This window comes from Porites lutea, chromosome 6, assembly GCF_958299795.1.
Source record: "Porites lutea chromosome 6, jaPorLute2.1, whole genome shotgun sequence".
In the NCBI taxonomy this organism is placed as follows: Eukaryota; Metazoa; Cnidaria; class Anthozoa; order Scleractinia; family Poritidae; genus Porites; species Porites lutea.
In genome coordinates this window covers 20,347,586-20,410,622 of record NC_133206.1, presented here as the reverse complement: position 1 = coordinate 20,410,622, position 63,037 = coordinate 20,347,586, and the positions used below count along the sequence as shown (strand labels likewise).

Below are 63,037 nucleotides of genomic sequence, written 5' to 3'. Positions count from 1 at the left end.
TAAAGTAGTGAAAAATGAACGAGGGTTATATGTTATCCATTTGTCCAAAATACTTTGGCACTGGAATGAGTTAGTCCTTTTTCGCATGGAATAAATTAGATTCCCTAAACTAGTCGTATGATACTTTACTTCTGTTTAATTTATTTCATTTTACTATCGTTTACTAAGGAGCATTTTCCAGATTTTTAACTGAACTCTTTATACAAAGAAGGCTTTTTCTTCTCCGAGATGGATCTCCATGGCAATTTAGGTGTAATTTCTTGTTCTACTGGAAAAATTCGGTTTTCAAAACTCCAAATCTAGATTTCTTATCGAAGGTACCCTTAATAATGATAAACTTCTCCAAAGAGAATCATGAATATTCACTTATCCTCCCTAGTGAACAGGATATTTATGGTAGATTATAAGAAATAACAACCTGTTTCAAATTTTATGCCAAACAGGTTCTTACATAGAGGGGGCCCAACAAGTATTTTTAGTCGGGGGTTTTTACTGTATCAGGGGCGAGAACTTTCCCGCTTTGCCCTTAAAAATCTCCCCTCCCCTCTCCCCTTAGGGATGCCCGATAGACCTGTTTGGCAAGTTCACTCTGGGTTGGTTCCAGGACCGATTTGACTGACCCTAAGTTACACGAACTGAGCAAATCAACCGTGCCTTTGTCCACACGAGGTAGCGTTTGGACCTTATCTAAAAGCTTTTCAATACAAAGTCCTTACTTTAATTTTATTTACCAATAAAAAGTCATGAAAAATAGGTTACAACCAAGATGATAAATGTTTACTATGCAAAACGGATTCGGAATCCCTTTACCACATCTTTTTCGAATGCAGAAACCGCACCAAGCAGTTTTGGAAGAAATTTCAATATTACTTTTACACTTTGGCAAGAGAATTCGTCTGTCTGACCTTGCAAGACGTTATTACAGGAACATCATACATGTTTTAGATAATTCAGTTTTAATTTTTATCTCAGTTGACTATTATTTTTCCATTGTTTTTCTGATCGCTAAACTATACTTATGGGGTTGTAGAAGAAATCAGACTCTTCCAAGTATAACTGGCTTTTCATCCAAGGTTAAAATTAAGAATGAAACAGAAAAGTCTAAATATGTTAAAACAAATCAAATGGACAAATTTAATAAGAAATGGGCTCTGCCTTTGGACTCTGTACCCCAGTAACGTGTCTACCCCGAACGTATTTTTTTCGTTGTTGTATAGTTACTTTAGTGTTAAAATTGAGTGTAATGTAATGTGATGTAATGTATTTATAATGTATTGTAATGTAATGTTATGCAATGCCCTGTAACGTTAGTATTGTACGCTGTGGAGTATTTAACAAAAGTTTGAAATAAAAAAAAAAACAATAAAGAAAACGTGCCAATGAGTGTGCGCGTTTGTGGTCCCAATATTGTTCCTAGCCTCTTTCGTACTTCATTCTTCAATGTTATTGTTTAACACCCAATGGACTCGTAACAGTAATTGAGTGAGACGTTGATCGATCATGAAATGATTGATACGCTAGAAAGGCCTGTAAAAAAAAGATTTGTTAGGCCCATCACTAGAAGCACGGAGCATCTTAGAATAGACCTAGAGTCTTTTCATTGCCCTGTTTAAGTCATTGAATAAGATAAACAGAATAGAAGAAGACTAAATCAAGAGAATATCTTTTGTGGTTCTTTGTTTGCCGGTCTGTTTATTTGTTTGTTTGTTTTGTTGTTGTTTTGTTTTGTTTTCTTGTTTTAAGTCTCGTTTCTAGGCCTTCTTTCAGTCTTTCTCACAATTAGCAAACCCGCTCTTAACTGAAGTTTTTCTGTCTTTTGTTGGCGTTTAATAAGAAAGGAGATTGCAAAACAGTCGGGTTTTTTCTCAAACGCGATCCAACGGAAGTTCTAAAATAAAGCAAACAAATCAAGGAGTCTCCGTGACTTCATTAACATATCCTCTGACGATTTTAAATGTCTGTGGGGGGCAAGGAACAGTTGACAGTTTCCTTTTCCTCTCTCCTTATGTACACGAAAGAGACAGTAGTGACGACGTTTTCGAAATTGTCGTTTTGGTATTGAATGTTGGTGGCAAGAAAACCGCGGACGTTTCGACCAACACCCTAGACCAAAATATGTCCTTCGATCAAGTACATTGCTCAATAAATTGTGCTAATGACCACCACAAATAATGGCGTTTTTGAGGCCTTCCAACCAGAAGAGTGATTAATAACAATTAATTTAAAATTCCGTGCTTCCCGGCCAATGCAAAATAACCCCGCTTGAACGATCATTAGATTAGTGCGTCATTTTATAATTGACGTTAAGACCCTCTAGTTCAGTTTGCGGTACAGTCTTCGACCCACGTTTTCGCAGCCGGCCGGACTAGCAATGGAAGACAAAGTAAGGTATTTTTTGTTGTTAGAGGACATACTTTTATTTAATGATACGTTTATGACTTATATATTGCTCTAACCTCTGATATTGCGGATATTCCTCGACGAATAAGCAGCCATTCAGATATTAACCCTTGATGTTCGACGAAGAGAGGGAAAGCACAATTCACGAAACCAAAAATAAGGTGATCGCAAACCGAATTCCAATGGAATAAGCTGTTGAACTAAGGACAATTTATTAGACTTTTTCCTCAGACTTAACAGTTAGAACTGTGTGATTTGAATCGAGATTGGCTGCTACAGTACAAGATCGATTCCACAACCTGCGTTCTTTTCTCTTCACCTCAGTTTTAGAGCTTTGTACAGCAATTCTAGAATGCATGTCACCAGGCTGAACGTCGCTCTTGCGCTTACTAACTTCATAAAGTTTGAAAACATCGCGCGATTACCTCTGATTTGAAATTCGAAAACGTCTAGGCAGGCCGGAGCTTAAATTCGTATCTTAACAATCTACTCCAGCCTAGCGGAACTTGATCGGAAAGACGTACTTAGCAATTAATGACTTCATGCTTAACTTATCGCACGCAAAGAATCATGAGCAAGATGGTCATTGGAGCGCGCAAAAATTAAGATTACATGACTCAGCCCCATATATGACGCAGCAATAATTCCCGTACGTTAAGGCTGAAATGGGTCAAGAGTTTTGTCCTGGAAAGTGGAGAAAAACCTTAAAGTCTCTAACAGTGCGTAGCGAGTCACGTGACTATTTTTTGGATAGCAAATTTTTTATGCTGCCGTCTTCTCTAAGGGATATAATGGGTACAGAGCTCACTTATTTTCTGCCGCAGAAAAGCGTCGAAAGCCTCGTACTTCTGCTATCAAAATAAAACAGAAACACTCTTCTCTATAGCAGATTAAGTAGTTCTGTCCCATTCTCGTCCCCAGGGCTTCTCAGAAAAGGGAAGGTTTTGGACCTTCACGCTTGGAAGGAACAATGAACAAACGAAAATTAGACATGGAAACAAAGGTCATTTTTCCGTTCAAAATTAGACTGTAATCACGTGGCAATTTACATATTTAGCCAAAAGAAGACCAAAAACCTTCACAGAAAATGTCATAATGCTGTAGGAAGTCAACAAGTAAAAGTTGTCGGCAATCCCTAGAAGCCCATGTCTTGGACTCCTGCTATCTTAGCCTGTAGCGCTCTTTCTTTCGATCGACCATAAGTTTGGATCACATGTCTTACTCATGAACGGCCAAATTAAAACAAACAATTAAAAACTGAATTCATTAGTGATGTTCTCGGAAGTCTAAAGGAGACTTAAACTGAAACCCACCAAGAGTTAATGCTTCAGAAACAACTTCTAGGGAACTGATGTCTTGTCTTGTAAGTTGGCAAAATTTGCCAGTTTTTGTGTGTGTTTTTTTATGTGCTCGGCCAGGCTACAGGTAATGCACGATGCTGTTTATACGTGGCTATACTCTTTACATTGTGTTATTTGCTCTTAAGTAGATTGAGGAGGCTAAGGTTTGATGCAACATTTTAATTTTGCTCAGAAGCCTTTTTTGCCGAAGAAATCTAGGTCCTGCATGTTATGTGGCTGACGAGCTACAAACAGTTGCAAAAAGGCTTGAGAGACTGTAACTTTTTAATCCAAAAATGGTTTTTATGGGACTTCCTGCTTCCTCATTTCATGATCAAAGTTGTAAGGATTCAACAACTGCACTGAGTGAAAACTATCATCGGAAGGATATGGGAGGGTGGGGATTTCTTTTACTGGTAAGAATTCTTTAGTGTCCTTAGAGCCACACCGAAGTAAGAGAGCCGGACTTTTTGCCAAAAGAGTTGCAAAAGTGTCAAAAATATTTTACAACTGGTTGTATTATAGGATATCTCTCCTTTCATTGATTGTACTCAGAGTCAAAATGTAGGCCCCGGCTGCGCTCTTTTCTGTGATTATAACGTCAACATAAGCACAAGTTTGAATACGAGCTGTCGCGACAAAGGTAGCTGTGGTTTCGTTTCCTTATGAGTAGTTTAATTTCTTATTCTAATATTACTGGCACTTTTCAAAGAGATGACTGCGTGGGGTCTTTCCGGTAGCAAGCTTATTTTTTTTCACTGATTGAAACATTTATAAACCTGAATCCTGCCCAGTTCCCATATTAGTAGAAGGCCAGTTGATGACGATCAAATGAAACTAGGATTATATTTAGGAGGTGAGATATGAGAAGGCGCGCCAAGTTTTGACAACGTGTGAGATGGGATGGTTGAGCCGAGCTGTCGCACTCTTGTCGTTCCGCACAGTTTTTCCTATGGTGTTAAAAGTCTTAAGCTCATTGCCACCGCAGGGATTTCGCTCAGAAGGCGAAATCCCAAGGAGGCACTCTAGTAGCTCGCGCGTATATTAAGGAAGGTACTTACAGTTGAAATATACAGTCGGTATTCTAGAAATTCGACTTGCTTGAACAGGGGCCGCATGGGTAATGATGACGTTTTTATTGTTCGCACCCGCAAGTAAGAGATAGCTAGGAAAATCCCCGAAGGGACGAATTAGGTTGATTTTGTGAAACGTATTGTACAGTCATACTTCGATACTCTCTCATTATGTGGAGCAGCTGTTTTGAAAGTTATGGACCAAAAGACACTCGTTAAGCGCGCAGATGAAGTTATAAGGTGCTTATAACTGTGTATATATAAACACTTGGAGAGTTTCACAAATCTTTGATTGGAAACAATTTGCCAGACACTCAGCTTTTTCTTTCTCTTTGGGTTAGCCTGTTCCAGGCTTTCAGATGGTGGGGAGCGAGTTAAATCGTACGCGGCGAGCGTAATACGCGGAACACGAGGGGAAAAAACGAGGGGAGACCGCGCCCAACTAATTTTTTGCCCACTCCCCACCATCTGAACGCCTGGAACAGGCTACATTATCTTTGGGGGAATAAGACTCAGTCCACAAACGAGCAAGACGAGTGAATCAACGGCTAGCTTATTATTAGCTAAACGATAGACGATTACCGAAATTCGCCGACAATTCAGGGAAATTCTGTGCTGACTTACTCCAAGCTCACAGATGTCCTTCTATGAAGTTTAAAAAAAAGACTAGAACGCGCGAGCGTGAATTCAGTTGTGAGGTTGAGCAAACCTTTGAATTTCTAAAAAATGAAAAATGTATGTAAATGTAAAATGAACTGTATGTAAAATTGAAAGAGAAATAGCGAAAAATTCCAATTTCTAATTAAATCTTTTCTTATGGTTTAGAATGAACTATTCTCGAAACTGAGAATGTTTTGATCAAAGCTATTTAAATCAAACTGAAGCTGTGCATGGAACCTTGCGTTTCCTGTTTTTATCTCACCCGATTGTATGGAATATATGTGTGAAAATCTTCATTATGAATCGGTGTATTTTAAAGAGCTACTCAAAGACCAAGAATACTGTTGACCAACAAGAGCGGGGAAAGCAGCTGCCCGCAGCCCTACCCTACACGTCTGTGTAAAGCCCCCCCTAACACAGGCTAGCCCTGCCCCCGTGAGTCAAGGACGTCTCCAGCCCCACACTTTAACTACAGCAGTATTGGTGATACATAAGGGGCAGAATAAAGGGTTTTGTTTCATCAGGAGCTCATACATTGACTGGTTGCATGCTTAAACAGTATCACCGTTTCTTGGTTCTGACACCTTATACCAATAAAACTCGGAGAAATCGACGGAGATACGGCCGTAAACAAAATGTTCAACTCAGTCTTCCCTGCAGGCATCAAAGCCTAACAAAAAAAAACATATTGGGCAATGATTGAAATCTTATTTGAGTGGAAAGCGAGATGAAGGCTTGTGGAAGAAGAGAAACTAAGTACTGAGCGGCTGTCGTCCATAGGCGCCAGCAGGAGCCCATATGGGCTCCCGGCGCCAGGATGTGTAGAAAGGTCTCCAGAGGCTGTCAAAGAGTTCGGTGCTAATGAGAAGCAGGAAAACTTGGATTTGACTGAGAGAAATGGCACTCAATAGGGTGGAGTTTGATTTTACAGAAATTTTGGCTACGACAAACGTCCGCTCAATTAAGATTTTTAACAGGGACTAAAGAGAATCCTTAGGACACAGTTTGTCACGTGACACCGGCTTTAATTGCACCTACACTCTCTGTGAAAACCGGTCTGAGTTAGGAAAAACAGCCTTAAAGTAAATCTCAGATGTCTCTGAATAACGGAAATACAGTGAGGATAAAGGTACCTTGCAAACAAAATCATTAAAGAAAGCGCCAAAGCGCCTCTTATGATCCTGGTAGGTCTTGTGGTGAGAAGGAATCCCCTCGTCTCAGTTTCAGTGCCTGTTAACAATTGTTTTGACTTGCTTTACATGTTATTTTTAAACTGCTCCACTTCCGTCCATTTCCAAATTGTTGATTGTTGTGTCGGAAACAATTGAATCTTGCATGAAAATGATAAAATACTCTTTTCGTATTTAAAGAAGTCAACTTTCAACCCCCCCCCCCCCCCCCGCCCCGCCAAGTCTTTGTCCCAGGCCATCTAGGATTTTCCCGACACTTTTTTAAAGGTCAAACCAAAGGAGTTACATGCAAACAATGTTCTGTGTTTATAATTTACTATTCATAAAAAAAAACGAACAATGAACTGGCCAAATAAAGTAAAGGTTGTCAATCGCTTGCGTGACGAAGTTGCATCATGATTGGTCAAATCCTTGAATGACATTTCCGAGGATTGCAAATGGTGACAACGGCGATGCGCAGCTTGTGCGTTTTGCCTGTAATTATTGTTAATGGCGGAGTTCGAGATCGAAAATAATTGCATGTTTGAAGGACTTATTGAATCGTCACTGGAATATTCTAAAAGACTCTCTTAGGAGACGAATGATATTTTGCGCAGAATGATTTCCCGAGAATATCGGCCCCGAACGGTAAGCTTATGTTTTGTTTATAAGATTTCCAACTGAGTACCGACCACAAATTAAGCTTAAGCTTCATTCTGTCGTTTTATTTTGATCCATCCTCTCTGCACGCGCAACAATCGCTTTTCCCTTCTTAAAACTTACTAAATATTTAGTTAGTCCCTTTCTACCATAAAACAGAATGGTCAAAATCAAAATGACTTGGCTTAAGTTGTTCTCTTTTGAAACCAATGACAGATGTTAATTTCAGCTTTTGTCGTTTTAGGGCTCGAGGATTGGCGGAGACGTGGCAATTGATCCGCATTCGCACGAAGTTTACCGCTCTGAAATAGAGGATTTAGAAATTCAAGGTAATTAAATAGTGCCTTACGACTTTTTAAAGAGCACTCCGACCCTTAGCCAATTTGTCTCAGTATTCTCAGTATTGCTTGATCTTGCAGGATCTGAAAAACTCATTCGCTCGAAGGCCGGTATTTCACAAATTAAAATGCTCCTTGAAACTGAAAAGTAACTTACGATTGGCTCCGATTAGCTCGAATACTCGTTATTGTTTCTCTGCCAGTTCAATAGCGTGATAGGCTTAGCCAGTGAACAAAGGAAAAACAACCGATATTAGCATCTTAAATTTGCCAACATCAGAAGACCAGAAATGACGTCTTCAGGTAGTTTTCAATTGTGTCTTCGAATGCACGACATTGTGATACAGCGAACTCACAGTTGCCAGGTTTAATGGCCAGTGACTTAAAAGCCGTTATAATATTGAAACTTGAAGATAACAAGTTTTCAATAAAATATACGCTTTCTTTCTTGCCCGTTTTTTCCAGCCATTTTCCTGACTTTCTTTCTCGGTTCTTTCCGGTGAAATTTCTTAATTGTAAAGCCGGGTGTAAAGACGTTTCATTGAATCAGAGATTACTCTTCCGAGGGATCATTGCGTGTGACTAAGAACGATATTACCAGCTTTTTTTTTTCACCAAAAGTACATTTGTTTGTCGCCTATTGAAAACATAATATACTTGATCACGAAGATGTGTGACGTTGGATGACTTGGGATGACATCAAAGAGAATCTATATATAAAAACTGTCAAAATTCCTTAACTTAAGTTACTTCCAAATAACATTATACTTGTTAAATTAAATGCTTTTGTGTAACAATTTGTGGACCAATTAAACATATCTGTAAAACTTTTACTGCCCAGTGTTTCTTTGTGAGTTTCCTCAGTTTGAAAGTAATTTTATGACACGAGCAGAAAGCAAAGAGTTCTTTGGAAGGAAGTTTTGATTTATATGACTATATTATTACAACTTACTGTTCTTTATTAGATGGAGGAAAGAAATAATATAATAACAATAATTGACTGTTTTAAGGAAAACAGCGAAATTAAGATTAAAAACTTTTAATCCTAATGAAAAGTTTAGCATTCAATGTTTTCGTTTAGTTCCTAGTAATATCTTGGCATCTCGGGTATATTTTACCATGCATACATGCATGGTTCAGGCTCGTCAGTCTGGTATAAAAGAAAGTACATACAAGAGGGTATATATCTGGAGTCATTATAGAGCCATAATTAAACAACAATATATTTGTTGAAGACAGATGTTACAAAATTTTCATGCCAAGGGCATGGAATGACCTCTTTCAACAACAAAAACTAACAACTAGAGTACGGCGCGTGACTTTGCGCTTGAAAATAAAACTGATCTGGTGATTTTACCGTGAATTCTTTTTGTCACTCATTTGTTCGGCATAATAACGCCTTGTAGTTCACCGAGTGTGTACGGTATATAGCTTGTAAGAATGTTTAAAAGGAAAATGAACTATGACACCTGTTATATGGAAATATAGAGCTAGCATTTGATGCGCACGTGCAACCTGCAATAAAAGCAGTGAAATTAGGCTCAAATTCAGGTAAAAGGTGGTAAATAGAAAAAAAAAAATGTCTATGAGCAAAAAGAGTAATGCTCTAGTATATTAATATTCGAATCTTCCGCCTTGAAAGCCGCAAAATCTCAAATTATTTGCAAGCGAAAATTTGGATATAGCTCTTGTTGATGTCGTGCAGTATCAAAGATGTTCGCTCCAGTCTTCCTGAGCTGCCATAAAAGCGCGACATGCACGCAAGCGAGGTTTCAAACAGAATTGGTGTACAGACGATGGAGTTCCCGCAGCCGGTGAATACGCAGAAATTTTCCTTTTGTCAAACAATTTGAATGGACAACTACAACTTTCCTTCTTTTTTCTAGAGCGGTGACGAAATACCAGGACACATTGATAACAGGGCTCTGAGCTCGACTGGATATATCGGGGAACTCGATTATCAACGTACGCGTGAATATTATAGAAAATAGAATTTTCGTTCGTACTTTGCACACGCGATCGTATGAAAGATTTTTTTTATGTGACAGTGCTGAATTATGAATGGAAGGTTGGTTTGGTTAGCTCATCATTTATTTCTTCTTCCTACTAGATCATCGTCAAGTTTACGTTGGAGTTCACATTCCCCTAAGACCACGAAAACATCATCATCAAAGACATCACCATCACAGGCGTAGACGCAGACCAGCCTATGATGGCTCGTTTACTTCTATCGACGAGAAAGGTTAGAATTTACTGCCCTTGGTTAATGCCACGTAGATGTATTTCTGTCCATATGAACAAAATTGTGTTTGTTTTTGGTGGGCATTTTCGTTTTGTTTGTAGTTGAAGTACTAGAAAGGCTGCAACGCGACAGAAATTAAAATAACATTAGAGGGTGTTCTGTATTAGCTTGCGAGTTGTTGATGCTTAGTTGCTTGCTAAGTGTATCGTCTAACTTTCACGATTGACGCCAGAAAAAATAGAAAATTGTTGCTTAGGTTAAATGACTCTTATTTTTCTCAAATTACTTTTTGTTGTTCACGACTCCTGTCACGCGTTCAATCCACAGTCTGTGTATGTCAGCTTACCTACATGAAATTACATAATCCGAAAGCGATAATCTTTATTGTGTACTTCATTGGAAGTAATCGTTTGAAGTTTGGAAGATAGCTGATTTTTAGCTTGTATGTCAAACTTTTCAGACTTGTATTGTAAACTTTTTTTTAAACTCGGGAAATATAGATCACATGGTTTCCACTGACGACTGTCGAGTGACTATATTCCTTTTCCACTTAAACTTTTCTCAGTCGAGATCTCAATACTGAAAATTACGTCTGCAATTCTTTCTCAATGTTTTCATATCGGCTGTATATGAGCCTCTGTCTTGAGAGATCTAACATCCAAGTATTTTAAAGTACACTTCAGGTGAACGGATACAAAAAATGTGGCTGTATTGAGCTCAAGCTGCTAAGTTGACAAATATTACCCCTGAAAAAAAGAGATGCGTTCCTTTGCACCCGATTACCGTGTTCATACAGATCAAACGCTGCCAATGGTACAAGCGACATCTATTCTTTATGTTCATTAAAATTATGCTGATCTCTCAATTAAACTTACACCTCAAAAAGCTAGCAAATATATTTTTAATGAGGAAGGGTACGAATCATGAAATTGACAAAAGCTTGTTTATTTACGGTTGAGTTATTTTTACTGGAAGGCTCTTTACTAGAGGCCTTTTGTTTATTTCTTTACCTAGGAAAGTAAGCTTTGTGTTAAGAACATAATTGTGAATGACTTTTTAATAAGCACCATTAATTTTATATCCACTAGCAAGTTGTTTCTGTTAATTAAGAGTAAAACATTTCAATCAACTCGAGATGTAGAATACTGATTATTTTGTTTCCTCATTGAAATAAAAAAACACCAATTAATTTTCTTCAATTATCAATTAATTTAATGAAGCGCAAATTCCTTTAGTTTTCAACCTCAATAAAATTTTAGAGACTTGTCTTTAGCGCATGAAATTTTAAAAAAAGATTTTGAAACCGGCTAAGAAAAATAAGATGCTAATGAATAAATTTAAGGCCTTACTTTACTGTTCCCTACTTCGTCAAAGTGTTTGATAAACATATTTCTAGTTCAAAACTGTTAGTTTATCAGCCTCTGCAATTTTTAAACCCCTGTAGCTCATTGCTTCATTTATGCCCCAGCTGGTTAAGAGACTGCAAACACATATGTACTGTGAAAGGTTTCCTGAGTCATGTCATAAGCAATTGACAATAATAGAATGCCTGGACAAACCAACAATTTGACTAACAATAGCGTCCATTATTTCTATGACAAAAGACAGTTTAAAATGCAGCTCTCTCATTTAGACTCCTTATAGCCAGTGATATCTGGTTTATGGCTGACGCTGGATGACCAATACCAACAATTCAAGTTGATTGACTTATCAGGTCAATAACCAGAGTTTATGATAATTTTACATAGTTATTTCAGTCAGCACGCAATTCTGGCCATAGCACTTAAACTGGGCTTGAAAAATAAATCAAAGTTAGGTTTCAGATTTCTAAATGTACTGTCAACTTGATAAAATAGAGATAAATGGTCGCCTAGGGGGAAGAAGTAGTCATGGCAACTCAGTTTAACACTAAGCTTGTGAAATAAACAGAGTTCCTTATAGTACAGTCTGTATATGCTATTTCTATGTGAACTTAAGTTCTTACGTGACTTGATGTAAAATATGTCCATTTGTATGTGTTAAGCAATTTTTGAAGTTCACGTTTATGATCAAAATAATGTTACTGTTTTAGGCTTATGCAGAACCATATGGTTTGTTAGTTTAATAATATTCTATAGTCCATAAGTTTTGGGGACCTGCCAAAAAGAGTCGCTAAAAACTTATGTGGTTTGTATTTGCCTAACGTTTTGGTTGAGATACATTTTTATGACAGAAGCGTGATGTCATTTGGCATCCATTGTATCTGAGCTGTTGTTGTGGAAGAATTAAAAGTTTTATATTTTGACCTCAGTTTATGCATTGCCAGGCTCGTTTTATTTGTGAATAAAATCCTTGCGGAATGTCAATGAGATAAATCTTTATAAGAAAACATGTTGCAATATTACAATAGAGTGTACATGTTTATCAGTGTAGGTATTGTACTTTTAAATAACTAGTCAGGAATGTTTTTCAATTGTCAAATGCCTCTAGTGCAGCTCAGGGGATTTTGGTCATTGTACTACTTCAGCTGTGGGTCTGATCATTTACTGCCCCAATCCTAAGCCTTCAAGTATGTTTGGAAAGGAGAATCAGCTGTATTTTTGCAGATTTGAATATAAGTATATATAAGTAGACTCTAAGAGGTGAGTCAGTAACAGGTTTTCTTTGACTATACTGGAAAAAGTGGATGTATGTTCAAACATGTCAATAATTAAAATAATTTCCTATGAGGAGATTATTTTTGTACCATTTAAAAAACAAGCAGGCACTCATGTATTATCAGGTGTAAAAACTTGAGGCAAAGACGAGAATTTTTACTCCTGATAATACATGACTGCACATCTCTCCTATAGATTAACTCATTCTAAAAGTAAAGTTTAGCCATGTCTTGATCAGATATAAAGACACTCATTAAACATTAATTTCTCTCTTTTTCATCATAAATTATTATGAGTTTTTTCATAGGTTATAACAAATCGTGGTGTCTTTCAGATAATAGTACATCATCATCACTGCCAACGGACAAGGTACGGTTTATCCTTGGAGGAGAAGAAAATGATGAATCTCATAAAATGTTCACGGAGTTGGCAGCTTTGCAGTGTGACAAGGATGGAAACGAGGAGTGGAGAGAAATGGCACGCTGGTTAAAGTTTGAGGAAGCTGTGGAAGAAGGTGGTGATCGGTGGAGTAAACCTCATGTTGGAACCCTATCGCTCTACAGTTTGTTTGAGCTGAGAAGTTCTCTTTTGCGTGGAACTGTGCTATTGGACATGAATGCTAGTAACTTGACTCAAATTGCTGGTGAGTTGCAAGAAAAATTTGTGATTGTTTTGAGAAGAGAAAAATCTAATGGAGATCCACTTTTAACACACTATTTTATATTCGTTTGTATCCCACATGGTATTTTAAATAACATACATGTCACTGAGTAGCACTGCACGAAAAATAACAAAAGTTAACAAAAAAATAAAAACAATCCTCAGTTAAGTGTGACTGTACTGTGCAATAGAATTCTTGCGAATTAAGCTTTTTTCAGTCAGTGACACAAGAAATGCAGATAGAAGGTAACATAAGTTCTCCCAACACGAATCAAACCCATGACTTTCAGTGGTTATTACAGTCAACTCTCTCTTAATGGACACCTCTATAAGACAGACACTTCACTAAGATGGACACCTAGAGTTGGTCCCTGCCTTTCTTTACACACGGACACCTCTCTAAGACAGACACTTAGTGCTGGTTGGAAAGGTGTCTGTGTAATAGAATGTTAACTGTAGTCTAGATTTTCTACCAACTAAACTAGGTTTATCAGTGTTCTCCTTATCAGGTGGTAACTGGTAAAATTTATCGTCTGAAGCAACACTTCTTACCACCTGCAGCCACTTGAAAGTTTACTAAAATAAAACAAGTTGTTTTAAAAAACATGCAAGTAGTGATCCAATCTGATCAAGGTAATGAATGAATATATGGAAGTGTACTGAAGTATTTGCAGCTTTTCTTTTAATGGGCCATGCATTTTGGAAAGTGAGCATTGAAGACACAGTAAAATTATTGGAATCAAAGGTTTTAAACAAAGGCTCATTTGTGTAAAAATAGATCTTAAAATGAGGGAATGATGTTTCAGAGAACTTAGCTCCTAAATTTCACAACGAGGTTTTAGCCATGTCCCTCACTTGACTACCCCCCTCCCCCCAGGAAAGTGTGCCTCTGGCACATACTTTTTTTGCCAAAAAGGCCATTAATAGTCCCTTACCTGCTAAGCAAAAATTTAGGGAGAACACTGTTTATGTGACAAACATCCTTCATGCTGCTAGGTCTGGAACCTTAATTGGTGGTGTGTTTGCGATAATGTAAAATTGTTAGACTGTTCACAGTCCCCTATTTTTCCATGAGATCATTGAGATTTAGCGCGTCTTACAATTAATGGCAGTCAGAAATTTCCCTGTTGAAGAGAGCGTGCTTGCTGCTTAGTTTGGGAAGATGTTTCAGCCATGTGTGTTGGCCGATTTTATTTTGAAAATCTCCTTTTAACTGTATTATAATCACTGTTTCGAAAGGAGATGTTTGTAAACACCCCAAGTTGATGCTAAATATGTCTGGCATGTTTTTCATCGCAAGCAGAGTTTGTTAATTAATGAATAGTAAAAGGTATGAAATTCCTGTCATGCTCCCTGAATGCGAGTCGCAGTGATGTTGGTACAGTCCCTCTATTTTTCTCTCCTCCTTCCAAACTGTCCCCTACCCCCTAAGTAGATTTGACACTCATCTAAGATCACCGCCCTTAATACAAAGTCTTTGATCTCAATGGTCTTATGGAAAAATAGGGGACTGTGAACAGTCTATAAAATTGTAAATTAATATGATGGTGCTGTCTTAGAGTGGTTTGGATGTAATGTTAAGGTATTTCAGGTGGCTTTGAAAGAAAGAAATGTTAGGAACATTAATTTGACCAGCAAAGGATAGTTTTTGATTCTCCTGTATTTGTCATAGATCTTGTGCTTGATGACATGGTGAATAAAATGCATCTGGAACAAGACGCCCGACAGAGGGCGCGAGATATTCTATTAAAGAAGAAACGGCATCAAGGTCAGGGTGCAAGAGAGAAGAAAAAGAGTAAGACTGGCATTAGTAGCTTCCCTTCATTCAGCAAGAAACCTTCATCGGCTGGTTTGGCAGACTTTTTCAAAAGATCGGACTCCTCAAATAAGACATCAGCATTATCCCCAACAAAATTAGAAGTAGTAAATGAAACAGATAGGAGAGATGGCGACTTTCCTCAACTACCATCAGCAGTGGATTTGGTTGGGAAGCAAAAGGATAGTGATGCAAAAGAGGATAATGAAGAATGTAACGATGAAGCCTTTGTGGTACAGTGTTCAAAGCTATTTCATAGACTTTTTCTTTATGTCAACACAGGAAAACTGTCATTGTAATAAATATTGTAATTTGTTTACCCACAGTACACTTAGGAGTTGTTAAGAATTTGTTGAAATGTGTCCATGCATTCCAGATCAAATTGGAATTTGGAATCGTTGGTTTTTAAGCAGAGGGGAAAACGGGAGTACTTGCAGAAAAACCGAGAACCAATAATAATCTCAACTCACGTACACACATGGAGTCCATGCCAGGATTCACACTCGGGCCACACTGGTGGGAGGCGAGTGCTAGCTCGCACCACTGCACCACCTTTGCTCTGCTTGAGTTTTTGATAGGAAATCTCTTCTTGTCACCAGTAAAGCCATTTCTTTAAACTCTGATTAGCCGTTCATTTTTTCGTTGTGTAGTTGCCATTAGTAACAAAACACAGTTGTCAGCTACTAGAACAACCGCGAGTGCACCCCTGTTGAATTTTCCCAGTATGGTCAACTCTCTTTATATCAGACACTGTAGGGATCTGAAGCAAGTGTCCTCATTAGTGAGAGCGGGAGTTTATTTCAGTCAAATGTCTGTAATTTAATTTTGCCTGGGATTTAGCTGCTGTCCGTATTATGATAATATATCGGGGTGTCCTTTATAGCGGGGTGTCTACCAGGTGAGAGTTGACTGTAATAGCTGAAACTGAGATTTACAAGCAAAACTGCTTAATATCAGCACGCGTCACTATCAACGACAACATATACTTACCATGCAAAAACTGTTAAAGATGTTTTTTACTGGTCACACCAGAGACTTTCATCCCCAGTCTTGAAAGTAAGGAATGCTTTGAAATGCTCTTTGTTCAAATTTGACTAAAGGGATTAAGGAAGACCTGCATATTCTCTTTTCAGTTTGATGCCAACTTCATGAAGAAAATACCACCAGGTGCTGAAGCTTCCAACGTTCTTGTTGGAGAACTGGATTTCTTGAAGAAGCCTGTGACTGCGTTTGTCCGTCTGGAGAATGCACATGTTCTTGGTGACCTTACTGAGGTCCCTGTACCCACCCGTTTCATCTTTGTTATGTTGGGTCCACCTGGTACACCTGGGCGTTATCACGAGGTTGGACGTGCCATAGGAACCCTTATGTCTGATGAGGTATGTTCTATGCCAGTGTTTTTGATAAAAAGAAATTTTGTTGCTTTTATAGCTAAAACAGTACCTGTGGATGTTCAGTGAACTTTCTTTTCAACTCTCAGTCTCAAAAAGCTATCTTACTATACCTTTCATGTTCATAATGAAAAAAAAAAGCTTAGTACAATGAACTTCATTATTTGTGTTCCGTTTTTACAACAGGTCTTTCATTCGGTTGCCTACAAAGCACACTGTCGTGAGGATTTGTTAGCTGGAATTGATGAGTTTCTGATGCAGGTAACTTATGTTGTTCACTTTTGTAAGTGATGGTTTCTCTGCTGTCACCCTTAAGGTATCTGGACGAGTTTGAAAATTTTTCTCTCTGTTGCGTTGTCTTAGAGTCCATTTTTATGGGTCCAAACACATTTTTGAACAGACAAACAGACCTGCCGTTTGTTTACACGGGACCTGCGGACCCATGCAAATTTTTGAATGGCAACAGTACTGCCATCTGTAACACAATTTGCATGGTTCCATGTAAATGGGTTGCACAGGTTAAGAATTTGTTCGACCTGTGTAAATTGGGTCTTAATATGGTGTTAATGAGGTTTTTAATTATTTAAATTTCACAGGTCACAGTATTACCCCCAGGTGAATGGGATCCATCCATTCGTATTGAGCCACCAGATGCTGTGCCATGTCAGGACAAGCGTCTTGAGATCGCCAAGACAGGAGGTAATGCAGATGGTCCAGAACATGACCCAGCAGGAGACAGAGAAGAACAGCTGAAGAAAACAGGAAGGTTAGGGACATAGCTTTTTAAATAGCGGTGGAATGTTATTAATTTGCTAGCTTCTGTTATAAAGCTTAGCACACTCATCAGAAACTGCTATGGGTGAAAAAGAGAAGAGCTTAAAATAGTCCTTAATTGCAGCGTATTACTGAGAGTCTGGATAATAGCAAATGATAAGAATATTTATTATGTCTTCCTCTCCCATGCTTTATTATTAATCCAACAAGTGATTGTCTACAACACTGGCTAAACTTTGTTCGGTGCTTATAATACTCGAATCCTCAAAAATGAAATCAACTTTTCCACTCCAATGTATGGGTGTTTTACAAAGGAGATGTATTAATTGCTGTCAACTTTACAGTGGATCATAGTTCAGATCTTGTTTTTTCTCACTCATGACATGGTGAACGTTGCCTGAAATATTACATTTTGCATCAGGTGTAAATTTTACATGTTTCTATATCCTGAATGCCATATTCTGTTTTCTTTTTGTATTGTTTTGTTAAGCATTATGTTCAGATGTGAAACTACTGCACTGACAGTTTACTGGTATGTTTTTCACAGGTTTTGTGGGGGCCTGATTAATGATATCAAGCGGCGTGCTCCATGGTACTGGAGTGATTTCAAGGATGCGCTTAACCCGCAGTGTATTGCTTCTGTCATCTTCATCTATTTTGCATGTCTTACACCGATTATCACATTTGGAGGTTTGATGGGAACAAAGACAGGAAAGAACATGGTAAGGTTAATTGGTCAATTATCCAACAATCAATCAGTCAATGCAAAAAAAGGGTTTTTTTTAACAGAAAAGTTTTAAACTGCCTCTTTGGTCTCCTGGATTGATATTATTTTAATCTTCCTTGTCTCTACAAGGGACTCTAAAATAATAACGAAGGAATGAATTGTTCAATTTTTCCTGTCTTGGAATTTTTTTATTAGTATAACTTTCCAGTATATGGGGGTACTCAACAAAGTCTTATACCGGGAGGCTCCACCCTGAGGTCCAACACCTTTCCCGTCTGCATCCCTTTTTACTGCTGTTAATGCGCTGTCTTTAAATACGAATAAATCACCAATCCAGAACGTTTCTTCGACTTTCTCAAAGCCATAACATGCATTGTTAGCCCTTTTGAGCAATTTTACATACCGAAATGACAGATTTCCTTACCCTTTTATATACCTCAACTTGTAAAATCTCTACCCTTTCATATACCTGAAGCCTCAAAAAGGTAACCATCTTGGGTGGAGCCTCGCGGTATAGGCCATTATGGGAGTCTATTTTGAAATACCAATAGCTATTTTACAATTTATTGACTGGCTAACATGTGGCAGTTGCTAATGAAGGTGGACTGAAGGGAAAGGGTATTATTTTTGTCATAGTCATCTTACATCATTTCTCTTCCTGTAGGCTGCTATGGAGCAGATCTTGGCAGGTGGTATCGGTGGAGTGCTCTTCTCACTCTTTGGTGGTCAGCCTCTCATTATCCTTGGTGCCACTGGCCCCATGTTAGTGTTTGAAGAAATTTTGTACACATTCTGTGAAAGCAGTGGTATTGACTACCTGCCATTTCGCTTATGGATTGGAATTTGGACAATGTTATACTGCTTTATCCTTGTTATAACTGATGCCAGTGCATTTGTGAGATACTTCACCCGCTTCACAGAAGAGTCCTTTGCCACTCTAATTGCTCTGATTTTCATTGTTGAAGGATTCAAAAAGCTCTTCCATGTTTTGGATGATCACCCTGTTCAGAAGGGATATATTGACTGGCATAGGTGTCATTGCCTACGGGAAGATGCGCCAATAAGTAATTTTACATATGGAAGCAACGACACTCTCTATCGCGTGGATGTCCCAATGGGAGACTGTGCAAGATTTGGTGGTAAACTTGTGGGTACAGGCTGCAATGACAATGTATTTTTTCTGTCTGTCATTCTCTCAGTGGGGACATTTGCACTGGCAATTTCACTGAAGGGCTTCCGTAACAGTTCTTATTTTCCAACAAGGGTGAGGTTTTCATCTATTCTTTTATTTGAATGTTACAAAAAGAGGAAAGGAAAGGAGAATAAATGAAGTTTTTTTGTCAAAGACTACAAAGACTTAGTATCTTTGACGTGAATAGCCACACTATATTCAGGTCTACAGACAGGTTATACCTGAGAGCTCTCAAACCCAAACTGGAAAAAAAAATTCAAAAAGTAAAATTAATTTCACAATAATTCCGTTCTGTAAAATACTGATGAGCTAATACTGTGTCATGCCATAAGTGTATTAGAGAATTCTTCCACAGATCAAACAGCTGCAACTTCTTAAAATGCTTTTAGCATTGCCTTTGAGATAGAAAGTTTAAAGAGTTGAAAACTTGTGTTTCACAACATATCAAGTTAACAGCACCCTCAACTTGGAATGAAAACTTCTTACTTTTATGTTTTAAAGTAAAATTATTATTATTACTTGAGTTTCAAATAGAGAAGTCTTTTAAATTATCTGTGTTAAATAGAGGATGTTACATGCCCGTGCATGGATATGAATTTTATCTTCGAGTGTTCAACTTGATCTCTCATGAGATATCAAATTGAACACGAGAAGATAAAATTCGTATCCACAAGTGGGCATGTAATATTCTGTGTATTATATAGACACCCATGGCGAGATGCTGTGATGCTCTTTTTCTATTGGCCATGACTGAAGTAACCATGACAACCGTGATATCTTCACATGTGAAAGATGAAAATTGTTTCTTTGCTGGATACCAAATTTTCGTCACTGGAAAAATCCTGGTATTTCATCAGTGTCTATATATTAAAGGAAATCAATAATTTTCAAATGCTTCATTTTTCTACAGGTTAGGGCAGTTATCTCAGACTTTGCTATCCTGATTGCCATAATAATAATGGTGAGCGTGGATCTCGCATTTGGCGTCAACACACCAAAGCTTGATATCCCATTGAAATTTCAACCAACGGCTGCTGAAAAAAGGGGTTGGGTTGTACCTCCCCTGGGTAAAAATCCTGTATGGACCATTCCCGCTGCAGCTATTCCAGCCCTTCTGGCAACAATCCTAGTATTTATGGACCAGCAGATCACTGCTCTGATTGTTAACAGACGAGAGCATAAGCTAAAGGTAAAGTAGCTCAGTAAATTCAGGTTCACTGTTTCATTCTGTGATTTGTGACTATAGATAACCCCTTTCTGCAATAACAGATCTGAGATTTGCCTTGTTTGAATGTTAGGCTTCAGGATTTTATAGCAAATTGGGTGCTAGATTCAGGATTGACATGCGGGGTGCTGAAAATAAACATCAGGATAACAAGATTTGAAGAACCCTTTTGGGGACACTCGAAGGAGTAACCCTTGGGGAGTACTCTCTTTCCTTGTCCCCTTCCCAAGCCCCTTTGACCCACCCAACTCCTCAATGTTTATGGAATTCAGCATGACAGTTAGGCAAGCAGCAACACCCATGCACCCAAGGGAAAGGGCTGCATTGCCGGCTATTGTAGTGGTGCCATTTTTTTTTTCTAAACTGTTCCTTTTTTTCCCCACAGAAAGGTGCTGGCTATCATTTAGATCTTTTGCTCGTTGCCATCATAATTGGAATTTGTTCACTGTTGGGTTTACCGTGGGTTGTGGCAGCAACTGTTCTCTCTGTTGGTCATGTACAGAGCTTGTTTGTAGAATCACAATGTACAGCTCCTGGAGAGAAGGTGCAGTTTCTTGGTGTAAGGTATGTCATTTCTTCACTTCCTAGTTTATTTTTCCTTTGCCAAATGGTTACAGAACACTATTATTTGGTGCTTGTCATGTGCACATCTAACACTGCTATTAACAGTGTGTGATCTGTTCTCTAGGGAACAACGTGTCACTGGCTTCTTCATCTTTCTCCTTATTGGTTTGACTGTGTTTCTTGCCCCCTTTTTGAAGGTTTGTATTCTGTGCTATTAACTAATTTAGCACTCTAAGACATATGAACCAAATCCAAGAGGACCCTGATGGGAATGTATTTACATAATTTGACTCAGCTTAAATTTCTGATAAGACTCTAAGGTGTCAAAGGAATTAATTGAAAATAGTCAGCTGAATTCAACAGCACATTATGTTGCTTGCATCACCCACAATCATTCTCACTGATTGAACTCTTCTGTGAGAAATTTTCATGTTTGACCAGATATTCTTAGTAATCCTGAGTTACCAAGCACCGGTTTACCTTTTGCAAAATTTTGCGGGGTGAACAGAGTCAGCGTATTATAGGCAATACGAAAATAATGAATCAATTTTTGTTTGTTACATTTTGCTTCTCCTCACTTCTAACCAGTACTGGATTAGTTCAGTTGTTAGAGCGCTTGAATGCAGATTGAGAGGTCATGGGTTCAATTTCTGGGGCTGGACCAGTACTCAGGGTCTTAAAATAACTGAGAAATGAACTGAGAACATACTTCCTTTGCCCTGCAAATGGCTAGACCTTCGCATGGCTCAGATGACCACGTAAAACAACAGTCCGTGTCCTCAATGAATCAGTACTTTTGTGCTAAATGCACTGACACTCAAATAAAGTACATTTTTTACTGACTAGCCTTTTGCTTTTAAAATCTTGCCCATCAAACTATTTAGAATTTGTCCATCTTACCAATAATTATAATAACTTGTGTTTTTTTTTCAGTATGTTCCTATGCCTGTTCTCTTTGGTCTTTTCTTCTACATGGGATTTTCTGCTCTCAAAGGGTTACAGGTTAGTTTAAAACTCTTGTTGGAAAAAACAGAAATTCTCTTTCATTCTTTAAGAGCCCCAATGACTTGCTTGTCATTCTCATGAAAACTTGAAATCAAGATGTTACAAGTCAGTCAAGTCTCATAGCATACCATGCCAACAGTAATAACAAATTAAAATGATGACAAAATAGTTTTGATTAAAAGGGCATTATTATTGAAATCAAAGCATACTATTGTATGTACATTTTGCATTTGAAAACAGATAAGGAAACACTTACAAATTCCTTGGTATCCTATTTGGGAATTTCTTTTATTCTTTTTTTTAACATATAGTAACAAAACAGAAACATACCCATCAAACTTAGAGATACAGAATGATTTAAGTATAATGGAGTCATTACTTATAGATTAATATTGACTTTTATTGACGTTTTAACCCTTTCACTGCCAAATGTGGCCAAAGGCAAATTTCGACCAAATTTCCAAATTTCATGTTCTAAAATTTGACAAACAAATAGCATCATGTGTAAGTACAGGCAGAGAGCTTTCATTTGAATGGTCACATCATAGGATTTCGTCCATAAACTCAAAAGTTAGAGTTACCTCACAAAACTCTATGGCAGTGAAAGGGTTAAGCAACCTGAGACATCCTACACACATTGTATTCACAAAGTGGACAATTCAGATACTAACATCTCGTCTATATGAAGTTTGACTTTGTCTTGTTTCCTTGTTTTGTAAACAGTTTTATGAGAGGTTAAAGATCATCTTTATGCCCATCAAGCACCAGCCTGATCTAATGTATCTACGTCAAGTTCCACTCAAAAGAATTCACATCTTCACCTTTATTCAGCTGTTTTGTTTGGCCGTCCTTTGGGCCATTAAGTCTACTCCAGCAGCTCTTATCTTCCCTGTCATGGTTAGTTCATTGTTTTTGTACTATATTACAGTCAAGCCTCTTTAACCATCAAACTCGTGATAGTGACCAGAGAAAAAATTCACAAAAAATCCAATTTCATTGTGTAAAATCCTACTAATCAGAGAGCATCATGTAAATGTTCTACCAGAAAGGGTTTATTTGAATAGTATCACCGAAGGATTTCAGTCTCAGATTCAAAAAGTTAGAGTGACAAAATTAACTCATTCGCCCTGGAACTGCCCAATAACTGCCCTTGGAGTGCAAGGGAGACAAGAGCTCCCTCTCCCCTCGCGTGTCTCCCTCGCACGCCCCGTTCTTTCTTCTAAGCGCCTGCTATGCAGGCTACCCGTGCAGATCCACATCACTTGTATCGCTTGTGATGTCATCAGTTTTCATGGTCAAGAACAACTCTGTTGTCAGGCTAATGCAGGGGGAAGGGATCTTTCAACATTCAGTGGAGGAGGCCTGAGGAAAAGGCTAAAAAAGACCGTTTGACTTGAACATTTTGATGAAAATCTTGTTCCACTACCCACCTGTCCTTCCCTCCACCACGAACACAACTAATTCCTAGAGGTGTGTCTCAAATTTCCCTTCAACCTTATTGGCAAATCGGCACTGGCCTTTTCAACAGGCCAATCATGGCACATGCTCAAATCCTGGTACACAGGAAGGGGCGCAGACCAAGGACTTCAGTGATTTTTTACAGATGGACTTAACCAGAGCTTTAGTTTCGTCTATGGCGCAGGCTAGCTAATCACTGAGGGCTTAGATGTAGTTTTTAGATTTCACTTTGATGAGCCCTTTGATTAAACCCTAGGTGTTGATGTTGGTGGCTGTCCGTAAGGTTATGGAGAAGATTTTCAACCTTCACGAACTGGAAGTGCTGGATGATTTGATGCCAGAGAACATAAAAAAACAAAAAGCCGAGCTGGAAGCATTGAAGAAGAAAGACGATGACTTCGACTATGATGAACATGGGTGTGATGGGGATGATCCAGATGGCAAAATGGTAAAAATTGAATTTACTTGCTTTCTTAATTTTCCCATTTTGCATGCTTTCTTAAGAGTCTCATTGTGACTGTGAAAGGTTGTTTCACTTACAAAATGACTCGATTGAGTTTGAAAGCTAAGTGATGTAACCTAAATTAAGTCAAGGGAAGAAATGTAAATAGAGCTTTTGGTCCCAAAAATAATGCATGTGAGGTTTCTTTGATGGTGTTGTCTCTCCCCCACCCTTTGATTTTTCCATTGGCGGAGGGGGCTCTTGGCTGCTTGAAGGCGCAGGTTTACCCGCCATGGGGGCGTAACTCTGTCTAGGCTGGCTTTGCCAAAAGTGGAAGCCTGTGAACATCCCGGGCGCCCACCTCTACTTAGTGACACGGTTGTTAATCGGTTATTGTGATATACATTTGCAGAATGGTACTGATGGCAAGGCATTAAATGGCACCACTCCTCATGAAAAACCCATCAACATCACGGAAGAAATGTGCAAAACATCTCTGTGGAAGACATTTGACAAGGGTGGCTCAGCGAAGAAGTCAGAAAAGAGCAGAAAGGGCAGTAAATCTGGTGACAAGCATAAACACAAGCACAGACATCATCACCGCCACAGAGACAAGCATAACCGGCATAAAAAGGACAGTGAGGGTCAAGAAGAAGAAGAAGACGAAGGTCTGTGGATGCTTGGTAATAAGGACCATGATGATGACGACGGGGGAAGTGACGCAGAATTACAAAGAAAACTTGCAGCCATTGACGAGGATAAAAATGATGTAGTGATCGACATGGACCAGATTCAGGAGTCCTTACTGGAGATGGAAGACATGACGAAGGAAGCTCCTAGTGACCAACAAAATGGCCAAGCCCCTGTTGGAGGTGATGCTGAAGCCCCCTGTTAAGTGCATTCTCGGTGGCTACCTTGGCCCAATCAACAACATATCCATACACAATGCAAGAGACGCCAGTGATTTTGCACCAATTGGCCAAGTCAATCATATCTAGAAAATAATTATAATTGACTGATGTGGAACTTTTTTTACGTTTTAAAATGTAAGTGTAATTCTTCCCAGATATATGACAATATCAGCGGGCCGTTTAACATTAGAGACCATTTTAGTAAAAGGTGACCGGCATTGCTTGTCACGAAAGTAAGAAAGATCTTTTCAACAATAATTTCATCATACCTTATCATAAAAACTGTAAAAATTAATGATGTTGTATTCAATAGGATAAGGGGATCTTAAAAATAATTATTTAAAATTAAGGGTTTCTATCCTTGATTAATAGTTTAACAAAAGTAGCATTTTAAATGCTATTTAGTAGATGAAAAAAGTTTTAGTTATTAGTTTGTTTGTTAAGGGTGTATTTAGACATAATTTTTTTTGATAGATGTAGATGTAGGTACTTAGAGAAGCCCTGCGACGTGTTTCGTAATAATAATGTTGGTTGTTGCAAGTTAATTTGAAACAAACCACGCCTTAATGGCCAAACCTCAGTACTCAAAAGAAAAAAGAAAAAAAAAGAGGAGAAAAATAGAAATAATTTAAGCGTTTCGCAAAATTAGTGCTTTCTGCTGCGTTAAATAAATCTCGGTATTTTTGTATTTTAAGTGGACTTAGTCGAGCCACAAAAGAGGCAGGCCCTCACATAACTGCTTTTAATCTTCACTTTCAACCTCTACATGAATATTATTACTTTAAATTCAGGGTTAGTTATGAAGACTTGAAATGTAGTTTTAACTTTGGACAATAACTTATGGCGCAGCGATTAAAATTAATCCTCTTGTCAGCAGTACTTTATTAGCATGGTACTATTTATTTTTCAGAATTTTATTCCATGAAATGTATTCTTTGTGAATTTTCATTTTCTGGTTTCTTGATAGTTGAAGGTTTAATTTACACGTTGGAAATTTTTCCCCAAACAATGTGAACTGATAAATGTTTAATCAACCAGCTTGGGAACAGATTGGAAATTTCAACTTGGCAGAGGGGCTGGGGTAGGGTATGTTGTCCCCCCCTTCTCCACTAATGCATGTAAGGCTCAGAATCCTCCTCTAATTATTTTTGTCTTGTGGAGAGATTAGATTGTTGTGTTCATATTCATCTCCATTAACGACCTGTTTGAATCACCAGTGAATGTACCAGATTTCTGTGAATGTTTGGAACCAAAAACTCTTAAGAAAACTTTTATATTACTCAAACCAAGGCGTCAGTTTTTTTGTTCGGAAAACTGATTCAATCTCTTGTTTTGGTGGGTATAAGTGAAACATTTTTCAATGATTTTTATAGTTGTGCATTACAACCTGAAGAAGTATGTATTCAAACTTATGCAGCAGGCGAAAGACTCAATAAAATAAAATTTGTCATTTTACTTGTGGATAAGATTTGTATAATATGGAATTGTTTAGATCAGGTAGTCAGGAAATTTAACGTACTGTTTTAATTTCTATGTGCCGGTTTATTCATGGTTGTGTAATGTTTTTTGGTGTTTTGAGTAATAGTACATTCCTTTCTTTCATAAATTTCATGATTCTCGGAGATAACACATGTAAAGTAGTGTAACGTGAAGAAAATAATGTAATACGATGCGTGATGTTTCATTTTGTTAGAATCATGAGAATGCCAATTTATAAAGTAACTGAGTTGTCGAATGATCAATATTTATGCCTAAAACACTGTAAATTAAAGTAACTCACTCATAAGTAAGGTTGGTTTTTGGAAGGCTACGTTTACCAGCCGAGAATGAAATTAATGTTCTTGCATAGCTTTCCCATTTCCGATGATATAAAGTAGAAACTCTTCATTACCCGTAAGTAGGACTTTTTGACAGTACAAACCCCGGGGGAAAAATGACAAGTCGTCAGTAACCGCAACCCAATAAACTAAATTCGACGCTTCTTAATAACTGTGATCCGTTCTTAAAATCCAAACAGTTGTCATTTAATGAAGCTCTTATTAAAGTAAGAAATAAAGTTCACATGAAGGTTGAAAGAACTGTTTATTTTATTAAATTGCAGTTAACTTGAAAAATTGACACAACCTTTAACGGACACCCCGTAGAGATGCTCATTACCTCTCTGTATCCGTTTTTGACTTTCTATGAGACGGACTCATTTGTCGGTCGACCCTTGCGGTACTTCTGCGCGTCATTTCGTCCTTACTGTTTTTCTTTTACAGTATTCCAGATACTTCTCGTATAGTTAAGTTCTGGTAGCATCCGTGCAGGCCAATTTTTGGTTGTGTCGGTCGTTTATGGTAAGAGATCCGTTCGTGCGAGAGCTGAACTGAGGCCAAAGATGGGGAAGAAGGCAGAATTGACCTCGGTTCAGCCGCGCCCTGGTTTCATTTCATTTCATTTCATTTTTCATTTCTCGTGGAAACCAGCACTGGCGTCGCCAAATGTCGGCTGTTTTCTAAGGCTAGCTTTCGCGCGGCTATTATATCTTTCTTTACGAACTAAAAATGAAAAGCACTTCAAGTAACCGCCCGCATTTCAAGTATTTTTGTTTTAATAATAATAAAACGGGGTAGCAAAAAATGTAACAGCTAGATTGCTGAAACTGAACCCTGGAGTGGTTATTTTTAGAAACCCACTCTTGGATACGCGGGTATATAATTTCATAGTCTATGCCAGTAATCATTTCAATTTTTAAATAATATTTCTTTTACACGTGACCTCTCTATTTTCAAATTTCAAGACATTATATTCACGAGTCCCCCATAGTTCTTACCTTGATTATTCTTTGGCCGCAAAGGGACGTGGAAGACTAAACACCACCAAGGGAGCGGCTGCAAAGCATCCGCACGTTTCAAAATGGCGGACGCGTGTGATACCTAATTCCAGGTCTGTGTGTTCTGTCCAGGAGCACGCGCGGCCCAACTGCTGAAGCTTCAAGCAAATTGTGAGTAATTTTCGATCTTTCTAACCACAAAATAACTAATATACAGCAGTTTTTGCCTTTATTATTTTTGTTTAGTTGGGGAAGTTTTGTTAAAGATAAGCAACTTGTTATGTCTTGCGGAAAACAAAGCAGCTTTCGGCTTTCTTTACTTGACAGTAGCCCATTTCACAGTAACAGGTGAAAACAAGGCTGGAGTTGACCTTGTTTTGATACAAAACGTCCTGCTTTATTATTTAAATCATGTTCTTATGCTAACTCGTATTTTCAAGCATAATTTCCATAAGAAAAGGAAGGAGGTCTGTACAAAAACAAGGTCAACCTCAGTCTCACGTTCACTCAAAGGCTAGGATACTAAGCCCACAACTGTAAAATGGTCAATTCGTGTATTTAAGCTTAAGTCAATTTTGCCCCTTTAGAGGAAAAGAGGAGTTGGGCTAGGAGGAGGACAAGAAGTGCCTTGGGGGGAGGGGGGGGGGTACTCCCTATAATGGCCTATACGGGTAGGCTCCGTCCGAAAGGGGTGCCTTTATTCAGGCTTCAGGTATATGAAAGGGTAGCGATTTTACTCATTGAAGTATATGAAAGGGTAGGGAAATCTGTCATTTTGGTCTGTGAAAGAGCCTAAAGGGCAGAACAGATGAATTTTATGGCTTTATAAAGTCGGGAAAACGTTCTAGTTTAGTGATTTATTCCTATTTAAATGACAATGCATTCGCCAGCAGTTAAAAGGGATTTTGTTGATAGAAGGCATACGAAAGGGGTGCCTTTTTCGTGGAAAATGGAACATTCTCAATTAACTATTTTTTCCATTAATTCCTTGGCAGTTGATTTCATCTCCACTCTTCCTCTTGAATGTGGGGGAGTGGTTTACTGTCAAGTTGCCCGAAAGTCATCATGCCCTAAGATGATTTACAGTTATGTCGCCCAAAATTTCATCATGCTCAACAACATCGTAACATCCCTCGTACATATTTATCGGGTTTTTTTTGCGCCCACCAGGGTTAATCTTCAAACAATGATGAAATCAATAATGTGCATTTGATTTCTTTATTGCAAGCACACTCAGTTAAGGCTTAATTTACATGTCTTCTTTATTGCTTCTCAATCTGGGGATAAGCCCTTTGCAGCTTGACATTCACGTGGTACAAAACTGCCATGCTGGGACACAAAAGTCGCACTCGGGCAAGACCAACAAAAAGCATACATAATTTTAAATGGTAATTTCCTTTGTTTGTCTTATCCCAGTGTGACTTTTGCTTCTCAGCATGGCGGTTTTGTACCACGAGAATGGCAAGCTGCCTATTGGCAAGCTCTCTGGAAAGGGAAGAGCACTTAACTTTACCATTATGGCAAGAGAACTATGTGTTTCAAATAAGCGTTTTTTACTCCGAAATGAGAAGATAAAATAATTCATAACTCTAGTCTTCCATGATCCAGAGAACTTCCGCAGACTGAAACCTACACGTTGGTAGAAAAATGTTAGGAAAATATTGTTTGAATATATTATTAAATTTTTCACTATGTAAGAAAGGTATTTTTCTATATTCCTTGGTTATTCTCAATGGTTATTTAACCTTAAATAAGTTATTTGTCAGACAAAATATATACGATTTTTTATCCTACTACGCAGGGCAGATGTATGGAAAACACCTTTTGTTAAGTTACAAGCAATTTCTGTGTTAATTATTGTCAATCAGCATGGTTGAAAATAACGTCACAAACCAGTGCAAACTGGAAAACGAAATCTTTGCTGTACATGAAAACTCACGAAAGGTTGAGTCACGTTGGTTTGGTCTTTGTTTCTTATAGGTTGATTTGTCAGAAATCTTGCTACAAGTTGCCCTTTAAGGCCCAATATCCAGATACAAATTCTCCAAACTGAATTCCTTACATTTGCATGGAGAATTAGTTGAGAGAATTCAATAAAAGACCAAAGCAGTTTTCCTCAGTTAATCATTTGACTATTTCTCATAACCTTATTTATTGATAATCTATTAAAAAATGTTGGGAGAAAATTGATGTTAGTCACTCTCTGGACTTAGAAGGGGCTATGTGACGAGAATATCACTGTTTAGGGTGAATTCTGGGCTGGAGTCATTACCATGCAAAATACACTCCTGTAGTGTTTGAAGATATCAAACAGATTTCATCAAGAAGTGCTAACCATAATAATGTTTTTTTCGTGTTTTTGTAAAGGTTGGCCCAAAACTTTTCAAGTTTCAGTTCATGTCCATCCTTATCATCCGTTGCAAGAGACCACATGAAAAGTCTTCGATAACAAAACTGAGCCATTGTTCTGATTACTTTTGGAGTCAATTAATGCGAAAAAGGCTTTAGCTTTTTAGAAATATAGCATGAAATAGCGTGACATAGCCCCTTTAAATCAATCATTGATTCCGCAAAGTAAGTGTAACACTTAGAGTAAATAGTTCTGAACTATAATTGAAACTGCTCAAAGTTACCCTTGGTTTATATATTGTCACTCTGTACTCTAAGCGTTCGCAAAGTTCAATTCTTACAGCTTTTTGGCTTTCTTAGTCTTTAGTCTTTCATCAGTATGAGGTCTTAGTACATTGTATATCCAGGCTTTTTCGCTCTACCAACTCGTTCTGACAGGATGTGCTTCCTGAGGGATTTCATCTCCTTCATTTTGTTCTTCAACATATTTCTTAAGCGCTCCGATTCCTTTCGGCTATCCTTGATGGCTTCAAGCAGCTCGGCTTCCTGTCTTGATCCTCCAAAACTCTCGCTGATTTCTCCCCGCTTATTCAACATATTTTCCATCTGCGCACATTTTAATTCAGCATGCATACTTCCTAACTCAAGGTGGTAACTTTCTTTCAACATTCGTATCTGCTCCATGAGGTCGGTAATCTCTCTGGTTCTCTCATTTAACTGTTCCTTCATCATGTCTAACACATCGCTTTTCTCACTCGTATGCATTCGACTTGCTTGTAGACGAAGTTTTAAATTATCAATCTCCATGTCTTTGGTCTCGAGTGCCAGTTTACCCGCAATTTCGTCTGCGTGTCTTTGTTGCTCGTTTGCTTCCTGTATAATCCGCACCTCTCGCTCAAGGGCCTCCACCCTATCCTGCAAAAATCCGATTTCCTTCTCGTAGCGCGTGCGCATTCGTTCCATTTTCTCCTCTTTTGATTGGCTTGCGTTCTTCTGCTGTTCAATTTCACTCAAGACGTTTTTCACCTCGCGTTCCCAGCATTCTCTCTCGATCACATAACTCTGCAGTTTGCTGTTTGTCGACGTGAGATCGAGTTTCAATTCTGACTCACGGTTATGCTTCTGAGCCAGGTCCTTCTTTAGGAATTCATTCTCCTTCTCCGTGATTTTCAGCGTTGTTAAGGTCTCGTCGTGATCCCTGACTTTCTCGTCTAACTCCTTTCTCAGCGAGTCAGCCTCTGCTTTCAACTTGCCAATCTCGAGCTCTTTTCGTGCTGAATCGGCGCATACGCTGCTCTGTATCTTCATCATCTGTCGCTTGAGATTTTCAACTTCATGGAAAGAGTTGGCGCCTTTTTCCTCGGCAATGTTAAGGTTCTCTTCCGATTTATTCAGCTGGTCTTCGATTTGTTCCTTCCGTTCGCGAATTTCCTTGAGCTCTTGATCAATGTTCTCCTTTTCCTTTTTCACATCACTGAGTTGATTACTGAAGGCTTTACACAGTTCTTTCTCCTTTTCAAGAAGAGCCTCCTGTTGTGCGCATTCTTTCTTTGTGGCTTCTAACTGTTGTTTTAAGATCTCATTTGTCGCTTGTAGACTTCCGCGTTGTATCTCTAGTTCCTCGCATTTCTCGAGCGAATTATTTAAATCGTCCTCCGTTTTTTCTAACCTTGAGCGCTTGTCAGCCAAATCGTCTTTTAAAGCTGCCAACGTATTGCCAAGAGAGTTTTTTTCTGTTGTCTTATCTTGACAGTCGTTCTCCAAGTTTGCGATACGCTCTTCCGCTCTGCCAAGCTTCGCGAATAACTCCGCCTTCTTTTCATTTGCGTTATTGTACAACTTCTCCATCTCTTCAATCTTGGACTGATTAGCACTAACCTCCTTTTCTTTTTCTTGAATCTGCTGCTGCATTGCTCTGTCTTTGGCTTCTAACTCAAATGTGCGTTTCTTCAACTGGAGAATATTTTCCTGTAGAGCATCAAGCTGCTGCTGGCTTCCCTTAATATCGCTTTTTGCGTCGACAATCTGCTTACGCGAGGCTTCTAGATCTTTAGCATATCGCTCCTTTTCTTCTTCTGAAGTCTTCATTTGGGCTTTTAGCTCTTCTAAAGTTTCTTTGGTGTTCCACAAATCTTTCTCCAGCAGAATCTTCTCTCCTTTCGTCTCTGTGATTTCATTATCTTTTTCCTTTTCCATTTCCACGCTCTTAAGCTTCAATGCTTCTAAGCGTCTTCTTAACCGCTTAACGTCGTCTTCCAACTTTGCTTTCTTCTTTTCCAAGTCATGTAGATACCTCTTCATCTCCGCTGAATTGTTTTTCTCCTTTTGAAGATTTTCCTCCACGCGCGCCATTTCTTCCGATTTGGCCGCCAGTTCCTGCTGAAGTGTCCTGTTGTCGTTAAAGGACGCTAAACACGCTTTATGAAAAGAATCCACGACGTCTTTCATTGACGTGTTCATAGGGGTAGTAGGTCTTGCATCAACTCCTGCTATGTCCTCGACGTCTTCCCGGAGAACGAAATCCGACGATGGCAACTCTGCGAAATGTTCTCCACTGTTGGTAGCCTTCATTTTCTGGACAACATTCAACTTTGCTTGTCCTTCAGCCAAGAGGTCTTCAATGTCGCTGTTTTTCTCTTGTAACTCCTTCTCTAGCGATTCTGCTTTCTCTGTTGTGAAGTCTAGTCTTTCTTTCAGATCTTCGTTTTCGGAACTTGCTTTTTTAAGTGCGTCTTTTGTTTCTGCGAGCTCACTATCCATACTTGTGTTTTGAGCTGACATGTCCTGTAAGGCTTGATCGCGCTTGATCGCCTCTTCACTAAACGACTTCTCCTTCTCGCTCAAGAGCTCACTCGTTTGCTTCAGATCCTCATTAGACTTTACTAACGACCCTTGAGTCTGCTCCAAATCTCTTTTCAAGTTTTCGCGCTCTTCCACGTTCTTCTGATGCTGATTCTTGAGCTTGTTCATCTGATCGCTCCACGCCGCTACTTCTTTCTCGTTGGTATCTCTCTCAGATTGCAGGGTGTCTTGTAGTTGTTGAATCCTTTGTGCAGATATGGCATTTTGTTGTTTCAGTTCTTTGTTCTCAGATCGCAGATTGTCTATGGTCCCTTCTGCCTCCGTTAGGTCGTTTTGACTTGCCCAGTACTTCTCAAACACCTCCTGTTTCTTATCTTCGAGGGACTTAATCTTGAGCTCGTCGTTTCTCAGCTCGTCTTGCAGATCTTCAACTTGTTTTTGTCTTCTCTCGAGCGCGCTCTTGGTAACGGAAAGTTCTTTCTTTGCAGTTAGAAGATCAGTTTTCAAGTTAGCTGCGGTTTCTTCGTTGCTAGCGATGATCACCTCCAGCGCTTCATTGAGGGATAAAACTTTCCCGGAGCTCGTTTCTTTTTCTTTTAACAGCTCATCACAGGTTCCTTGGAGTTTTGTGATCTTTTCCTCCGCTGCGATCATTTCATTGGTTAGCCTTTTCCTCTCTTTTTCGCTGCCTTCGTGATTCTTGCACAAGTTGCTGTACTGCTCCTTTGAATCTGCAAGTTCCTCTTCCAGTCGCTTCATTTCTATAGCTTGTAGCTCGGTCTCTTTCCTTAGCGCATTCCCGGTTGTCTCTAGAATGCTGACTTTCTCTTCAAGCTCTGAGTTCTCCTCGCGAATTTTTGCAAGTGTTCGCTCTACGTCTTGCAGATTGTTCTTGTATGTTTTGCAGACCGCAGCGTTTTCGTTTAAGTCTAGTTCGACCTTCTTTCTCGTGTCTTTTTCTGAGTTCATCTGTTTCTTTAGGCTTTCAACTTCTTTGCGCGCAGTCTTCGACTCAGTCTGTTGCTGGCGCAGCTCTTCTCGGATTCCATACAGCTCTGTCTTAGCCTCTTCCTTTTCCTTCAGCACCTCATCGAACTTTGATCTGACTTCCCTAAGAGTTGCTTCAGTGTTGTCGAGTTCTCGCGCCAGAGCTTGCTTCTCGTTCGACTCCATCTCCAGCGTTGCGATCTTTTGTTTATCGCTGCGAGTTTCATCCTTCATCGCTCTTAAACTTGCCTCTAAGTGGGAGATTTTCTCGTGCGCAACCAACAGCTCCTTTTCGTGCGCGATCTTTTTCTGTTCAGCTCGCATCAGATTTGAATCTAGAGTAGAAATCTGCTGATTTGCACGGACTAGTTCTGTATGCTGTTTCTCTGCCTTAGTTTCGTACTCGTCAAATAGTGACTCCAACTCGGTGCATTTGCTCTGCAGCTGAATAATAGAATCGCGACTTTCCAAGTTTTCTTCCTTAAGAGCGTCGTGCTGTGCCCTTGTTTCTTCAAGTAAGGCTTGTTTTTGAGCCAAATCTTCTTTTAACTTCTTAATTTCCTCACAGAGCTTCTGAGAAGTAGTAGAAAATGTCGACAGTTGATTACGAAGGACCATGAACTCCTTGTTTATAAATTCGACATCTCGCTGGCAGCTTTTCGTCTCGTGTTCTGGGATCTTCGCCTCTGCTCGGAAGAAGTCGAGATTTCTTTCGGTAGTGCGAATGCCTTGTCGTAAATTTTGCATGACCACTTCGTTATCCGAGACGGCTTTCTCTCCCTCTCTTGGCGATGGCATTTCGTCTGTGTTTCGAACATCCTTGCTCAGGGCGTTTCTAATACTTCCTTTCATCTCGCGGTTCAAGAAGTTTACTTCACTCAACAAGCTTTCCGCATTCTGCTGCTGTGCTAAAACCTTTCTCGTAGCGACGTATAAGTCGTTGGTAAGGCTCTGTCGTTCTTGTTCGAGCTCGTTTTTCTTTGCTTCAAGCGAGTGGATAGCTTCTTCTTTTTGGTTGACGTCTTTTAGCGCGTTAGCTTTCTCTAAGCGAGTCTTCTCCAGTAGTATTTCAAGCTCTTCGTTCTTTCCTTTTGACTCTACAAGATTTTTTTCCAAGGCGTCATTTCTCCTCATGTTGCTCTCTTGAGTTGTTGCCAGCTTAGCAATTTCCAGGTTAGCAAGATTTAATTTCTGCTGCAGATTTTCGTCCTCTTGAACCGAGTTCTTGTATCGTTCATCCATTTCCGACAAGTCCTTCTTTGCTTGTTGTAACTCGTCGGCCAGCCTTCTGTTCTCGGAAGTCGCTTCGGAATTGTTCTTCTGTAATTCAGCTATCGTTTCGTCAGCTTTCTTCTTCTTTTTCTCAATCATTACCACGTGACTGTTCGCTATGTCCAGCTCATCCTGCAGTGTTTCACATTGAATCAGAGCTTCATTTTTTTCAGCTTCAACGATCTCTCGGCTCACCCTTTCTTTATCCTTGATTTCTTTCAACTTCTTGTTCTGCCTCTCCGCTTCGGAAATCGTCCGCTCGACGTCACATTTCGCTTTGGATAATGCCATGATATCAGTTCGTAATTTCTCGTTTTCAGTTTGGAAAGCGTCGTTTGTGGCTTCAATCTCACACATCTTGGCTTGAAATGATTTGAGCTCGTTGGCCATTTTTGTATTTTCTTCATCGGCTCTTTGTAAATCGCTCCTCAGCTTTTCTTCTTCCTCTCTGTAATTTTCGTTGGATTTTTCCAACATTTCGATGGTTTTTTTCATAGCGCTGGTCTTAACCTCGGAGTTTTCTTCCTTCTTGTTCAACTCCGCAATCGTTTCTGCCAACCTTTTGTTTTCAGTTTGTAATGCGGCCTTTTGTTCTTCGAGCTTAATGGCTCTAGCACTTGTTAGCTCGTCACGAATTCGTGTTGCCTTGAGCTCGCCTTTTAATTCCTGCCTCATTTTCTCTGATTCCAAATACTGCGTTAAATCTTTTTGAAGTTCGCCGTTTGCCAGTTGCAAATCTGCGCATTCCGCTTGAAGACTGGAAACCAGAGCTTCTAAATCTTTCTTCTTCTTTAGCAAGACGTCCACTTTGTCTTCAACAGTTGCCATGGTAACATCCTCTTGTTCGGAGAAGTAATGAGCTTCAACATTACTAGAAGGCGAGAGTTTCTTCTCAATACCTTGCAATATATTCTTCTGGGTGGTAGTTTCTTTAAGAAGTTGCCTTGACAGATCTTCGTACTTCTTCTTTTCGCTGGCTTCATGCTCGAATTTCTCCGCCACTGATTTGGAATACAATTCTAGCGTTTTCTCCTTCTCCTCTTGGAGCTCGACTTTCTCTTGCAATTCTGTAAAATTTTTCTCTCGATTTTCAAGAGTGGATTTCAACAGATCAGCTTGCGTGGACACAACAGTGTAATTGCGCTCTAACTCAACAACTTTGTTCTTCGCATCTCGTGACTGTTTCTCTAACGACTTGATTTTGTCTTCTAAACTGGACACGTTTTTCTCTTTAACAGCGACGTCGTTTTTGAGGATCGCATTCAGCTCTGTGAGGTGCTTCGATTCACTTTCAATCTTATCCTTGTTGACGGCTAGTTCGTAAAGTTTCCCGCGCATTACTTCATTTTCGCGCACGACGGCACGAAAGTTTTCGATCATAGTCGGCATCTTGCACAGCAGTCCTGTTTCCTGGCCGCCATAATTTTCCCCGGAGAATGCATTATCCGAAGAAACGGAATTCGGACTGTTTGGGCCAGAGCTGAAGTCAAAAGCAGATGTAAGAGAAATTCCAAGAGCTGAGTCCGGCGACACACTCTCGTCTCCACGGAAACTGGCGTTCTTTCGCAAATCGTCGATTGTTCTGGAAGCGTTCAAGATCTGTTCCTCCATTCTCTCTTTTTCTTTCTCTGACGCTTCTAACTCGTTGTCTCTCTCGCTGAGCCTCTTCTTCACAGTCTCCACTTCTTTCCTCATGTCATAGTTTTGTTTTTTAACAATTTCGTACGCCTCGTTAGCCTCGGAACACGCTGATTTCAAGCTGAACAACCTCTCCCGCTGCTTCTTATCGTCTGTGGTCATCTTCTCCAGCTTGATCTTGAAAGCGTCTAAGCATTTCATATTTTCCATTCGCAGCTTTTCTTCCCGTTGTAAGCTTTCGTCTTTTTCTTTGATCTTTGCCCGTAGATTGAGATTTTCCGTCGTCAGATGTTTAATCTTGTCAGCCAAGTCGTTGTACTCTTCTTCCATCTTCTTTCTTTGCTTCCAGTCAAACGCTTGTTGCTGGATGTCCATTTTAAGCTTCTCTGCCTCGACTTGTAATCTTTGGTTCTCCTGCTGTAGCTGATCGATTACCTCCTCCTTTGCTGTAAAGAAAAGTGTTAAGGTTATCGCTAAGCGGAAACGATAAGTGCTAAAATAAACAAACAAACACTTGACAAACCTTAAGAGCAAACTATTCTGTATCACGGCTGTAAACACTTAACGCCGAGACTAACGCGTCGACGCTGTTACAGCATCTGTGATGAATTGTTCTTTCTTAATCCAACTGGGAATTGGGTCTTTAAATAATTGGCGTTCTTGGCATTTTGATTACAGTTGTAAGTGGCTAAATTGAACCCCAACTCATGATCAGTCATTTTCCGGCAGTGGAATTAACAGTTTATTTCATTTACGAGTTGATTTGTACTTAGTTTGTTTGAGCAATTCTCAAGTGAACGTTCAGACATAACATGTATATGATTTCTTTTACAGCAACGTTAGCGCGTCCTTTAACCGAACAAAAGTTTCTTTGAGCCAAACAAACATCGCGCGTCCCACAAAAGGAGCTTAAAATTATTTCATGCAAGTCAAATCAGCCATTTGTTAGCTAATCCTGAAGCCAAGTTGACCAAACTAACGTAGTCATAATGGAGCGTTTATTAAATTTCAGCCTCCGATGTGCTCAGATTAGAAAAAAAAAATGATTAAGTATAATAACCTGGAAATATCGGCACCGACGATTGAGTGGAAAGTGCAATATTGTTGTCATAATTTAGAAATAGATATAATCGTATATATTATTTGTTTCAATACTTTTTCATTGCAACCGTTGGCTTTAAAAAACGCCTTAAAAGACCTCATATATGAGTTGATATGAGTTCTGTATGTTTTGACTACTCTTTGTAGATTATAAGTTGGTCAAAAAGTACCTTTTAAGCCCTCCATTTACAAAATCGATGTTTACATGACAAGAAAGTTGTAATTGGTAATTGTTTTTTGATTGTGTACAAAAAATATCTCCATCGTTTATGTCCAACAGCACGAACGGCTTGTACAGTTTGTTTTACAGCCTGTTGCATTTTAGTTATTGAATTTATTCTTGTTGCGCTGAGCGCACTTTCACGTAACGCCTAGTTTTGAGTCAATCTTTTTGCAGTTCTGGGCACAGCCAAATTTTCGCGGCTTTTCATTGTTTTCGTGGCTTTGAAAGACTTGAAGGAGGCAAACTATTGTTATCTTGAATCAAAGCACCGCCAAATGTTATATAAGGCCAGCTGATTTGCTTTGTGACCTGAAATACCAGCCAAACGTGACTTCGGAAATGCATTTCGCAATGGAATAAAGCTCTTTTTGGAAAACTGGCATGGATTGTTAGGGTTATCATTAGTACAATATTAAAGAGTTTAAGGAAAGGCGTTTTGAACGACGCACGTCAAATAGAAGTGAGTCCTTTCTTGTCGCTACCAAATTTGTATTACTAAGTGTCTCTACTCTTAATTACAGAGACGATTTGCCCGAAGATTTGGTCAAAATCACTCCCCAAGATTGCAAACAGTCCACTTTTTGTTTACGTGCGTCGCTCAAAAACGTCGTTGCTTAACAGACAACACAAAAGAATTTTTTAAAATATTTTGAAACTGTAAGTTGTAAAATCAACTTTCGAAAAGACTTTTTAATAGCTCTCACCACAATTTTACCCCAAGGAGCGAAAGATGAGTTTTGCTAACATTTTTTACTTCAGTCGTCGCCTGCTATCAAAAAGCATATAATTTCCTGTGAAATATTGTCTAGACTACAGTAGTGCTAGACAGTTTAAATGCAGGGTAAATGTTCTTGCTGAAACATTTACAAAGAAACCATAAGCTACCGAGCATTGCTGATCCGTGCGCGTAAATTCAGCTACATATGTTGTGGTTCAGTTTTATTCTTGGGGTAAATTTTATTTTTCTTTGTTTTTGGGTATGGTAATGTATGGCAATGAGTCTGAAACAATGGGAAAAAATGTAAACCAGGGATAAAATTGAACTACAAGATATATATTGTAGCCTGCAACTGAATAAGACTCGCCTCAAATAGTTTGTCTACGTTTTGATTTAATCTCCTCTATAGACATGCACATTCTCTTTACGTTTCTTGTGGTACTTATGAGGAGTTTGTTGCTTAGTATTCAAGATAATCATTCAATTCCTTCCTGGTGACTTGCATGTTTTATTAAGCGGTGACATTATTAGGAGAGTTAAAATTAGCAGTAAAGGCACTTGCAATCGAGCTACAGAAGCATTATTATAACCTTTAAAGCTGTAATACCAACATGCTTATTCTGCAACCTCCTCCCCATGCATTTCGTATGGTACTAAAGAGAAGAATTTGTTAAAACGTGACGACATTTATTTTGATCTTCAGTGATCACCGATGTCCTTTATTCCCCTCAATATTTTTCTCTCTCAAGCATAAATTACGACGTAATTAACAAAACGACTGCTAGTTGATAATAATGCTTTAAAAATGTGTCAAATTAGCCGAGTTTGAAGCTATACTGAGGCGCAAATGTCCAGTTTTGAAATTAGAAATATGAGTTTATTTAACTTACCAGCTAATGTGGATTCTCTTTCTTGAAGTTCGTTCCTTAACCTTGCTTCCAAACTCTCCATGTCGCTCGCCTTTGTAGATTCCTCGTTCATGAGTTCTCTCAGCTCTTTCTCCTTCTCCTCCATCATCTCCAGATCCTTCTTCAGAGCTCGTTCAGTGTCCTGTATACTGCTTTCAACCACTTGATTCTGTTGTCGAAGCAGTTCTAGTTCTTTTTCTTGGCTGTCTCTTACATTTCTCAATTTTTGCACCGTGTCCTCCAAATCAACTTTTTCCCGTTGAATTTCCTTTAATTCGACGTGAAGATTTTTTAATTGCTCCTTAAATTCATTCAGTTCTTTTTGCAAGTCGTCTATGTCTTCATCGCCAGGGTTTTCAGGTAAACTCTCGCACAAGCTTTGATCCTCGGATTTTACCACAAGTGTCTCACCGTCAATCGTGTCGTTATTTAGCTCATGTTGATCTGAAAGCGGCACTTCTGCCATCTTTTTCTCAAGTTCTTCTTTTTCTCTTTTAATCTCGTCTCCCCTTAAAATCTCTTCCACCTTTTGCTCCAAGTTCTCATCCCTAACGTTTACCTTTGTTTCAAGCACCTTAATTTCTTCTTGAAGAAGCCCAATCCCCAGTTGTTCCTCTTCAACTTGAAGCTCTAACTCCTTTACTTTTTCATCCGCGTCCATGAGTTGCTTTTTGAGGTTGTCGATGGTGATTTGTAACTTGGAGTTGCTAGTTTCCAACCTTTCCTTTTCAAGTCTAGTCTCTGCTTCTTTTATTTTCATCTTCTGAACCTCTTCTTCTGCTTTTTCTGTCTCCTTCTTGAGATCACTGTTTTCTGTTTCACGCCTTTTTAAGTCTTCCTCCTTCACCCCGAGAGCCGCTTTTAAGTCTGAAATCTGGGCTTCATAGCGTTCGACATCATTAACTGTATTATTATTTTTGTCTTTCGACTCAGTGAAAGCACCTTTGAGATCCGAAACTTCCGATTCGTAGTTCTCCACTTTCTTTATTGTAACCTCTTTCTCTTCTCTTTCTTTCTCGAACAAAGTTTTCAACTCTGAAATTCGGCGCTTTAAATCTTCGATATGACTTGTTTTACCTTGGCTTTCTTCCTCCAACTTTTTGACAGAACTCTTCAGTTCGGAAATCTGCGTTTCATACTTTTCGATTCTCTTCGCTGCTTCTCGGTTTTGTTTTCTTTCCTCTTCAAGTGTTGCTTGCAAATCAGATATTTCGAATTTGTACAACTCATACTCCTTAGCTACATTAACGTTTTCGTTCTTTGATCGTCGGAGTAAAACCTTCAATTCTGCAATCTCGTCTTTATACCTTTGAATTTCTTTCAACTTCCAGTTATTTTCACTCTTGACATCTTCTAGTAGCGATTTTAAGTCTGCTATTTCGGATTTGCATCTTTCGACATTTTGATTTGCACTATCGTTCTCTTTTTTTAGCTCAGATATTTGCATCTTCATTTCTTCACTTTCTTTAGTATCTTTTTCTTTCTCCGCTAACGTTTCATCAAGTTCAATTTTCATCGCAGAAACTTGAGATTTGTAAAGTTCGATTTCCTCTTCTGCTTTGCGTAAATCTTCTTCCTTTTCGCCCAAAATCGCTTCCAGTTGCTTCTTTTGATGGTCGTTATTCTCTAGCTCTTTTTTCATGTCATTAATCACCGACTCTAGCACTGAAATATTCTTTTCGTCTGTCCTTTTGTCGTCCAAACATCGGTCATTTCGAATGCATCGATCATCTTCGGTGTCAAAGACAAATTCATGAAGAGACGAAGTGACTTCTTTTGCACTGACAAGTTCTTCAAGTGGTCGGCCTTTTTCTAGACCCATAGTTACCTTTTCATTTACATTTTCGCTGCTTTGGGGTACTACTTCTGTATCACTACTTGGTAAGAGTTCAGCTGGTGACGAGAACCCGTTCTTCTGTATTTGCAAAGCTTTGATGAGTGCTTGAATCTCTTGCTCTCGCTTTTCTAACTCGTCTTGGAGATGTTTACTTCGTTTTTCTCCCTCTTCTTTTTCACGTTTGGCTTCTTCAAGAGACTTCCAGAGCTCTGATATTCTCATTGGATGATTAAAATGCGCATTATCTTCGCTATTTGTTGCAGATTCTGTCTTTTCGTCGCGCGGTTTTCTGAGCTCGCTTTCATGGTCTTTGATCTCTCCATCTTTTTGTTGCATCACGACCTGAAACTCTTGATTTTTGTGGCTCAGCTTCTCTCCAGGAAATTCATCTATGAAACCATCCGGTGCTGTTTTGTTGCAATTATCATTTAAATCTACCTGAACCCCTTTGTTTACTCGCTTAACCAGCTTCAACTCGGTTTTGCTAATTTTACGCTGTAACTTGGGATGACCGCTGACCGTTACATCTAACGATAACCGTCTCCTTGCGTAACGAGGATTTTCTCGTGGAAATTTCTCAAGATCGTAGATTTCACCGCCTACTTGAACTTCCTTATCCGCTCTGTTGTATGCAGGTGTGTTTTCATTGGTTTTTGACATGTCTTTTTCCCCAGCTGGGTCGGACTCGTCGTTCAAGGTTTCAGCCTTGTTTTTTCGTGTAACTTGATTGCTTGGGGTAAAGTTCAGTTCAACTCTATGCCCTCGACCTCTGCTTTTCTCGTTGGATTGCGCTAATTCACCCGTCTCTCTTTTCACTTCGCCCAAAGCTGTCTCCAGTTCTTCTTTAAGGTGCGCGGTTTGTTTCTGTGCTTCTATCAGACTTTCTTCCGCGACTGAAATTCTTTTTTCCTTTTCCGTGAGTTCGTTTTCCAGTTTCTGATTTTCCTCGCCTCTGCTCTCTAAGAGACTTTCGAGATTGGAGAGACTGCTGTGAGAAGCAATTAATGCATCCGAGAGGTTCAACTTGTCGTCAAGCATGGCCGCCATTTTGCGCTTTATTGAAAGAATTTCAAGATCCCTTGGTGACATGGGGCCGCTGTCACTCTTTCGTTCCATGTTGTGTATCACGCTTTCGAGATCCAACTTCTCAACTTGCGATGCTCTTCGTGCCCGACTTATGCTGTCAACATTTTCATCTGCAGTGGAGAATTTGGTAATGGATCGTAGTTTTTCTTCGTCTTCTTTCTTTGAAATCTGCGCCATTCTAAGGTCGTCGGAGAGATCTTTGAGTTCTCCTTCAAGGGCTTCGAGCTGCGTACCTATTTTGTCTTGCAACCGCTTAGAAGTTTCAGCACGCGCGGACTCTATGCTGTCCAAACGTTTTATCTGGTGTTTAGCTTCTTGCATCAGCTTTGCCGTTTGAGAAATTTCCTCGTTTTCTTGTCCCAGGCGTGTTTTCAGTCCTTCAGTAACAATTCTCTCAGTTTCTGTTGTGAGCTGTTCAATCGGCAGACCTTTGTCCGGGAGTTTGTTATTCCTGCTCGCCAGAGCATTTTCAACGCCTTTCCGCACGTTTTCTTTTTCCTCCTTTGACAGCCCGTAGGACGATCTCCTGATTTTCCTTGGCGAAATTAATCCGTACCTCTTAAATTGCAAGTCTTCTTCGCTATCCTCTTGCATAAGATTCTCAAGAGCCTCCTTTTGTAACTGAAACTTCTTCGAGGTGACACTGTGTTCTAGAATCTCATTTTGCACTTGTTGAAGAAAATGACGTAGCCTTGTGCCTTTGTCCACGCTTGTTTGGAGAAGATGCGCATAGTTCCGAACTGCTTCCGATCTTTGCACCCGAAGCTCTCCGACTTTTGTCTCCTGAACCCGAAGCTTGCTTCGTAATTCATGCAGCTCGTTATGAAGTCTTTTCGTTGACTCGTTCATCATCTTAACCTGGCGTTCAAGAATTTTGTTTTCTGTTTCTAGAGAAGTTGTTTTGGATCGCAGTTTTCTCATTTCATCGTTGTATTTGTCATTTTCTTTTCTTTTGTCTACCAGTTCTTGGTCCAAGAGATGAATCTCATGGCGTAGATTTTCGATGGTGGTGTCTTTTGCAGTAGATAATCTCTTCTCGTTCTGAAGACTATCTTGAAGCTTGCTGATAGCGTCTTGAGCCTCTTTCAGCTCACTCTCTATTTCAGCTGGACTTAAGTCAGCGTGTACTACAGACATTTTAACTCTGACGCAATATTCTGTGTCAAGTGTCTTGTTGAAACTTTCCTCTTTGCTTCCAATATCTTGTCGATCTCTCGCCCTTCTTTTGAACTGTCTTTTCTCACGTTCAAATTCCGTATACTTTCCCTCAACCAGCCTTGATCCACGTTGTTCTGAAGTTTCAAAACGTACGTTTAGTTCTCTCCCGAGGTTTGGAAAGGTGGGAATGAGCTTCACAGTCGATGTCGAACTTTTTCGTGATGAAAGATTCGTTTCCGCCTTGTGGCTGCCGTAAGGTAGTTGTTCTTCAGAGCGAGACCTGTGTATTGCTTGCCCAAGTGAGACCGGTAGGTGTGATGTCTGAGGGTGGGTCATGGCTATTTGAGAAATCAAATATTAAAAAAACGCGTCAGTAAAAGGGCATGCCATTGCAGCCTATTTGTGAAAAAGAGCTACCCACCCCTTTTAGCTTTAGTTATAACAATAGCATAAATCTTTTTTTCTTTCGATGATTATGCGCCGTTGAACTATGAAACAATGAATTCAACGGTGGGAAACGGATCAAAGGCAGGTAAAAATGTCTTAGTCACTTTCGTATCTGAAAACCTTGTTAATTGATTTCGGTGGCCGTTGGCTGGTCGAATTAGCAGAATTCACTTATTAAAATAGAGCTAAACGAGGAAGAGGGGACTTAATCAAGGGTCTCCTGATTATTGCTGGCACAAACGGGTATGTGAACCAGCCGTATACAACAACACCATGCTGTACTTACTGCTCAGTAGCTCTCATTCATACGGACCTATTATAAACTTTAAAGATAGGGACATTATATCTCCCTTATATGGCGGCGACAAGGAAAACTAGGCTATACTAGCTAAGTCATGTTAGTGGATCAAAGTAGTTCCTTTTGATTATGTTTCAGTAAGAAGGCACCTCAGTAGTGTTATTTTAAGGGATAAATGTGACTAAAAAGAAGCACTTTCTGGCACGTTTTCCTCCCTTTAGTCTGGGCGAAACCTTGCATGCACCTGCTCGGAGGAGATCAAGTAACATAACCGTTGTTTACTTCGGAGTGAAATACCTTACAAGATGGTTGTAATGCCGAGAATCTACAGTTTAACCTTGGCCATTCAAACTAGACTAATAACCATGCGTCACACTTATGTAGTTCCGTCTTCAAGTCTGAGGATAAATTCCATCTTTTTTCTCCAAGCAATTCAAATAATTTTAGCTAACCTCACAGGTGTTTATCCTTTTTAAATTCTTCGAAGAGAAAAACGTTTAAAGATATTGGAACTCTTAACCACTTAATTCTTTTACTATGTAAATCGGCGGTGCTCACTAATAACTTCCTTGTACTCTTGTAGCGACGCTTAACTACCCTCTTTTTCACGTTGTTTATTATAAACATAACTGACTAATTCTATGGGCGATGCTAATCGAGTTTTTAAAACTGCACTGTTTATATGTAGGGATAAGATTTTTTAAAGTCCCCTTTTTTTTCTGTATGAAGATATATTATTATATTTTAGGTATATTATTGTTTCCCGTCACACTTCAAAACAAAAGCCGCATGTAATTCAAGTTTCTTGAACAGTCAATTGGATTTATGCTTTTCACCCACGGTGAAATTTCGGTGTAGCTTTAGCTGGTGTTACGGATGTAGCTTTGCCATTACTTTTGTAGTTTATTCCGCGAAAGGTCCTTTTCCGATTTAAAGATGAATAACTCGAGACTGGAATCATGGTGGATTGTTCTAGTTCTCTTGACAACAAACTCATGGCGTCCTTTTAAACGTGACGTGTTTGAAGTGAATATAGTGGCCCTCAAGGAGTTAATCTGATTAATTGATCTGTTTATTTCGCAACACTTTTCCGCCAATTTCAAGAGACTTGTTTTTTTTTCACGAAATTCTCTTCAATTTGAAAGCCATAGACGATTTTGTTTGCTTATGAGAGTACTGACTTAAATCCGCTCTCAATTCTCTCTGTTATTTTTCGCGGTTTTTGAATTACGTGAATAGGAACTAACTCTATTTTTCCTTTTTCCCACCAATATCAATCAAGCTATTCCATCTGTATCGATTGCTCTGAACTCTTGTTCATATAGTGTAAGTTTTCCCTTTCCTTAGTATGAGTGCCCCTCGTAACGTTAAGTAAAGAACAAAGCCTGCCATATGTTTTGTTTACCTTATTTTCATCGGCGACTCGTGCGTTCACTGTTAAAGTACTTAGCACCAGTTAAGTCCTCAAGTTAAAAGACTCGCTGAAGTCTAACGAAGAACATCTAACGACGCTGTTTGGATTGGCCATAAAAATATATTTTTTCTCCACAACATGCTGGGAAACATGCTGCGTTTGATTTTTTAAAGAAGCCTTAAGAGTTTAGTGTGACATAGAATAAACCCGCTTGTTTGCCCTTACAAACAATCTACTTAATAATCTAACAGAATATAAAATTGGTACTTACATCTGACCCTCTGAATGCGGCATCTTGGAGTGGGAACACCTCGTGTGAAAATGTGATCAGAAACTCTGATTTCCAGCAAATAACAAACGTTAAATTCTCTTGACGCGAACAAGCCTGATCACTTACGTGCTAGTCGAATTCCTTAAACCCACTGTGCATAAACGATGAGGTCGTAATTATGACAATTAGATGCATAGCTAATAGTTGCTTTTAATAATAACCATGCAGCCAGTTCGACAGGTTATTTGTGAGTGAGTAATCTTCGAACAAAAGATCGGTTACACGCTGTAGAGAATCAGGCATGAAAATTGCCGAATCTGATAACATAAAAGGCTTTGATTTAAACGATCGAAGCTTTGTTTTTTTTCAAGCACCTGGTAGATGAACTTCACGCCTTTCCAGGGTTACGAGCTGGAACTAAGTTGGCGGGATAAAGTACTACAATAAGCAAATTCCGAACTGGCTTGCGTTCATTATCCACCACTCTAAAGAGCTAAGTGAGATAATCTTTTTAACAGAGTCCAAAGAGTAGCTATTTTAAATCCAAGTGCGTTTAGGCGTGTTTTTTCATATGATTTGTAAAAAGGTTGTAATTTTGCCCTATGTGAAAGTCACAGAACTTTAAAACTTTCAAGCGCGTCCATGTTTGTAAGTACTTACAGCATTGCGAAATGCCTCTTGATGGATCTTTTCTTTTACTTTTATCAAGTTTATTCTTCGGTTTTATAAAATTATTTTTCTCTTTTCTGCAAAATGCTTTTAATTAATCGGCGATACAGTGAGAGTCTGGATGAAAATAGCAGAAAGCTCCCAGCAGTGGCTGTAAAAGCCCTTATTTACTTTGAGCCAACCAATCACAGCGTGGATTTGTAAATCTGCATTGTTATACAACAATAAATTCAACGGGTGGCATTTCAATGACATATACAGGACTGAATATGATGCAAATTATATTGTACCAGTCAATTTTAAGTGCAATCACGCATGTTTAGGCTTTTTTGGTCAGAAAACCAAGTGAAGCATGCGAAGCAGTTTAAACGATCACGATGGCCTCCAAAAAGCGTCGTCATGGTAATCCTTTAGTGACGTCGCCTAACAAAGTTGTGTTATCCCTCCTCCCCCCCCCCCCCCCTACCCCACCTCCTCTTTTTCTCTTCTGTGGTCTGCTATTGGCATGTGTCAAAATACAGTGAAAAGTAGCCTTTACTTTAATAGGAAGCTTAAGAAACTTCGACGACAGCAGCAACGTCAAAAACCAATTGGTTTTATGAGCAAAACAACACGCTTTTTAGTACATTTTCTTTGATGTCTACGGCACGACTACGACGTAAAATCTCCTAATGCGACGTTTTATGGAGGACGTGAACATACGAGGACGAATTTTCCTTTCTCTTTTCGAAGTTGGATAAAGCCCTGAAGAATTTAAGTCCAGGAGAAATTGCCCACATTTGACAAATTGAGTGGGGCCAAATAGACGCGATAAAGTTTGAAAGAACGCAAATTCATTCTTTTTAGCGTCGTTTTCACTGCCGTCTTCGTCGTCGCTGCTAAAGCTCCCAAATTTATCCAATTGAAAACCCCAGACAAGTCGTCAATTTATGATAATAGGCTTTGCTTAGTCCTGAGCATTAAAGGGTTTGTGACATTTGATTCTTAAACTGAAGGATTATCCAAGACCTTCTTATCGATCTGTTTAAGCATCTCTTAAGTAACAAAATTGAGGCAAAATCAACATGCAGAAATGGCAGAGTGGAGATTCTTCTGTTGGGACATCATATTACAAAAAAGCTCTAAAAAACTTTCAACAAATTGTTGGTGATGAAGAATATTTTTTGTAACATACAGAAATGTTTTTTTGGAGAATTATTTTGCAAAATATGCTTGAGTACTTGGTCATGACATGTTTATTCATTTATTTTTATTTTCAAATTTTGCTTGTGTAATATATCCTTCAACTTGGCTCAACATCTAATGACAAAAATCCTGACAAAAATAAAAATCTTGGTACTGTTTTGAGATAACATAATGAGAAATTTCTGGGGAAGATGACGGATAATATAAACCATTGGTGAAAAAGGTTTGTTTATAGCTAGCCTATTTTAGTTCCCAGTTTAAACAGGGAGGAAAATCATAATAGAAAGAAATGGGACCACATCTTTAGGAGCCAGATGTTTTGAATTGGAGTCTTTTTGTCTACTTTCTGCTATCGTATTGCAAAGACATAAGATAACGCCCACACCAAACCAATCCTTTTTCCGTGCACGCAGTTCTTCAACATTCAATATTTTCCTTATATCTATAAAAAATATCCTATTTGTTGCCAGAATTATCAGTAAAAGTAAGATGAGAAATTCTTCTTGGTGAAAAGCATTTCCGTTTCTGCGATGTGGAATTTGGGGGAATCTAACGTTTAAATATTACTCCTCTATCCCTTCACGTTATTAGTAATTCTCGTTGTAGCACATAAATGCGTCATGATGATAATTAGCCTTTGGCAGTTTTTTCGAAGTCGATTCGTCGATTTTTGACAAATATTGACAATACTGGCAGTCTTTTAGCTCTTATTTATATAATATGAAGCCCTGCCTGGATCCCAGTCAAAAAGATCCTTCTCGTATTTATTTGAATATTTGTGGTATCCACCGTTAATATCAATCCATATGTTTTCTTAAACTCAATAGAAAATATACCCCACTACGTAAGCACAGTACAACATCGCCTGTAACGATATTCTGACCTGTATTATTCCAGTCTAAATATCCTTTTCGTATTCACTTATTTTCGTGGTATCAGCCGTTGATATCAATCCATATCTTCCCTTGAACTCAATTAAAACGAAACCCGCTATGAAATTACAGTGCAACCATTTTCTGTGTTTTAACCGCAAATTTTGCATTTTAAGTTGTTAACTTTGCTAGCTGGGATCCCAATTAATAGCAAATACAAACATTCCTTTATGAAGGTACTTAAATAAAATAAAGTAAAGTCTAAAATATTGGCAATTTTCAGACTGTAAGCCGAATAATGATTTTCGTGAACTCATATCCAGAATGACTGAATCCGCTAAGTTCAGGTAGAAGAATCCCTTTCCCATGGTAACCTTTAAAACCAGCTGTATTACTCCTAATATTTGAACATAAAAAATCGACAATGCTAATTTTCGATACACTGGCGAAATTTTTACGTTAAGCAACAACCCATCGACAGCGAACAGAGAATGTTTTTTTTCTTTCAGGGAGCTTATTCTTGATAATAATAACCAGCAGACAGTTAAGGTTTAGAATAATGGTAGAGTAGTTAAACCATAAACGATTCTTCTAAGATGTGAACTCAAATATTTGGCGAGTACTTAACGTACAGTTTTTTGTTGGCAGTCGATCTACTACCATTAGCTTGAATTGTGTTCAAGTGTTTTTGCGACACATATTTACCTACCTGGTCTCAGCTGACGAGCGACTTGGTAAAGTAAGGCAGTCTTGAACCAGTGTTTAACATTCAAGGGAAAAGAAAGATTGGGGAAGTTTGTTGTGCTCTTGCGCTAACCCATTAAATGAGAACTATCAATCATGTTGATGTATATTTGGAAAGTAGTCTAGTATTCTTGCCATTAAAAGCCTTTATTAGCATATTTGGGTAATCTCATTTTTCATCACAGAACGGCCACTCAGCGGGGCTTCCACTTTTTCACTGAATGCGATTCGAGGTTTAAACTCTAAATAGCGCATTTATTAAAACAATAATAATAAGCGATTGAAATAAGAGGAAGTAGGGTGTGTTAAGGGATGCGGAAAAAATCGCGTGAAAGTCTTTTTTTTTTTTACACCAACAAAATTCCATGCACTCGCAATGGTGAATTTACATTGCAGTCGAACACTTAACTGTAAAAACAGAAGTTCCATGCCATTACAGTCAGTCCATGGAAATTCCGCGCCGTTATTGTTATTAAAATAGACAAAGAAATGAAAACATAAACTATTGTGGAACTGTTAGAAAATCCAGCACACTTTAAGCAAGATATAGTACAGAAATAGTTTAGGCTCTGAAGGGTTAGTGTTTTTCTTATGAATATTGAAAACATTCTTATAAGCTTATCTTTTTAAGCGTAATAAGCTCATTACAATCATAAAAGACCTCAAGTCAGCAAGGCGCATCACTTTGCAAGACAATTTTAAAACTATTTTCTCTCCAAACAATATAGCTAACAACGGCGGGCGTTTAGGATTGACGTGATGAACTCTTGCCAAAATGGCAGTTTGAGAATTTCCTATCACGTTACATGCAAAACACCATAAATGTTCAACAACAAGTCAAGTGCCACCTGTGTCTTTCGAAAACTAAATTTTTTTTCTCCAAACTACATGATCAGAATACCGTATAAGGCATTGGTCGGCAATGGAAACATAATTAATGTTTCTGAGATAAGTTTAATTTTCCCCTGCTTTACTGATCATTATTTGATTAAATAAGATAAAAAGGCTCCTGCAAGAGATAACGTCCCGATGGAAAACGTTTAAAATTGATAAAACGACGGCTATTTTCCATTTTCTCTGGGAGATTAAAAAGGTGTTACAGAATCAGGTAAAGAAGAAATTTAGTTAGATAGGTTTAAATGAGTTAAACTTCTCTTTTCTTTCTTTCTTTGTTTTCTTTCTCTAGAAATTGTCAGTTGTCCCACATTCCCTGTTTGGAGTGGTAGAAGTGATAAAATCCGGGCATGCGCAGTCTCTCAACTTCTAAGCCTACAGCTAACACTCTGTCGATCATTTCCCAGTCTTCCCCGCCCCACTTGTGCTGAAAGGCCTGGACATTCATTCCTCCAAATCTGTCCCAGTCCGATTTAAAGATACCTGCAAGTAAGTAAAGAAACAATTACAGTCGAGTCTTCCTGTGCGTAGACTACGAGTAGTCCCCCTTTTTTCCTCAGGGATAGTAGAGCGAGAGAAACGCGAGCGGGCGTGAAAATCACCCCACGCGAGAAAAGGCGACACGCGGCGGGGAGAGAGTGTGCCTTTTCTCGCGTGGGGTGATTTTCACGCGCGCTCGCGTTTCGCTCGCTCTACTGTCCCTGAGGAAAAATGGGGGACTACTCGTAGTCCATCCTGTGCGACAACCCATCCAAAACACCAAACTTTTTCCAGTAAAAGTCTTGCGGTTGGAACCTCTAGTAAACCACCACCTTCTGTAAGCGACTGCTACCACGTTTTTGGGTTTAACGTTTAACGGTTTAATAATTTTCCACTGTTTTTACCTCTTTTAAGCGACCACTTAACGTACGGGCTTATTTCTTTGTTGGCTTAGTTCTATGGAGGAGATATAGGGGGACCTTGACTACCAGAAAAATAACGAAACGTGAATTTGGACCTTATTTTTAAATATACAGTATTTATTCACAACTGTACATTCCCAACCCCCTATATGCAAGACAATTACAGTCTGTACTTTATATAAACCTGCTTTCGTTGTAGGAATTACAGCAATACTGTTATTTCTAAAATACAGTTTGGTACAGTCTTGCAATCTCAGAGTCAAATGGCTCCTTCGTTAAAATGTTTATCACAACCTAACTCTAACCCACATTTAAGAAACTACAAGTAATTGATCTTGCTTGGCTAAACAGGTTCTTATAGTTTTGGGTATTAAAAAGGCAAAATTGATGCCCCTTCCCCACTCCCCTTAAGTCAAGGATGGGAAAATGGCGCGTTTTGGCTTTTGCGCGGCTTCATCCTTGACTTGGGGGAGGGGGGGGATGGGGGTTTGCTGTTCCATTTTATTCTGTCCAAGGTTGTAGGTCGAGCTAATTTTCGCAAATACGTCTGGGACTAGTTGGTTGAGTGTGATCGTCCGGGTGAACGTAGTCCTAAATAGGACTGTTGTTGTTGACAGTGACTGACGTTTCGACGACCTGTGCGGTAGTCATCTTCAGAGTCAAAGTGAGTTGTATCACGTCAGTTGATGGTAATAATTGTAAACTCTGGTTATTGACCTGATTGGTCAATTAAGTCGCGATGTTATTGGTCGTTTGTTAGTTAAGATGTGATGTTATTGGCTATGAAGACTCGTAATGTCATTGGTGCGTTTCGATCCGTCTTGTCACAGTTAAACTGTCGTTTATTGTTGGTCAAATTGTTGGTTGTCCAGTCGTTCTCTCGTAGTTAGTTTTGCTTGAGTTCGTCCATAAGTCGTTTGCACGGTGCCGGTAACTGTTGACTACGATTTAGTAGCGTTTGTTCTAAGTTAGTAAATCAGCTGTCTAAATTGAGTCGTTGATAGTAGTCTGTAGAAAACGTAGTAAATGTGGCAGAATCCCAGTCTATTTGATGTTTCGTCTGTAAATGATGTTCAGCAATGTGATTGTTGACGTCACCTTTTCTTGTCGCTCGTTTGTGTTAGGTCAGTTGCGTGCTAAGATTTCTGCCGGCTTCACCAATGTAAGTGGCCTGGCAGTCGCAGCATTTGATCTTGTAAACTGCTCCCTGTCTCTCCTTCGGTTTGTCTTTGTCCTTGACATTAGTAAGCAGTCGTCGTAAAGTGGTTATCGGTTTGTGTGCAACACGCATATTGTAAGTGCTTCTTATGTACGGTATAGTCGCTGTAGTAACAGGGCCAGAGTTGACGTTGGTCTGAGTGTTGGAATCAGAGTTACTGTGAGTTTTTCGTCAAACAAAGTCAGCACTGTAGTTGTTTTTACTAAAAACGTTGTTTAGGTAGCCAGTCTCGTCTTTTAGGCTGTCAGACGAGTCGCAAACTAGTTGTGCTTGTCTCGTCAAAGCCCGTATAGCTGTAGCCTTGTGAGAGGTCAAGTTGTACGATGAATGGTCTGGTAATCTGTAGGTATGTGTCCGTTTTCTGTAAATTGTCGTTCGTAGTCTGTTGTTGTCGCAAGTGACCAAGCAGTCTAGAAAAAGTATTTTACCATTTTACTCGATCTCCTAGGTAAACTTACCGTGGGTGGTATGGGTACAGGGGATAAAATTGGCGAATAGCTGACCGGCGAGTTGCCAGCAACGGTCCCAGAAACAATTGCGGGAGGTATTTCGGCTCCAGTTCCCCTCTGGTTTCTAAAGTGGCAAATGACTTACTAAATATTCCAAAGCCGAACGTTTCCCAGAATCCCTTGGGCTGTGTAGAACTGGTCAGCGGCCTACCACAGAAGGTTAATCTGAACAAAACTGGCGTAAACGTCATTCTTCCTTCCACCGTGTGCTGAGCATGTGCAAATGAAAGTATATCAATCATAATGTCAAGATTTAGTTGTTTTGTGCCTCTATGGGAGAGTACGTTTAATCTTTTTAGTTGATCTTTTCCAAAAAGGTATATTTTAAATGCCACTTACTTTTTGAGAAAAATTAAAGTATTTAGGTTGTCATGTTGAGTTTTTATGTCTTATTAGAAACCACAGATCATAACGTGGGCATTATTTTCATACCAGTGATGAATCCATAGAAGTTTGATTGCTTAAAAGCCTGCTGGAAACCCCGGGGTGAGTATGTACCACTTTGGCAGAAAAGGTACTCCAAGGTACAAATATTTTAGCTAAAGGCGTTTTTAAATACCTAAATGACAATTTTCTGTACCCTTTCATATCGTTCAACTCGTGAATTTCCTACCCTTTTATATACCCGAAGCCTGAAAAAGGTACACCCCTTGGGCGGAGACTCCTCGTGTAGACCATCAATAGGGAGGATTCTCCCTCGGGCTGAAGACTTTTGATCTTAGAGGACGCTTATTTATGGCCTAAGCCATAGATAAGCGATTCATAAAGAAGGCAGTATGGCCGAGTGGTTTAGTTATTTTTGGCAGCCCTGACCAAGCACAGCTCCTCATGCTTGTAATAACCGAAGTGAAATTGCCTCTAGTTGGCTGGTATTCTTCCTTGTTAACCTTGTCTTTGTTAACCTTGTCACCTCACCTTATTTGTCTCAATAACTTTTAAATCTGTTAAAGAAGACCTATGGTGTTACGATTCAAATGAAATCTGTTAAGCAGAGCTGTTGTATAGTACTCAGTATTCTGCTTCTTTGGATTTTGCAAAAAAAAAGTTGAATATTTTGTGTTTTTCTTTGGTGACTATCAGGAGTGAAAGCCGCTGAATTAAATATGTTCATCATCATACGTTTCCAGGTAACTGCCCACCTACCCCTCCCCTAAGACAACATTTTTCCCTAAGTGAGAAGTAAGTGTTAATGTTGACTTAGAGGAGGGGTAGGTGGGCAGTTTCCCAGAAACGTATAATGATGAAATATGTTGGGCGTAAGCAAATCACAAAGCCATATCTTTTGGTACGAAGTTCTCTTTTAAAGTTCGCTTTTAAATTTTCCCTTTTTAAGTTAAAATGATAACTGTTAATTTGATTACCTTTCTTACAGCGCTAAACATATTTTTAGGTGTGATAAGATGAAGATCATACAAAAGAACAATGCTGTGTGGATCGCTGATGGTGTTGACCGCCGACTGGATTGCTTCGGTCTTATGAAATGCTCCAGATCGCTTCAAAACTCTGTAGCTGTCCAGAAAACTCCTATGAAAAGGTAAGACAACGAAGATTACCTCAAATTCTCGGTTAATTGCCCCCGCAGGGATTTCGCCCAGAGGCGAAATCCCGAGGAGGCACCCTAGTAACTCGCGCGTATATTAAGGACAGTACTTACAGTTCAAATATACAGTCAGTATAATAGAAAAATCTCGATTTGCTCGAACTGGGGCCGCGAGGAATCGGTAGGTAATGATGACGTTTCTATTGTGTGCGCCCGCAAGTAAGAAATGGTAAGGATGACGTAAAGACAGAAAATCCCGAAGGGACCGCTCAGGTAGATTTTGTGACATTTATTGTGCAGTCATACTTCGATACTCTTTTGCGTTACGCAGTGACATTCTGTGGAGCAGTTGTTTTGAATTAAAGTTATGGACCAAAAGACACTCGTTAAGCGCAGGGGAGGTTATAAGGTGCGTTTAACTGTGTATATATAAACACTTGGAGAGTTTGCCAGACACGAGTTCACAAATCATTGATTTATATTGGAAACCTTACCAGACACTCTTTCTCTCTCTTTGACCGGAATAAGACTCAGCCCCAAACAAGCAAGGCGAGTGAACAACGGCTAGCTTATCACTAGCAGATTGATGGACATTTACAGAAATTCGCCGACAATCAAATTCTGTGCTGACTTATTCCCTGCTCACAGATGTCCTTCCATTATAAAGTGTCAAATTAGACTAGAATGCGCTAGCGTGAATCGATCAAACGTCCTTTTAATTTCTAAGGCTTACTTTCCGGCAAATAAAATGAACTGAATGTAAAAAGGGAAAGAGAAATAGCGCAAAATTCAACTTCTAATTAAATATTTTCTTATGGTTTAGAATAAACTATTCTCGAAACTGAGAATGTTTTGATCAAAGCTGTGTAAATCGAGCTGAAACTGTGCATGGAACCTTGCGTTTTCTGTATTTCTCTCACCTATTGTATGGAATATGTGTGAAAATCTTCATTATGAATCGATATATTTCAAAGAGCTACGCCACCAGCAAGAATACTATTGTCCGACAATATACAGAACGAGGGTAGCTGTAGTGTCAACTATTACTAGTTATTACATTGGAAGGTATTATTTGATTGATTAAGGCATATCAGAACGGATCTGTATCGGGCAAGGTTGTGTGGGTAAAGTGGTAAGCTTTTCAGACGTCTGAATCGAAGGTCTCTGTATCCAAACTAAGACTGTTGTTAACTTGCGTCTTTCTTATCATTCCATTATTCCAGTTGTACCAAAATGGTACCTGCGAATCGTTGGGCGAACATTTAAAACACATACAAGGGGTGGGGTAGGAGGTAAGGAATAAATGACGCAAAGGACCACAATCGTAGACAGAAATCCCACATTTGGAACCCTTTCTCACACACTCATCCTCTCCTTCCACCCCATTATTCTGAGACCAGGCCCCTTAGAGGGGAAAAGGCGAATATTAACTGGGGGTCAAAAATCGACAAGCAATTCCCCGCTCGGTTCGCCTCTTTTTTCGCGCCGTCACTGTGTTATTCGCCCTTTTTCCCCAATAAGGAGCCTAGTCCTAGGCTACCACCCTCCCCCCCCCACCTACAGTGCTGATATCGCGTAGCCCAAATTCTTCAGAGTTTCAACATTGTTTTAGGCTGGGATGGGAGGGGGACAGTAACATTTTTGATAGCATCAAATCCCTTTTCCAAACTTTAATTGCAAGGCACATAATTCATGGCATTTCGTTTCAAGAACTTCTGTCCAACATTGCAACACATTTTGCCTCTTTTACTGGAACAAAAAAGGGGCAATTTTGAAATATGAGATCTGAATTTGTTTGACTCTTTACCGCTTAATGCCATTGTTGAGGAGTCCCTGTTGTACTCTTTACTGTAGAAGCATCCTTTCCCTGCGAACTCCTAAGAATTCGTTATAAATAAGAGGTTAGGTTTGACTGTGATTCACCAATTAGGCTATCTTCACATACCTTTTCAAAGCCTTTTCAATATCCACGTCCGGACTGCCGTAGTCGACCACGATAATGTTCACGTGATCATCACCTGTCTCACGGCAGATCCAGGATATTTCATCGATAAAGTGCTGCGCCCAACTACCTTGGTTCTTCACGGTTAAAATGACATTCACTGTCACCTTTCTTTGCCACGTGATCCTGTTTGGCCTACAGAGGTTTGAGCTGTTGTGGAATTTGTACACGAAATCTACCAGCTGCACGTTAGCCTTGTTCCTAGTATGATCTTGAAACACAAGCTCCAGAAGATATCGGTTTCCTCGGATAATATCATGGTTCTTCTCGATGTTGACGATGCTTTTTAAGGAGTAGTTTCTGAAAACGGAGGTTCATGGCTTAAATTTCGAGTTTTAAATAAAGTGTAGCAATTTGTCTGAATTTTTTGATGTGCTAAAAACGAGTACAATCACAATGGCCAAGCACTGAGATGGTTCTCTGCTAGCCTGTTTCATTCGTAATTCAGATATTTGAGATGCCCCGTCGCCTATTTCCCTTTCGTAAACGGTCGTTGCCATTTTTGACGGTCGATGGCACCATTGGTAACCAAGCCTTTAGTCATGATAGATGTAATACCGTAAAATTCCGAAAATAAGCCCCTCCAAATATAAGCCCCCCAAAATCGTAACGCAAAAAACCCTCCGCTCAATCGCCCCTCCGAATATAAGCCCCCCCGGTGGGTTTGTACTTGGAATTTGCCCTCGAATACAAAGTAAAACAAAGCAAAAATGGTAAATTTCCTTCCCACTACAAGCTAGAGAACGCAAATTTCCCTCCGTACATAAGCCCTCCGAATATAAGCCCCTCCAAAACGGCCTTTGAAAAATATAAGCCCCGGGGCTTATTTTTGGAAATTTACAGTATATTCCTTGGATTTACTTCATACAATAAGGCATATAATACGTTTTTGAATAGTCTTAGAAAGAACGACGTTGAAGCCCAAGTTGAATTTACGTTAAAAGTTACGGAAAGGCCTAGGGTCACCTGTTATTGTATCAGTTGAGAAAGAAAGTTTGCTAGTGTATGTACTTCAATTTTTCGGAAATTTGGCGTGTCGGTGTGATAGTATAGTGGTATGGGAGAAAGATTAGGATACGAAAAGTCCTGGTTCGAGGTTGCGATCTTCTTTCTTTTTAATAGAAAAACTCTCAATAACAGGTCAAAAATTTTCAAAGAGTCTAAAAATGACAGCGACCGTTTACGATAGGAAAAGTTGCTGCGCCGTTCCCATTATCTGAGCGCTTGGATCAAGCTAGTTCTTAGCATGCATTATCCTGTTTAAGCACAGGGCACCCTTAACAGCTTGCTTATTCTGTGAAAGATCGGAGGTACTTGTCATATTTGGACCATTAGGATACGTTCACAAAGCAATGAACGAATTACCGACCGACCGAACAATTTGACTGGATACTTGGTTCTCTCAGGACCGATCGATATTTTCGCTCTGTTCACTCGTAACTTTGAGCAGCTAGGCTTCTATATTTTCGTACGGTTAATTAAGGTGGATCCGTATAAACGAAACACCTAAAACTACGAATTTTTCGATCATTATACCTTTCTGGGAAACTGCCCACCTACCCCTCCCCTAAGCCAACATGAACACTTACTTCTCTCTTAGGGAAAAATGTTGGCTTAGGGGAGGGGTAGGTGGGCGGTTTCCGGTACCGTGTGAACGTAGCCTTAGTCCTCTTCTTAGACCATTTTGTTTACAACAGACGGTTTTGTTGACGATTAAGTCTATGAATAACGAAAAAACTAGGGGTGAGTGGGTTAGGATTACCAGCATAAAGCACAGCCATACCCTGGGTACATTTCGTCAATTTTCCTCGTAAGCATCTGCAGTAGTGTGAGCACTTCATCCTGGTTTAAAACATCATTTCCCTGGCAATCTTTCTTTTGTTTGTATCCAATACAAATGAATTCTTTTGTTCCGTCATCTGGAAACACAGAACTAAAATGTGTTTGCCAAATCCCTTCAAATTGCTTGAACTTCCGTTTCTTGGTGTACGCTGGATCATAAGAACAACTCGGCAAAACTGACAACAAATCATCGGATATATCTGGAAGTTGTTCGAAAATTGCCTTGTCATATTTATTCTGGACGTCAAAATCATCTCCAAAAAAGAATGAAAATTCTTCGGAAAGTCGGGTTTTTTTACTTGGAATTTCCATTCCTATGTAATCTTCATCATCTTCGCCAGCATCTGCATCGTTATCGTCTGTGTTGATGATACTGTTAGCTTGTCGAAGTAAATAATTTTCTTGCCTTGGTAATTCATGGATTGGATATGGAAACTTTTCATTTAGTAGTGGCGAGAGAAACATTTGAGGGATTTCACTAAAGTGCTCCCTTCCCGGAATTTTCCACGTGAGGTTCACGTGATCACGACGCATCATTCCACCGTTCATCACGTGAAGAACATCAAAGAAATATTTACCGCCTTTCTTGAGGTGAATTTGTCTTGAGATTCGACCTACAGATTTCCCTAAGAAATTGTGATTTTCCTTTGCAACTTTCGCTATTAGTGCAACCTCTGTGCTGTTTTGTTCCTCACTGAGCCAGAACTCGGCATAAACATGCGCATGGAAGTGAAATGTATAACTTCCTGTGATTGGAGGATGAATATATCCCATGATTCTCTGTCCATACCAGTTCCCCATCGGACCGGAGTTGATAGTGTCACGTGACAAACGCTCTTTTGGTAGTAATGGAAACAGTGGGTATTGTCTTAAACTGTTCACTTTCGGACAGCATAACCCTCTCCAGATGTGGACGTTGACGCCTTTGCCGCTAACAAAGTCTTCCTCTTGATCAATAACATTGTTCATTTCATTATATTCGGCCAAACGAGTAACATCGTTGCCATGGAGACTTGAGAGCTGATGCTTCCAGTCCCTCTCTGCCTCGACTTTGGCTGCTAACAGATTAGGCATAACTTTCCCAGTCGCTTCCAGTTCTTTTAGATCTACTATCGCTGTAAATATCTCAATGTGAAAATTACTCTTTTTAACTCGCTCAAGTATCAAAACAGTTATTAAAAGAGAGCCGACGATTAAAAGCCACCGGCGAGGAAAGGGCCTGCCAATGCGTCGTCGGGTTCTTCTAAGCATGAAGCCTTGAATTTACCACAGACGCCATGCTATTTCATCTGGACCGTCTCAACAAGAAACATTGGGCGATTTTAAGCTATAATGCTTCGTTTGTTCAAGCAAACGAGTCGACAATAAGTCCGTGGACATGGCTGATTTTGACTAGTGCTTCAGTGTAAGCTATTGGTTTTCTTAGCCAGTCCCGGTACCAGTCGAAAGGAAAACCTGATTTGTCAATTCTGTCTTAGTTGGTGTTACCTGTTAAAGGACATCCATGAATAGACTCAGCCTCGTCCTAAGGGAATTCACGACTACAGTGGAACCTCGCTATAACGAAGTGTCACGGTACCGAAATAATAATTCGTTATAGCGGGCTCTTTGTTATAGCGAAGACCCCGTTATAACGAATTATCTGGTTAACAGCAAAAATATTCGTTATAGCGGGGTAATTTAATAAATAACGATTACCAAAAATTCAATACTGCACGTAGAAAACATTATTTTTATTCATTTGATACTGTAAACTGTAAGTGTAAAGCGCTGACAATCAAGACATCTAATTCATAAACACTTTGTCGTTCAGTTTTACCTTGACTGGTGCGAGCGACCGGACAAAATATTCGTTACAGGGGGGTAAATTGTGCGTTGGAACCGTCAAAATATATTCGTTATAGCGGGGTTCGTTATAACGGGGTTCGTTTCCACAAATTTTACTGTAATTCCTTCAGATGTTTTCCGTTATAACGGGGTCTTCGTTATAGCCGGGTTCCACCGTATTGTGAATTCTAGGTTCGCAAGCACGTAACAAGGCGGCCATTTTGGTGGTCAATACGATAACTTTTTTTCCGAAAATTTTCTTGAAAATATAGATGGTTTTCACAGTGACGTCATCAAATTGTAAAGTCAAAATAGCGAGGTTTTACGAATTCTTATTTACACTAAGTTGAAGATAATCAAAAAGTTAATCTTTGTACGAGTTTTCAGTCCCATAGCATGTTTCATTTCGAAAATACAGCAATTTGAACTTCCGAGTTTTCACAGTGCGTGACACCAAAATAGGAATGCTGTCTCGTTGAAAAAAAGTCTCTCCTCTTGATTTTCAGCAGTATAACCATTTCAAGTATTAGAAGATATGTTTATGCGCACGTAGACTAGTTCTCGAGTGAAAAGAAGGAGCTTTTATAGAACAAGTGAACTCCAGATGTTTTTGTTGATTTTCGGCGGCCATATTGGTGCACCAAACCTGTGCACCAATATGGCGTCTCCATACAAAGCTCTACAAAGATGCGTGAAACGTTTCGGCAAATAACTCAGAAAATGTAGGCCAAAAAGACCTGAGACTTGGACAAATTGTTTAAATATTAGTCTTTTATAACATATCATTTTCTTGGCTTCTTTTCGTTGGACGGTTTTCAATTTATTTTTTTGTTGCGTGACATTGAAAACGATCTATAGTTTTGTTCCTAGTAAGACAAATGCTTTTGTTTTTGATCACCGAAATGATGCCGTGACGTCACGTGCAAGCAGCAAAAAGAAAAACATTAGGATTAATTATCGACGGATTGTCAGTTGTGACCACCTTTTATCCATAGAGATCATAGGGATAAAATCACAAACGAAAAGTAAAACAAGAAACGTTTTAACTTTTAATGAAAAAAGATGCTTGTTGAGTCGGTCATTGAAACATTTGTTTAGCTAAATGAAAAAATAGCGGGACCGCAACCAGGATTGATCATGTCTGTCTAAAAATGTTTAAAAAAAGTGCGAGCTTTCGACCGCCTGAACTGCGGCCTTCAACGGATGAAATGATTTGAAAATAGAAAAAAAATTCGAAAAAAAAATCTTCATATTAATTTGGCTACCCTAAGAAATCCCTACTTTTAATCAAAGTACCCAAGAAAATTCTTGCCAAAATTTCCTTCCCCCAAAAAATCCCGGAATGAAAAACTCTCCGCTCAAAAAAAATTGTTTTCAGTTTCAATTTAGCCTTCTCTTAAATCTTCACATCGTTTAATGTGTCGAAGGGCTTACATCGTCAGGTATAGAAAAACTTTATTTGTCTACTCAAATACAAATGACCTGCAAAGAAACAGACCTGAAGTTCAAGTTATTGTCTTTAGTAGCGGGCAAAGTACAAATAATTAATTCACAAATAACGGATCCAAATTTAGTTTTGTGAAATCCCAAGGTTTCATTGGTGACATTTAAACGTTTCATCCAAGAAGTTTCATTTGAAAAGCAACATCATAGGATTTCGCCCTCTCAGTTAGATTAAAAAGTCAAAGTGAATAATCGTGATATCGTCATCACTAGATAAACCAAGGTCCGTGTAGATCGATTGGTTATTTTTCGCACTTGAATTTTCACTCCATCGTTAATTGTCTGTTCCATCATTTGTCTCACAGTTTTACGCGGCACCTCATTTTCTATGTATGCGTTTAAAAAACCAGTCTGTTGAGGTCTTACAACAATCGAAATAATTTTTCTTTTTACACCTTGTGCAAACTGGCTGAGACACATGTTGGTAACTTTTGAGTTCTTAGGTGAACTCCGAAACGAAAATCAAAATGTGGGGGTCAGAATGTTATATTTCTATGTAGCTATTCTGTGGGAAAGGAATAAGGGATATACATCTTCCCACATGACCTGGCGGTCTTGTCGCGCAGGCTTGAGGCCTTAAAATTCGACAGCGTTGATTGTTGTAATAGCTGTATAAACCGGGGGGGGGGGTGATCCGTATAATGGCCTATACGGGGAGGCTCTGCCCGTAAGGGGTACCTTTTTCAGGCTTCAGGTATATTAAAAGGTATGGAACATTAGTTAAAGTATTTGAAAGGGTAGGGAAATGTGTCATTTTGGTCGGTAAAAAAGCCCAGAAGGACTAACAGATGCATTTTTTTCTGTGAAAATGTCGACAAAACGTTCTAGTTTGAGGTTTATCCATTCCTAAAGAGAGTGCATTTACAGTAGTAAATGGGGTTACCATTTTCAATTAGAAGGTATACGAAAGGAGTGCCTTTTTTGCCAAGAATGGAATATAAAAGGTTAAGGGGTTGGACCTCGGTGCAGAGCCTCCCCGTATAAAACTTTGTTGAGTACCCCCCGGGGGTATATAATAACGTTCGGAAATCATTACAGTCTACAAATAATTTGCGTTTCTTCATCTACTTTCTTTAGGCGTTCACTTACCTAGTCCACTTAGTCGACAATGTATTCGAGTGTTTTGGAATCAAAGTAGGTGAAGTTCAATTAACCAGTCATAAGCAGCTATTTGAAAAAATTTCTAAAAGGTCGCTATTTATGCTAGTATGATTACGATAAAAAAATCTCCTTGGAAACAAAGTGAAAAGGACAATTACGGAGAATTCTGTATCACAAAGCCTGCAATAAAAGCAGAAAATATGTAAGATAATTTTGTTTAT

The 63,037-nt window shown here is 39.2% G+C and overlaps 4 protein-coding genes across 5 annotated transcripts in view; 2 read left to right on the top strand and 2 right to left on the bottom strand.

Moving 5' to 3' along the window:
* Window positions 1-19, top strand: part of LOC140941370 (uncharacterized) — a 22,848-nt gene extending 22,829 nt beyond the window's left edge. Inside the window, exon 17 of the mRNA XM_073390361.1 lies at window positions 1-19. This exon is cut by the window's left edge and continues 675 nt beyond it. The gene's annotated coding sequence lies outside the window, so the exon portion shown is untranslated.
* Window positions 20-7,127: 7,108 nt separating this feature from the next.
* On the top strand, window positions 7,128-26,138 carry LOC140941377 (electroneutral sodium bicarbonate exchanger 1-like). The gene is made up of 17 exons (XM_073390369.1): window positions 7,128-7,290; window positions 7,547-7,631; window positions 9,751-9,882; window positions 12,853-13,161; window positions 14,851-15,218; window positions 16,128-16,373; window positions 16,572-16,646; window positions 16,982-17,151; window positions 17,707-17,881; window positions 18,551-19,150; window positions 19,989-20,267; window positions 20,689-20,867; window positions 20,992-21,064; window positions 21,801-21,869; window positions 22,596-22,769; window positions 23,587-23,778; window positions 24,185-26,138. Exons 1-17 carry the CDS (start codon window positions 7,261-7,263, stop codon window positions 24,665-24,667), a joined length of 3,639 nt encoding a protein of 1,212 aa, XP_073246470.1. The 5' UTR covers window positions 7,128-7,260; the 3' UTR covers window positions 24,668-26,138.
* A 2,946-nt stretch (window positions 26,139-29,084) lies between these two features.
* On the bottom strand, window positions 29,085-49,591 carry LOC140941366 (uncharacterized). Of its 2 annotated transcripts, none has more exons than XM_073390355.1 (3): window positions 49,443-49,591; window positions 39,479-43,915; window positions 29,085-36,992 (listed from the first exon to the last, which is right to left on the bottom strand). In XM_073390355.1, the coding sequence occupies exons 2-3, from the start codon at window positions 43,911-43,913 to the stop codon at window positions 30,235-30,237; spliced, it is 11,193 nt and encodes a 3,730-aa protein (XP_073246456.1). In that variant the 5' UTR covers window positions 43,914-43,915; window positions 49,443-49,591; the 3' UTR covers window positions 29,085-30,234. The 2 variants fall into 2 exon arrangements, with proteins under 2 accessions (XP_073246456.1, XP_073246455.1); XM_073390354.1 differs by lacking the exon at window positions 49,443-49,591 and adding an exon at window positions 46,008-46,167.
* Window positions 49,592-50,669: 1,078 nt separating this feature from the next.
* Window positions 50,670-59,636, bottom strand: LOC140941991 (uncharacterized). Its single transcript, XM_073390987.1, has 5 exons — window positions 58,327-59,636; window positions 56,487-56,843; window positions 54,363-54,525; window positions 53,087-53,210; window positions 50,670-50,854 (listed from the first exon to the last, which is right to left on the bottom strand). The coding sequence occupies exons 1-5, from the start codon at window positions 59,634-59,636 to the stop codon at window positions 50,670-50,672; spliced, it is 2,139 nt and encodes a 712-aa protein (XP_073247088.1).
* Window positions 59,637-63,037: the final 3,401 nt, after the last annotated feature.

What these genes read in the sequence shown, in the direction of transcription:
- LOC140941377 (XM_073390369.1), top strand. Translation starts at nt 7,261, where the DNA reads ATGATTTCCCGAGAATATCGGCCCCGAACG. An exon ending in ATGAAGAATGTAACGATGAA is followed by an intron (nt 15,219 to 16,127) that starts GCCTTTGTGGTA and finishes TTCTCTTTTCAG; the next exon opens with TTTGATGCCAACTTCATGAA. An exon ending in GTTCTTATTTTCCAACAAGG is followed by an intron (nt 19,151 to 19,988) that starts GTGAGGTTTTCA and finishes ATTTTTCTACAG; the next exon opens with GTTAGGGCAGTTATCTCAGA.
- LOC140941366 (XM_073390355.1), bottom strand. Translation starts at nt 43,913, where the DNA reads ATGACCCACCCTCAGACATCACACCTACCGGTCTCACTTGGGCAAGCA. An exon ending in AAGAGAATCCACATTAGCTG is followed by an intron (nt 36,993 to 39,478) that starts GTAAGTTAAATA and finishes TTTTCTTTACAG; the next exon opens with CAAAGGAGGAGGTAATCGAT.
- LOC140941991 (XM_073390987.1), bottom strand. Translation starts at nt 59,636, where the DNA reads ATGCTTAGAAGAACCCGACGACGCATTGGCAGGCCCTTTCCTCGCCGG. An exon ending in TGTTTAGCGCTGTAAGAAAG is followed by an intron (nt 53,211 to 54,362) that starts GTAATCAAATTA and finishes GCACATGCTCAG; the next exon opens with CACACGGTGGAAGGAAGAAT. An exon ending in GTTCGGCTTTGGAATATTTA is followed by an intron (nt 50,855 to 53,086) that starts GTAAGTCATTTG and finishes ACTTACTTGCAG; the next exon opens with GTATCTTTAAATCGGACTGG.